Source organism: Pungitius pungitius, chromosome 4, assembly GCF_949316345.1.
Source record: "Pungitius pungitius chromosome 4, fPunPun2.1, whole genome shotgun sequence".
NCBI classification, from domain to species: Eukaryota; Metazoa; Chordata; class Actinopteri; order Perciformes; family Gasterosteidae; genus Pungitius; species Pungitius pungitius.
The window spans coordinates 16,169,549-16,238,362 of NC_084903.1; the positions used below are offsets into that span (position 1 = coordinate 16,169,549).

The 68,814-nt window shown below is 42.2% G+C and overlaps 7 protein-coding genes across 10 annotated transcripts in view; 3 read left to right on the forward strand and 4 right to left on the reverse strand.

The window, feature by feature from the left end:
- Positions 1-1,461: 1,461 nt before the first annotated feature.
- Positions 1,462-9,971, forward strand: smyd2a (SET and MYND domain containing 2a). The gene is made up of 12 exons (XM_037450455.2): positions 1,462-1,783; positions 2,897-2,960; positions 3,277-3,387; positions 3,563-3,623; positions 4,675-4,802; positions 5,364-5,431; positions 5,742-5,844; positions 5,913-6,023; positions 6,748-6,868; positions 6,998-7,172; positions 7,627-7,735; positions 7,865-9,971. The coding sequence occupies exons 1-12, from the start codon at positions 1,611-1,613 to the stop codon at positions 7,946-7,948; spliced, it is 1,308 nt and encodes a 435-aa protein (XP_037306352.1). The 5' UTR covers positions 1,462-1,610; the 3' UTR covers positions 7,949-9,971.
- Positions 9,972-10,322: 351 nt separating this feature from the next.
- On the forward strand, positions 10,323-26,778 carry cenpf (centromere protein F). 2 transcript variants are annotated; one of them, XM_037452728.2, is made up of 37 exons: positions 10,323-10,383; positions 11,143-11,324; positions 11,493-11,618; positions 11,844-11,914; positions 12,101-12,225; positions 12,329-12,420; positions 12,496-12,769; positions 12,948-13,150; positions 13,287-13,412; positions 13,489-13,617; positions 14,059-14,181; positions 14,302-14,437; positions 14,530-14,659; positions 14,771-15,050; positions 15,316-15,522; positions 15,628-15,836; positions 16,062-16,191; positions 16,527-16,805; positions 16,922-17,509; positions 17,651-17,824; positions 17,967-18,793; positions 18,900-19,114; positions 19,350-19,482; positions 19,595-19,727; positions 19,951-20,313; positions 20,396-20,504; positions 20,714-20,919; positions 21,144-21,362; positions 21,707-21,850; positions 21,957-22,146; positions 22,236-22,333; positions 22,502-22,543; positions 22,753-23,874; positions 24,069-24,198; positions 24,350-25,018; positions 25,248-25,369; positions 25,757-26,778. In XM_037452728.2, exons 2-37 carry the CDS (start codon positions 11,163-11,165, stop codon positions 25,886-25,888), a joined length of 8,418 nt encoding a protein of 2,805 aa, XP_037308625.2. In that variant the 5' UTR covers positions 10,323-10,383; positions 11,143-11,162; the 3' UTR covers positions 25,889-26,778. The 2 variants fall into 2 exon arrangements, with proteins under 2 accessions (XP_037308625.2, XP_037308647.2); XM_037452750.2 differs by lacking the exon at positions 10,323-10,383 and having other exon boundaries at positions 19,353-19,482.
- A 5,743-nt stretch (positions 26,779-32,521) lies between these two features.
- On the reverse strand, positions 32,522-37,502 carry kcnk2a (potassium channel, subfamily K, member 2a). The gene is made up of 7 exons (XM_037451086.2): positions 37,390-37,502; positions 36,619-36,709; positions 36,102-36,219; positions 35,724-35,884; positions 34,467-34,653; positions 34,205-34,344; positions 32,522-33,449 (listed from the first exon to the last, which is right to left on the reverse strand). The coding sequence occupies exons 1-7, from the start codon at positions 37,485-37,487 to the stop codon at positions 33,120-33,122; spliced, it is 1,125 nt and encodes a 374-aa protein (XP_037306983.2). The 5' UTR covers positions 37,488-37,502; the 3' UTR covers positions 32,522-33,119.
- Positions 37,503-45,599: 8,097 nt separating this feature from the next.
- On the forward strand, positions 45,600-49,943 carry cgref1 (cell growth regulator with EF-hand domain 1). 2 transcript variants are annotated; one of them, XM_062561805.1, is made up of 7 exons: positions 45,600-45,867; positions 46,756-46,867; positions 47,377-47,445; positions 48,232-48,305; positions 48,495-48,619; positions 48,713-48,814; positions 49,059-49,943. In XM_062561805.1, exons 2-7 carry the CDS (start codon positions 46,764-46,766, stop codon positions 49,329-49,331), a joined length of 747 nt encoding a protein of 248 aa, XP_062417789.1. In that variant the 5' UTR covers positions 45,600-45,867; positions 46,756-46,763; the 3' UTR covers positions 49,332-49,943. The 2 variants fall into 2 exon arrangements, with proteins under 2 accessions (XP_062417789.1, XP_037337573.1); XM_037481676.2 differs by lacking the exon at positions 45,600-45,867 and having other exon boundaries at positions 46,746-46,867.
- Positions 49,944-50,941: 998 nt separating this feature from the next.
- Positions 50,942-57,253, reverse strand: adpgk2 (ADP-dependent glucokinase 2). Its single transcript, XM_037481650.2, has 7 exons — positions 56,992-57,253; positions 55,405-55,564; positions 54,747-54,937; positions 54,547-54,643; positions 54,253-54,389; positions 53,875-54,011; positions 50,942-53,534 (listed from the first exon to the last, which is right to left on the reverse strand). Exons 1-7 carry the CDS (start codon positions 57,185-57,187, stop codon positions 52,977-52,979), a joined length of 1,476 nt encoding a protein of 491 aa, XP_037337547.1. The 5' UTR covers positions 57,188-57,253; the 3' UTR covers positions 50,942-52,976.
- Positions 57,254-57,720: 467 nt separating this feature from the next.
- On the reverse strand, positions 57,721-63,397 carry ctsba (cathepsin Ba). The gene is made up of 11 exons (XM_037481664.2): positions 63,240-63,397; positions 61,270-61,397; positions 61,096-61,181; positions 60,737-60,851; positions 60,407-60,522; positions 59,827-59,912; positions 59,597-59,743; positions 59,140-59,256; positions 58,925-59,053; positions 58,557-58,638; positions 57,721-58,296 (listed from the first exon to the last, which is right to left on the reverse strand). The coding sequence occupies exons 2-10, from the start codon at positions 61,390-61,392 to the stop codon at positions 58,565-58,567; spliced, it is 993 nt and encodes a 330-aa protein (XP_037337561.1). The 5' UTR covers positions 61,393-61,397; positions 63,240-63,397; the 3' UTR covers positions 57,721-58,296; positions 58,557-58,564.
- A 1,718-nt stretch (positions 63,398-65,115) lies between these two features.
- Positions 65,116-68,814, reverse strand: part of xkr5b (XK related 5b) — a 7,912-nt gene continuing 4,213 nt past the window's right edge. Inside the window, exons 9-13 of one of the 2 annotated variants that reach the window (XM_037481637.2) lie at positions 68,512-68,679; positions 68,184-68,374; positions 67,927-68,013; positions 67,495-67,675; positions 65,116-66,972 (exon numbers count right to left, since the gene is read on the reverse strand). In XM_037481637.2, the coding sequence (XP_037337534.1) occupies positions 66,296-66,972; positions 67,495-67,675; positions 67,927-68,013; positions 68,184-68,374; positions 68,512-68,679 (1,304 nt within the window). In that variant the 3' untranslated portion in view covers positions 65,116-66,295. Of the gene's footprint in view, positions 66,973-67,494; positions 67,676-67,908; positions 68,014-68,183; positions 68,375-68,511; positions 68,680-68,814 lie in introns of both variants that reach the window. The other variant, XM_037481628.2, reaches the window with a different exon arrangement.

Sequence of the window (68,814 nt, forward strand, 5' to 3'; positions counted from 1 at the left end):
GATATGTGTAAAGCCCTGCTGAGACATCCTGATCAGGACGGCTTCAGCTCCTCCATCTCTTGCTATAATTGACTCCAGCGAAATGTGTGAGTCGGCATAAGTCAAAAATACTGGACAAGTCTCATCAACCAGTAAAGACGGATAAAAGGGCAAAATAGTAATCAACGTCTTCACGGGGTAATGTGTTTTCTAAGTGGAGAAGGACTTCATTAGGTGACGGGTGGGGTATGGCACGAGGGGGTCACACGTGTAAAAGTGTATATTTTTGTATATACCTACATCAGTGTGTGTGTGTACAGTATGTACATATATACACAGTGTACTCAGCTGCAGTTCCTAGTTTTGTTGTCAGACTGTACAGCGCTTCTAACTGTCCCGTTTTATAGATACTGCGAAAATTCAACTTTGAATTAGGAAAAATGATTAACTTAAATAAATGCATTTATATATATAAAAACTGAACCGTGTCAAGTATTTTGTTATTTTTCAGTGGTCAATGTTGAGAGCTCTCAATAGATACTGTACAAAAACACAAACTCACAGTACCTATGGACGTGTCTGTAGGTCTGTTTCGGTTGCACAGTAATGCAGTTGTGAAGCTCCACCACTATCTGCAGAAACCTCACATTTTCCCGTGCTTTCATGAAGGTGGGACACCCAGAGGTGTTGGATGAGGTTGCAGGCCAGACAAGATCTTTAAACTGTTTTGCCGTTGACCAAGTGTTGTTCATGGGGACAATGACTGTGTAGTGTTAGACTGAAGAGTACCTTCCTCTCTATACTATTATGCAAGGGTTTTCCTTATTGACACCAACTCTTACCTAAACCAAGAAGAAAGCCCCAGGCTAAAGGTACTCATGATTACATTACATTACATGTCATTTAGCTGACGCTTGTATCCAAAGCGACTTACAATTAGTGCGTTTCCACATAGAGACACAAACTCGGAAGAACAAGTAACAAGAAAGTACAATTTTCATCAAATAAGCAGTTTCAAAACATGTTATAGAAAAGTGCCATTATAAGTACAATTTAAGTGCTACAATTTGTTAGTGATATGGTTTGCTAGTGTTTTAGTCATGGTAGAGTCTGGTGACGTCCAATTAGAAGGGACACATTCTAGCAAACAGTGGAATCTTTGGATTATTATGCATCGATGTCATAGCGATTCAAAAGAACTCCATCCTCTGCTGCAAATATCTACAGGAGTAAAACGCAACATCAATGCAAGCGCACAATAGCAGTCTTTTATAACATGGGTACATTTGCTGATAATACTTAAGCCGGACTTTCATTGTAGAGCTTGTACTTGTATAGTTTTCCCAATGTGGTTCTGGTGCATTTACTTTATTCCACAGACAGTCCTCAGCGGGCCTACATTCCGTCTTGTTGTATTTCACTTGTCGGATCTCGACCGTGTCGTCGCCTCTCCAGCAGGGGGCGATGAGAGCCCCCCCACAGACTGAGGGGACCGGAGAAGAAGACACGGGAAGCGAGCTTGAGAGGGGAGGGGGGGGGTGAAGAGACTCAGGACAGAAGCTTCAGCGGCACCCGGCAGAAGACTCAGGTGCTGCAGAAAAAAAAAATAATCGTGAACGGGACAGCAAACCATGACGAACGAAGGAGTCGAGGGCACGGAGCGGTTCCTGAGCCCGGGCAGCGGCAGAGGCCTGCGGGCGGTGAGGCACTTCTCGGCGGGGGAGCTGGTGTTCGCCTGCCCTGCCTACTCGTACGTGTTAACCGTGAACGAGAGGGCAGCGCACTGCGAGTACTGCTTCACCAGGTGAGCTCTAACAACACCCCCCCCCCCCTCCTCCTGGGGGGCCAAGGATCCAGCTGGGACCAAAACACCGCACGTGACTCTTGTGGTGTCTCCGGCCCTGTGTTAGTTTGAATGTGTATGTATTGTAGCGACGGGTCCGGTTGAACCTCCTCACTGAGCTAAAGGTTAGCTTGTGAACCTCCGCACGGACATCGCGATGGGTCGCGTGCACGGGACGCGCACGGGGCCCCGCAGCGTGCACCTCCCGCGTGTCCCACTGCAGAGTCCGGACCACATTGAAGAAGAGCAACCTGCTCCCCTGCAGCCTCACGGATCTATTTATACGCTCGCATGCGGTCTCCGGCTGCTCCCCGTCATCGTGGATGAAGAAGTCTCCACATCTTTACTTGTTTAAAAATAATAATACCACACAGTGTAGAAATGTGGCAAGTTTTCAAATCATTGGTTACTGAATTATTAAGGGTGATACATTAGTGTTCCTGATGAAGGTGGATTTAACTTGCATTAACGTCATCATTTGTTGCGGTATTAAGAATCAAAAGCTGCAATGCAAACTGTCCTTTAAGTAATAAATACAAGTATAAAGTAGCATAATATGGAAGTACTCAAGGAAACCGTAAATACACTATGAATTTGTACAGTTGTCTTAGCAATATTTCTCAAGTACTTTGTTCATTTAAAAGCAGCCCTTTCGGTCACACATGCCTCCTACCTACGCTGCTGTTGAGGCTTTTTAGAGCAGTAAAAGGTCACGTTGCTAATTATAGTTGTCCATGTGTCCAAAGAGAGAAGGAGCCCGGAGAAGAGAAGGCCAGGCTGCTGGTGTGTATTGGGTGGAGGACGTCGCGCATTTGTGCGTCCAGACCTTAAAGAATGTGTCACTAGTAATTCAACGATGAATATACTTGGTATCTAAATACAGCGGGACACGACTTACGCCAGTGTTGTTTGGAATTAAGTCTTAGTTCAATCAAGTGAAAAGCATCCAGTAAAGATGTTTTTATAGACAACGTACGGCCTGTTATTTCATCCAACCAATCCAACCAAACGTTACACCTGTCAGCTGATCCCAGCTGTAATGGAGGAACCTGTTGTGTCTTCATGTCATTATAGGAGAGAAGACCTTTTCAAGTGTGGCAAATGTAAGCAGGCGTACTACTGCGATGTCGACTGTCAGGTAAGAGTCCTTTCTGTGCGTGAGTAAGTGGGCCATCTGATCCTATTACTGCTTTTTTTTTCAAATCAAACAACAAAGAGCCTGCGTTAGTGTGTGAGTGAGAGCAAGAAAGATCGATTTGTGTGCGAGTGGCAATCATTTATAAAGGCTTCGCAATACACCTTTGTCATAATGAAACAATCTTTCATCTATCGTGTTGCGTTAGCTCTTTTCTTCTCATATTCTTTGCACTGTTCTGTTGAATGGGATCACTTTTTCGGAGCCTTTAATAACCGTAGGTACTCGTCTTTTTTTGTATATGTGTGCATTCATACAGAGAGGTGATTGGCCCATGCATAAGCTGGAGTGTGTAGCTATGTGTGCTTATGGGGAAAACTGGTGTCCCTCTGAGACGGTCAGACTGGTGGCTCGAATCCTCATGAAACAGGTAAATGTTTTCAAGCATTCCGTGTGAGAATGTGACAAAAAAACAGTGATGCAGTTAATTCTCAGCAGCTGCCATGCAGTCATAGCGATCTAATGACTTCCCAATTGGCCAGGAGGAAGGAAACTTAGGTTAGTTAGTATTTTGCTCCCACGATTGAGCTTTTTTTGTGTTGCAGAAAGTCACAACAGAGCGGACTCCTTCAGAAAGGCTGCTGCTGCTCACAGAGTTTGAGTCCCGTAAGTAGATGTCTGTTTGAGTATGAGTACATGAGCAAGTATGCTTAGTTACATTTGTGTGCATTTTTAGTTAAAGTGTGAGATGTCTTTGCGTCTGTGCCGTTTTAGCAGTGAGTCTATTAATACCCTCCGCTGTAGCCTCCAGTCCTGATTCTGTCTCTTTTTATTCAGTCAAAGCTTGCAGAGCTCTGGGATTTAAATCCCTAGATTCTGTGTGCTGTAATTTCATGTTCTCTTTAAAAACTGCTGCCTCTGTGCCCTTGGGCAAGGCACTCAACCGTCTCCACTGGGAGACTGGTTGAAATGAGAAGCGCTACGTGTTAACATACGTAAGTACTTTGTCCGGCCAGTGTGATAAGGGACCTCGACACTGGCCCATTATGAGATGCATCGCATTCTCATACACTGCAAGCTGATAAGAGTGTAAATGTCGAGACATGCAAAACAAGTCCGCCCCGTGCAGGTGCCCACTCACCCTGCTCTCTGCTCCTTCCAGTAGTATCGTTTAGCTCTTGTTGCAGCGTTACGTGTGTCATCAGATTGTCACAGCATCAACCTTCACACCTGTTTCTCATGCACACAAAGCAAAGCAGTGACCAGCTGCTTCCTGTGTGTGTGTGTGTGCGTGTGTGTGTGTGACTGACAATGGCACATGGCTTATAGCAGTGGTATATTCTGCACCTGCTGAATAGTTCATCTATGAGGCAACAACAGAAAACATACTGATTTATAACTCTGGATGAAAAGTCAACTTTGTGTTTTATCGCTTGGTTCCCTCTGCTAGTCTTTCATTTTTTAAATATATATTTGATCCTGCTCGTTCTCATTTTCCCTTTTAGTAATTTCTATTTTCTATGAAATGGAAGCAGTACCTCCAACACAAAGTAAAAATCTTAAGTCTGCCTAGTGTCTCAAAAAGGCTCCAGTGTTCATCACAACTATCCAAACTTTCTTTCTAAGCCCTTTATTTTTTCTTCATTTTTCCTTTCAACCATGTGTGTATTTATTGTCTCTTATACTTTTATTGTTTGTCTTTGATCGCCTTTTCCAGATTTAGATAAGATGGACAGTGAGAAGGACGAGATGAACCAGGCCGACATAGCAGCGCTGCACCACTTCTACTCCAAGCACATTAGTGACCTTCCTGACCAACAGGCTCTCATTGAGCTTTTTGCACAGGTAAAACTGGACAACACCACATCCCTCTCACTTAGAGATAAAAAAGACTTTGCCTTCCAGGACCTTTGCTTGGGTGTGTTCCCTTTCTTTCGTGTGATTGGTGAAGGAAAAGGCAGGTTTTCACATACAAAGGATTTAGACACACAGCGTGCACATTTTGCTTATGGCCACTCTGCTGATTCTCATTTTTTGCGTATTTTTGGGTTCACACATCTTCCCTCTCACATGTAGTAGAAGATGTTGAGCCTAAACAAGGATCTGTATCACAGAAAAACCCACTGGTGCTGTCTGTTAAACTCTACAGTTGTCAGCTCTTTAATGTGATCCATCTGTCAGAGCTGATGCCCCTTTCTGCTCCAGCCGACACAAACTGTCTGGTTGGCTTCAATCTCACAGCTACCTTTAAGCTCCACTACCGGATTTCCTTCTCCAGCTCATTGGGGGGATGGTTCCAGCACGTGTTAGTGCAGGGCCGTGTCAGTTGTAAGATCAGATTACTCATGCTGCCGCTCTCTGTGATGACCCTCCTTCTCTCATGTTTTCTTCTCGATGTGTCTCCAGGTTAACTGTAATGGCTTCACCATAGAAGACGAAGAGCTCTCCCATCTGGGATCAGCTGTTTTTCCAGAGTAAGTATTCCACGTCAAGACATTGTGATCGATCAACAGTTCCTCCCATTCATTGGTGTATTGTCCTCTACTGATTAAGTTGGATATTACAGTATTTTTCAACATGTTACAATTAAAAATGAAATGTTCATTCTCTGTCTGCTTCCTTAAATGCATACTCTTCAGTCCTCTGTCTCCCCCTCGGGGGAACTTTTCCCTCTCGCACTGTTTACCTGTGTACGCTCCTAACATCATACAGCTGCTTGTGCTTTTATCATAATTCTATCCTTTCCAAAAAATCATTTTAAGCTTTGCTTTAACCTCCTTCCAGTGTAGCACTGATGAATCACAGCTGCAGTCCTAATGTGATAGTGACCTATAAAGGCACAGTGGCTGAGGTCAGAGCTGTCCTAGAGATAAACCCTGGAGATGAGGTACGTAATCACTCGACTCAATCAAGTTATTTTCATTGTCTCATTATAACCTTCCCCCTTCTCTTTAGATCTTTAACAGTTATATAGACCTACTGTATCCAACGGAGGACAGGAAAGAGAGGTTGTTAGATTCCTACTTCTTCACATGCCAGTGCACTGAGTGCACCTCCAAGTCTAAGGTACTGTTGGCTTTTCTCTCTGAAGCTTGTTGATAAGTCTGTGTAGTCAGTTGGAGAGGTGCTGCAGGTTCGTGCATTGTTTGTGTCCTACGTCTGTCCTCCACAAAACACTGATTTTTGTGGTTGTGTATCTGCCTTTCTTTCTTTGAAACAGTGTAACCGTTTCCCAATTACATACTGCACACTAATATGTGTGCATAATATACACATTATATACCAAATGCTGTGGAAGGTAAATCCTTTAAACCAATCAAAAAGAAAAAACGCTCTAGTTCTTCACGGGAAGAAAATGAGAATGATTTGCGAGGGGCGGTCGACTGTGGTAACATGAGGGGGCGGGGCCCCAGCACAGTTTGACCTGTCTTTCACTGACAGACATGGTGTCATTGGAGCTTCCTTAGTTGGTCACGCCGAGACGATTCCCATAGTGAAACACCGAACGAAGTTAGAAAAATAACTTAATTTTCCATTCCCCACAGTATCTTCTGACGTAAAATAATAACAGACCAACACATTTAGTACTATGTGTAGAACATGTGGAATACTACATAGTGGTACGATGGATGGGTGTGTACAGAAGTGTGGAATTGGGACACGTTTATAAACTGTTATTATTTGCAGGCTTTGTCGTAGCGCATCATTTTTACATTGCTCTCTTCATGCTTAAGAGCATCTTATGTTACTGTGCAACTTTTCCATGTCCTAACTTACCATATCTTTCTAGGACAAAGCTAAAATGGAGATCAGGAAGCTGAGCTCTCCACCAAAACAAGAGGAAGTCCGAACTATGGTCCTTTATGCCAAGAATGTCATCGAGGAGTTCAGGAGAGCCAAACACTACAAGAATATCCTCTACCTCTCTTTATACTTGTGTTATTTCTCTGCCCTTTTCGTCTATCGGTTTGACTCGCCCTTCCCATCCTCCTCTTGTTTCTCCACAAAGTTTGTGTTGTTATTCCTTGATTCTTTGGCACCCCCCAGTGAGCTGCTGGAGATATGTGAGCTCAGCCTGGAGAAGATGGGAGCAATTTTTGCAGACACCAATGTATACATGCTGCACATGATGTATCAGGCCATGGGCGTCTGTCTCTACATGCAAGACTGGGATGGAGCTATGAGCTACGGAGAGAAGATCATTCAGCCGTACAGGTGAGTGGATCTGTGCGTGGTCTGCAGTAGTTGCATTAGTTACAGATCATTGACAGTGCAATCAATCAGTTGTAGCAGTCTAATTGTCAGACCATCAATCCCAGTATAAATGTGGAAAATAAAAATGCTGTTGGAGTTTTTCAAGCAAAGTTATTGTAACATTAACGATTTTAATTCCTATTTTAGTATTTTAAAACATTTGCTTGAACAGTGCTTCGCTGCGCAGAATACTTGTTCCATTGGCTTCAATATTTACAAAATGCAGTATAGCGTATATATTTCACATGCAGCGCTTTGCACTTTCCCACTACATACAGTGTTCCTTCAGTGCACTACACTCTGCCACATCTACTATATCCAATTTACATTGTTTACTTTACACCTCAGCCTATTTTTAATATTGTAGCATGTACTGTACCTCTGTTCCTCTGAATTAATTACTTTCTCTTCATAGTGTTCACTACCCAGCCTACTCTCTGAATGTGGCGTCTATGTATCTGAAACTGGGGCGTTTGTATCTGGGACTAGAGAAGAAGAAACAAGGAGTCAAAGCGCTGAAAAAAGTAAGTTTGCTGACATCTGGCCAGTTGGGATATTAATAAGTGGCCATGTGAACACAGAAAATAGTTTGCATCCAAAGAACTAACCCCTAAAAAAAAAAATGTAAAAATGCATTTTGTTTGTGTCTTCAGGCAGTTGCCATCATGGAGGTGGCTCACGGGAAGGATCACAATTATGTAGCAGAAGTCAAACGAGAAATTGAGGAGCAGAAGTAAACGAAGGAAGAGAGAATTTATGAGGAGCACTGGATTGAGAAGACTCAAATGTCACACTGCATGCCTTGCATCTTATTGCCCTCTGGTTTTTCATTGCCCACCCTTTTGTTTTTTACTCAGTTTCTTTTTCTATGTCTACTTTGTGTTTTGTACCGGTTCCAAACCTTGTTTTAGGAGCAGACAAGTTTTTTTTTCTTTTGCAAAACAAAGGACCGTAACAAATCTACAAAACTCATTGACCGCTCAAAAAGGAGCACATTAGTGGAAAAATAAAAACTTAACATCTATCTTTTGAAGAAAACAAAGCTTCAATTTTACAGCTACGTAAAATCAGTTTTCTGATGTAGAATGAATTTCCTGAATGAATGAATCCTAATCACTGTAGACCCCTCAACAGACCATGTGTTCATCATGTATGTCTTTGTTAGCAGCTTTAGCTGCTCGGTTGGGCCACAGATTAGTTGTTCAATAATTTTTACTTCTGTATAAACTGGGGAGTTGTTGATTTGAAGGGCATTGCTACCTTTTTCCGGGCCAATGCATTTTCATTCAAATCAGACTTTCTGGTTTAATTAATTGTTTTTAACCGTTCATCAAAAAGCGTGAATGACCATGCATCAGGTACTGTGTAGCAAAAGAGAAATGAATGCAAAGAACTTCTCCGGAGTGAGTAACCATTTGTTTTATTGGCTTGTCTTTAAAGAACCAGACAAAATGAAGCCTGTTTATGTTGAGGTTTGTTGACCAAAGGGGCCATGGCTTTGACCGACCTCTCTATTCAGTGTATCCTAAAACAGGCGTGCTGAGGCCAGAGTGAAGGCATTGGTACTGTGAGCTGACCCATGATCGTGGATAAGAGCTTCTATGCTCTCAGGAAAAAGGCTCAACACTGTAGCTTTTGTTGCCTTTTTTCTTGAGATACATTATTCTACCTTTTTGTAGTGTTGCAAATCCAGGTAGTTCTTACCTTGGGAATGAAATAGCTTAAGCAGAGCAGTGGACAGAATATTAACATTCAGTGATTCACTGAGCCACCATCCTTGATCAGTTTATCTTCCTGTTTAAACCATACTATGGAGGAAATGTACCAACATGGCCACTTTTTTAGTAAGTATTAACTTCATCAAATTCCTGAGGAGGAGCCTTCCCTGTGTTGACTTGACTGAATCACATAAACCGTAGACTTATCTTGCAGTCTGAGTAAAATACTTTAAAAAGTCATCAGGATCATACCTGGGCCTCATTTAAGGTTTTTTTCTTCCAAATTGAACAATATTTGAGATAAAAGGATGTCAGCAAACCTTTAAAAAATTGTTAATTATTACTACTTTGTATTAGTGGATAATTGACCTGAAGACTTTATACCACAGAGAATATACAGCCACACATCTAATCTTGTTTAACTATGTGGCTTTACCCCTCTTGTTTACTGTGGATGCCGTTTCATTCACCACATTGATGTGGGTTACTGATGGTTAATAGTAGCCAACTGTATTGACTTAAATGCGGTCATATTTGTAGCAACTCATGCATGGGTGGCTTTCTTGTCACTTACAGAAATATGTCTAGAATTACCGTCCCATCCAATCTCTTCCTCGTGTTGGTTTTTGTATATGTCTTTACAAAGAAAAGAGGCTTTGTCACATGGTTTTCTCAAGCCATAAAACATAATTTTTGAGTGCTATATTTAATTCATGGCTGGTTTCTTAACATGCAAATTATTTTGTTTCCTGTGACTTTATGAAAGAACCTGTGGCATAAGGGTTAAAACAAACATGCTAAACATATAAAACCAGGTGAATGGCCATGCAGATGTTTTTGCACTTTTTTCTGTAATGAGCTGTTACTTAATCAGGCATGGATTTTATTCTATTGGAATGCACAAACTATAATCTGGGCCTGTGATTATTTCTGTACCAGATCAGTGGAACTAAATAAATGGTAGCATTGCACTTCCTTTCATAAATACACTTCTAATATTATATTCTGTTCCTGTGTTATAAATGTTTGTGTTCCACCACTACTTCTATGAGTTGTCTGCATATTCTTTCCCTACAGGTATCCTCTGACAGGTTTGCTCTGTTGGAGTCTATACATTGAAATGCGAACCCGTGGACTCAATCTAGTCAATAGACCTCATCACCTTGTTTCTCTAAACCAATAAGTTAAATAATAGACCTTCTATGAAACAGATTTGTCATCATCATTTTACTACGCAATAGGATGTCTTTCTGTAAATTGAGAAGTTGAGTAGTTACAAAGCCAGACCACATGGTGGCCCTGGGTACCAATTATGTGCGTCGCATGACTGACGTCATATGAAGTAGCCAATGGGCGTAGAGCTGAGGGAAACGCTATTTGCTGCTGTGGAGTTTGAATTTTCAACGAGAAGAAACCCAAACAGTTCGTATGTGATAGGAAGCATCGCGCCCAAAGTAAGTTTGGATATTTTAGTCTTTTGGCTTCTAGCGATTTCATTAGTTGTTTTTTATCGCTACCACGGGTGCTTTCACGAGGCACTTTTTAACTTTCCGCCGGTAATTGGTTGTTTTTTGCTGTAAATATAACGTAAAATGTATGTTTGTTAAAACCATGTTCATCGCAGCGAATGTTTACCGTTATGTTAAAGCTAACGTAAATGCGTTAGGTAATCTCAGACGTATGTTTATCTGGCGGCAAAGTTACCGAGAAGTCTTTTAGTCTGGTGACAACATTAACGTTAATTTAGCCACAGTGAACTGTAACGCTAACTTAGCTAACGCTTGCTAACTGACGCTTGCTAACTTCCAATGCCCCCACGGTGGTGAACTATAACGTTAAATAACAGCTTGTGGTGCCTTCTCTTTACAACCGAGGTGACATGGATCATTACGTCTTATAGACGTGCTCTTGATATCGTTAATTAATCGCATAATTAACGTTAAGTGAATGTGTAACAATGACGTTACCTAGTTAACGTAAGTTGAACCGAAGCAGAAGTGCAACGTTATTAAATCACTTATTACAACTTTCATTGTCCAGTGGTCAGTGCTGTGCTTTTAGGATAAAAACATGTGTTCTCATCACATGGCAATGCCAACAGAACACAGCGCTGACATTAACGTCACTTACTGGCGATCAGATCATTGTCATGAACCAGTCCAGTCAGTTTGCATATTGAAATGTATGCATATATATTATTGGTATCTGTCAAGGTTAGGTCAGGTAATAAACCATGAGCTGGGCGGTGGAGGAGTGGAAGGATGGACTTCCAGGCAAAGCTCTGCAGAAGATCCAGGAGATGGAAGTCCAGTTGGACAAACTGAAGAAGGACAGGAACCAGAAACAGTTTCAGCTGGACTCCTTAGAGGCCGCCCTGCAAAAACAGAAACAAAAGGTCCGTTTTTAATGGGTAACAACTGTAGGGAATACCATCATGAAATTACTATTGCATTGTCTCAACCTGACTTGAAAATCTACCAGAAAGAACACAGGAATAATCAAGTTTTTTAATTTACAATTTAAAAAATGTATTTATTAGTTATCTGTGTTTCTCGTTCCCCAGGCAGACAGCGATCGCACTGAGACCGCTGCTCTGAAAAGAGAGAGCCAGTCTTTGGTGGAGTCCTGTGACTCTCTGGAGAAAGCCCGTCAAAAGGCTGTCCACGATCTTGGAATCAAAGAACAGCAGGTGAGTCACTGATTTGTGGGGGAAACGTCTTCTGCAATTTGAGACTCTTTTGTTGGAATTTAATTCAATCAATCAATACAAGGGCTCAAAGATAACACAGACCACTGATATTTAACAGCAAATATTCATATTTTACAGATTTATGAATCTAACAAACAAAAGATTTTGAAACTGAAATATTTAGAAAGAAAATAAACCCTGACTAAAATGAATTCTTAAACCCAGGTGTGCTATCTGGATGGTCAGCTTAATTCCTGCAGGAAGACCATAGAGCGACTGGAGCAGGAGCTGAAAAAGTGAGTTCTGTGTCTGTTGCTAGGCATTTCTATGTGAGTAGAGAGGGTGTGTTTATACTGGGACTTGTTTCTTTGTTTGTCTTGGTTCTTTCTTTAGGTACCGAGCGACTCATAATCAATATGAATGGACATTATAAACCATTTGACCTAATGGAAAAACGTCTTTCTCTGTTTCCATCTGCTAAGGTATAAAAGTGAATTGGATCGTTCACAGTCTGCGGGCTCTTCTTCCTTGTCATCCTCCTCTTCTGAGCTACAGCCCTACACTACTCCACAGAAAACCTTCTCTACCCCAGCCTGCAGACAGCAGGGTACATCATTTGTATTTTGTATTTAAGCAAAAGCTACACATTTATCTGAGCTTCTCTGCAAGGGTCTGTCTGCTTGGCCTAACATGATGATTGTGTTCTATAGATAATAAACTAGATGAGCTTCAGGAGAAATACAACCAGGAGGTAGAAGGAAGGAAAAGGCTGGAGACTGAGCTTAAAGTCCTGCAGGTTAAGGTAAGCGCATCACTTTATTATGTGGGTTTGTTTCTTTTGTAACGGTTGACCTTAACTTAAATGTTTTTTCCTTAGCTGTTGAATCACTCCTCCGTGACTGTAAGCCACAAAGACATTGCTGCCCGCCAAGCTGGATCTTCGATTTTCCCATGGCAGCCACCGGATCAGGCCCACAGTCGCCAGTCTCAAGATGTGATGGAAACACCACTGAAGAGGCGGGGGGCGTCCCTGTGGGAATCCCATGAGGAGACGCCCATTAAAAGCAGCCAACGGATGAGCTCTTCTAGAGCAGCGCAGAGTCCATGTGGATCCTCTCATCAGATGGAGCAGCTGAAGTCCATCAACCAAGGTGGACTGTTCACAGCTTGTTTTCATAGCGTAGTTATATTGTGTTGGTATGTTTCCTGTAAAATATAGGGAGTCTTTTGCGATTTTCCACATAAACAATATATTTGGCTCCTTTTTTAAGTTGAATATCCGGATTATGTTCTCCCCCAGCATTTAAGTGTTTACTGTTTCATCATCAGAGCTGCGTGGCCGTGTGTCAGAGCTTGAAAAGAGTCTGTCCGCTCAGGAGAAGGAAATTCGTGGCCATGCCTCCAGGCTTCAGGACCTACAAACTCAACTGAACCAGGCCCGCAAAGAACTGACTGAACGGGACAGAGACCTGGCCAAGACCAGCCACGAGCTGAGCCAGGCCACAAACCAGCAGCAGCAGGCTGTGGCTAAGGTACCATGATTGGTTCATAGATATTTTATAGACACCAGATTTGTGGTTCTAGTTCTGCTTGATTTACATGGTTTAAGAATGCAAACTGAGTAAAATCATGACATTTGATGACAGCTATTCTTTTTATGGTTCCTAGTGTTCGTCATTGGAGCAGAAGCTGAAGCAAGTCTCGGAGGAGATGAGCTGTCAGAGGCACAACGCTGAGAGCTGCAAACGAGCTCAGGAGCAAAAACTCAAGGACCAAGAGAGAAATAGTCAAAAGGTGCAATTATTTGGAGACGTAACATATAATTAATTTTGTTAAAACAGCGTTTTAATATTTTAATCATTTTCTGCAGGAGCTAGCCCAGCTACAGAGTTCTCTGCAGGCTTTGGAACAGCAGCTGAACCAGACCAGAACCAAGCTGACACAAGAGACTCAACAGTCTAAAAAAGAGCACAATGTACTGCAGATGGACATGGAGAAGGTAACTTTTGCTCCTGAATCTACTCGCTGAACCTTTTGTGGCATATATATATATATATATATACCTGTATATATATCCCACTTTTCTTTTTTGTTATGTTGTTGAGCTGAAATTATTTTCAGCCATTGGTCGATTATGTCTCTGTTGACACTATATTCACAGAGCCATATATAATTTGAGAAGAGTGCAATACGGTTCAAGATGTGTTTCGAATTCGAGGCATTCCACTTCCCACAAAACTGAAAACACTGACCGTTATCTTGGAGCTAACATTTGCTGAATGTTGCTGAAATTTAACTCTTTAACTCCAGCTTTTGCCTGACCTGTGTTTAAAGGTATTGGGCACTTGGCATTTGTGTCACACTTCTCACTTTTAGCTCCTGTATGTACATCCCCCTTCTCATCTTTAACTTTCTTAACCCTCCTGTTGCTTCTCCCCAGATGTGCATCCAGAAGAGTCAGATGGAAAAGGAGGTAGAGGAGCAGAAACGGAAGCTGCTGAGGTCAGAGCAGAGCCTCCAAGCCAGCCAGACCAAAGAGCAGGACCTTCGCAAGAAAATGGAGGTGTGGTTCCTTTGCATTTACGATGGTGGATACTCTATTTTTGACTTGATTTTGAGGTTTCCGTTAAAGAAAAAGTGCCCTTCCACACCTACATATGTGTCCATATTTTCCTACCTGCAGGATTTGCAGACAGAAAAGAGCGTAGTGTCTGTCCAGCTGGACCAGAGTAGCAGGCGTCTGATTCAGCTGGAGGATGAGAAGAAGAATGCAGACCAGAGCTTCAAACGCACCCAGGGATTACTAGATGACCTTAAAGGTAAATTAGTTGTAAGACTAGTGATGACACTAGACATTCTAGAGAATAATTTAATTTATTATTATTTAATTCTTTGTCAATTTGCCCTTCAGCAAAATCAGAAGGACAGGCGGATGAGCTTAAGAGACTTCAGACTAAACTGGAGCAGCAAACTCGGGCTTCGTCCCAGGAGCTGGAACACTTGAAGAAGACCGTTTCTGATGCAGAGGCCAACAATGACAGGTGAGCAGACACCCATTGTTTAGTCACACTGAGAACAATAGAAAGGATTATAATGTATAATATTCAAATTGCTTTTCTATTATTGAAAAAAAAATGTTGAAAACATTGTAGGTACCAGAGTGAATTGCAGAAGCTGAAGCAAGATACAGAAAAGCTGACTAACAGGTTGACAGTGAAAGAGAACGAGAGCCAAGAGCTGAAATCCAATCTCACTGCGAGTCAGGCTGAGAGTAAGACACTGAAACAGGAACATCAAGCTCTGCTGGAGTGGAAGAAAGAAAAGGAGACCCTGATCAATGAAACTGAGGCTGTGCAAAAACACCTCAGTGACCAAATTGGCCACTTGGAGAACAGCCTTGTCTCTCTGAATGAGGCTAATGACAATCTAACGGTAGGTGGCTGTGGCTCCCAATATATTCACTTGAATTATGGTTTAGGGTAACTTGAGCTTGCATACTGAACCCTTTCCGAAATATTTTGAAACTGTTTTTTAGATTTAAGTCTTTGTTTGAATTAAGTCGTTATTTATAAAAAATATAATAAATAGTTTGTTGCGTGGCACAAAGCCTGTAAAGGCTATTTGTTGGCCAAGTGCATTGTAGCATCTGTTGTGTTATTAATTATTTGGGCTGATGCATTTCTACTTGCTATTGTAGAAGCAGCTCTTGAGCGTAGAGGGAGACAAGGCCAGCATGTCTGCCCACATTGATTCATTGAAGGGAGAACTTCTCAACAAGAGCACAGACCTGGAAGAGAAGGAGCATCAGTACAACGAGCTCCAGTCTAAATTCTCTGAGGCCGGACAAAAGAACATTAAAGACCTGGAGAATGTTGCTGTGCAAGTGGCTCAGCTCGAAGCACAGGTGATTTATTGTATTCTTTTATTTATTGTACATGTTGTTTATTAGCAATGCAATGAATAGTCATTGATTAACCTTGGCCGGGCACCTATTCCTTAATTGAAATAGATCAAAGGTCTGGAGTTGCAGTTGCAGAAGGAAGTGACTCGAGCAGAGGAGGCTGAAAGGACCAACATTGAGCTGCAGGACGAGCACCAGGCGGCCTGCGACCTGGCGCGCTCCAAAGACCAGCTCATCGAGTTGGGCCAAACGGAGAGCAGCCAGCTGAGGGAGAGCCTCGCTCAAGCCACTGCACAGCAGGAGGAGCAAGCTGCAAGGTGGGGGTTTTATTTGTTGTTTAAGTAATATTTCTGAATATAGCAGCCCTGGGATAAATCCCACCGTTACAAACTTCATAGGGTTGAGTGTTAGTTGAGACTCACTTTGCAACATACAACAAGGGTAAATGATAACAGCCACAATACAATTCTTCTGGATGCTTTTCTTTTTTAAGACCGACGTTTGATTTGAATTCTCTCTTTTTTTTGCCTGAACTCCACCAGGTTGTCCGAGGAGAAGGCGGCCCTCCTGGTACAGTGTGAGGAGAGCGTTTCAGCAAAGGTTAAAGAGAATGAGCAGCTGATGCTTCAGCTGGAGGAGACTAAGCAGGAGCTGCTGCTCACCAAAAACCAGGTGTGATATACTGTCCTGCATCAGTAACTATTCAAAACCAATTGCCATTGTAGTCTTTTTTGTTTCCATTCGGAACTTTATGGCCATTCTTGGCTGACTTCAGTGATGTTGTAAATAATTTTAGTATATTGTACAAACAATGATCTTGTGACTAATGAGTACATTATTATCTTTGCTTACACGTGTCTTATTTATCAATGTTGTATCTGTCACTAAAATATTCCTTTTGAATCTGTTGATTTTATGATCCGCCTGATGCTTTTACATTATATTGGGTATCATTCCTTACTTTGGTCTGAACCAGTAAAAGCTATAGTAGTTCTGTTTGTATTCAGGTCAGTTCAGCGGATCAGTTCCTAAAGGTCCAGGAGCAACTGGGAGCTGAGCTCCAGAAACAAATTAAGACTCTGTCAGACAATGAAGAGGAACACAAGAAGTTGCATGATAAGAAGACAGAAGAGCTTAAACAGCTGGAGGACACACTGAAGGCTCTGCAGAGCCACACCGAAGAGCAGGAGAAGCAGTTCAGAGCGACTGAGGCTCACATTTTGTCCCTGGAGAAACAAAAGGATGAGCTAGAAAAGGCAGTTCTAGAGTCAAAGAAACAGGCAGAGGTAAAATATTGCTCCAAATAATAAATTATATTTCCGGAGTTTTGCATATTGTAATTACTGTGTATATCATGCTCTTTAACTTATCTAACTAACTAACGTATCTTTTTTTCATAAAGAACCTACAGCGAGCTCACACTGAGAACATAAACAACCTTCAGGAGCAGATATCTTCATTGGAAGAGAAGGTAACAGCAAGCAGAGACGCTGCAGAGAAGCTTCCGGTCTTGGAGAATGAACTGGCCTTGGTCAGCCAGTCCAATGCTGACCTCAATGAGCACCTAGAAGCTCTTCAGAAGAGTCACTCCTCCACTATTGAAATCAAGAGCAATTTGGAGAACACCCTTAGTGAGAAAGTTAACCTGATCTTAACCCTGGAGAAAGAAGTCCACGAGCTCACAGAGAAGACGAACAAAGACCAAGAGAGTCACGCTTTGGATGTTGAAACATTCCTTAACAAAGAGAAGATCCTCAAAGAGAAGCTTGAAGCTGCCAAGAAATCTGTGGCTGCTGCCAAAACGGAATCAAGTTCTCGACGGGAGGAGATCAAGACCATGAAGACGACTCTGTCGGCAGCATCCCGCGGCTTAGAAGAGCGAGACGACACGATCAAGAGCCTGAAGGAGAAGCTGAATAAAGCCGAGGCAGAGCAGGCCAAAACGTCAGACCTTCTGAAGGAGAAGATGGTTTCCATGAACAAAATCAAGGTTGGTTTCCCGTTTATTCTTGGTCACGTCTTTGGCTCTTACAGGTCAACAATCTTATTACATATAGTTGAAATGGTACAACATTGTTATATTTTTAGGGAGGGAATACATTTCTGTATATGTGTAATTCTTCATATTAAGGTGCAACTGGAGATGCTGCAAATGGACCTGGAGGACAATGAGACGGTCATGAACTCGTTTGACGGTCAGGTGGAGGATCTGAAGGGAACCATAGAGTCACTGGAAGCTCAGCTAGCTCACAACCAATCTCAGATGTCTGACATGGAGGCCAGGCTGGAGGACAGCAAAGCCCAGGTAGAGCAACTTTGTGCCACAGCAGCGATTTTCATTGTTGATATTTTTACACTTTCCATTGTCATCATCTTACTAGCTTTTTTTGCTCTGCAGTGAAGAAACCTGGCTGTTTGGATTCAATCTGAACTCTTAATCTTTTCAGGTCTCTGTCTTGGAAACCCGGTTAGAGGAGGTCCAATCTCAGAACTCTGTGCTGGAGACGCAGTATGTTACAGCTAAGGAGGAGCTGATGGAGAGGAGCTGTGAACTAACCCGTCTGGAAGAGGACACTTTCAGACAGAAGCAGCTTGAAGAGAATGTTGCTACTTTAGAGTCTAAACTCAGCCAGGCCACAGAGGAAAATATCAAGTTAGAGACAACGCTCCAACAAGCAATTGAGGACAAAGACAATAGTCTTAACCGGTTCCATCAGGAGAAGGACCACCTTGAGACTACTTTGAAACAGTTGAGAGATGAAAAAGAGCAAATAGAAACTCAGGTGATTAATATCAATGCAGAGAAAGAGCAGCTGGAAGCCAGTTTGGATAAGCTGTCTGAGGAGAACCAACGTCTGCAGACCGACATTCAGCAGCTAACCGAAGAAAAGCAGAAGATGGATCAAATGAACGTTGAGAAACAGGAAGCTGAATTGACCCTCAGACAAGTCACGGAGAAGAAAGCCCAACTAGATATGACCCTTAATATGATTAACGGGGAAAAACTCCAACTCGAGGCTAAACTAACGGAGCTGATCTCAGAGAAAAATAACTCTGTAACTAACTTGAATCAAGTAGTTGAGGAAAAGCTGCAGCTGGAGGGTAACTGTGATAAGCTGACTGAAGAGAACATCAAACTACAATCTAGTGTGAATCAAGCAACTGAGGAGAAGCTGCAGTTACTAGAAAGAATAGAAAGGCTTGAAGAAGAGGTGGCTTCACTTATAGAGCAAATCGAGATGAGGGACCAGAGGACTGAGGAGGACCGAAAGAGGTACACACATATTTCGTTTTTATGAGTCACTATACCTGAATCCGATAGTTGCTCGTAATATTAGCTGCAATTATAATAGCATCGTTTTCATGTGTCCATTTGATAGGATCCAACAGTGTCAGGCAGAGCCGGCCGAGCTGCATCAGAAGCTGGCGGGCTTGCAGAAGGAGCTGGCTGTGTTTGAGCTGCAGTACGACTCCCTGCTGGAGCAGGTGGCCCAACAACAAAGCCTCATAAAGCAGCTCTCCGACTCACAGGAGACCCAGAAGGAGCCGGCAGAAGAAATCCGCTGCATGGAGACTGAGGAGACGGATAATGCTGGTGAGTGTGGACCCAATTTAGATTACAGTTATTCGTGTAGCCTTGGTGATACAGCATAGAAATAATAGCTTAGATTTTCAATACATTATTAAACAAACTTCTGTTTTGTTTACTTAATTTTGTTTACTTTTTAAACAACATCCGTAACCATGAATGAGCTGATGCCATTGGTTTATCAGCCAGAATGAACTTGATTACATATATTATAATAAAGTAAATGCAATGATTTCCCCAGCAGAACAGGCTGATCTGGAGCCAGCTCCGAATACGAGCACCGATGATGCAGAATCCCTCCCAGTGAAGGAACAGCTGAGCCCAGTTGGAGCTGAGCTAGGGGAACTTGCACAACAGTCCATTGAGGCTTTCAGGTATAAATAGGGTTTTATAATCCGCTCAAACACAGAATAATGTGCCCTTGTATGTTGTATGTGTTTTTGTTAAGTGATGAGCACATTTTAAATCTCCCTCACCTCCTGATAGTGAGACAGAGTTGGTCTTCAAGCAAGACCTTGTTGAAGAGGAGATGGTCCAACGACTGGAGGAGGAACGGGAGGCTTGTGTGGCCGATACGAGTGTTAACAAGGAGCAGCATCGACAGCAACCCTTAGATCAGGTAGATCTAAGGGTGATTTCTCTTCAGTTGTGATGCTTTCATGGGTTTGATTTTGGTGTACTTCATTCATTGATTTAGCATTAATGTAAACATAAAATTTGCTGGTTGCTGCTAGTATTGGAACTACTTGAAAGGTGTGCTTTGGTTGAAGTTATGGCGTTTTTTGCTGGTAAACTTGGGTTTTGAAGAAGTCAGAGCTTGAATTTCATCTTCTGCCTTGCAGCTCTCCGAAGACAGCTGCAGCACTGGAGATGTTCTTGGAAGTAACTCTGAAATATGCAATATTTCGCTCCCATCTTCCTTTGCTGGGGAGACCATCTGTCTGACAGCAGCAGAGTCCTCTCAGGAACACAATGACCTCAACCATATCAGGGAAATGATCACACAAGAAGAAGAACTCCGGGCCCTCCGCTTAGAGCACGAGCTGCTGAGTTCCAACCTCGCACTGAGAATGGAGTTGACTTCTGAGCTAGAAGTCCAAGTTCAAAACTTAGAAAACAGAGTTCGGGCTGCAGAGGAGGAGGCCCAGGGTGCCGCACATAAGCTGAAGATCGCTTTGGAGGAGAAGAATGTCAACGCCGACCAGGTAGGGGAAGAAATAGCAAAATAACACTTAAATGATAAATTACATTGTTACACTGCCACTGATACCGCATACTCTATTTTAGAGGGCTCAACTGTCAGAGGAGAGGGACACTTTATGTTTGCAGCTCCAAACCACAAAATTCCAGCTGGATGATGTTATGGAGATGCTGGAAGGACTAGAAATGGCCAAAGGTAAATATTGACCCATCATAGTACCTATAAGGACCATGCAAGATTATTTTGACTGATTCTGAACCTGAGTCAGTTGCCTGAGGTTCAGTATTTCAAATGCAGCTTAAATGTCGCTGTACTGCATGACTTCGAAGGATTGTGTAGACTTTAAGGTCCTTACTACCCTGTTGCATGTTGGTATCTAACAGATATTTTCTTTGGTTGTCTAGGTGGATGGGACGAGAAATTCCTTCAGCAGGAGAGTGAGCTGAAGAGAGTTCGCTCTGAGAAAGCCAATCTGGAGCAGCACATCCTGGGCATGGAGTCTGAGCTGGAGACCTTACAGGGGGAGAAGAGCAAACTGGGGAGTGAGATGGAGACCCAGAGAAGGGCTTGTTCAAGCATGGAGCAGCAGATCGAAACCTTGAGAACAGAGGTGAGGACTCATCAAGAGCTTTTTGAGCTAAAACATCAAAATACGGTGTTAGGACTTAATGTGCATGTATCAAGGATTTATCAGTCAAAACAGTATGTAGGCTCAATCATTTGCTTTTTGTTGACTAACATCTGGACAACATCAAGACATTTTTGAACATTGCAGATTCTTTTAGGCTTACTGATCAATCAGTGCGGCATAAAACCACTTTTTCTTTTCTCCAGACAACCCAGCTGAGGTCTGAACTTGTGTCGTGCACTGAGGAGAGAGATGACCTCAACCAGTGTTTGGGCCAGTCGAGAGAGAAAGTTCACAGTCTGGAGAAGACCAACTGTGACACCAGGAACCTGATTTCCATCTTGGAGGATGACATCAGAGCGGATAAGAAGGAGTATGACTCCCTGCAAAGCAGCATGGAGAAACTCAAGAAAGAGAGGCAACAGGTGTGTGTGTGTAACATTCAAGGGTGCAGAGTTCCCTCAGTAAACTATTATGATATGGGTCATAAGAGGTTTTAATTAGAGTTGGTTTACATTGGTAGCATAAAGAAATGTGCACACCTCCGTTACCTTTGGGCCAGTTGAGGAGGCACAGAGTCCTTCTCTTTTTGCTTTTCTTTTTTCAATTCAGAACGTGGCAACGTGAACAATAGTTTGATTTAACATTGTTTCTGATGGGGTCTGAAGAAATTCATGACATGTGATGTTTGTATATGTGTGTGTATATATTGACATTGTAATTAAGCGTGTTGGAGAGCTGATTCCCTTTTTCTTCTCGTTCTCTGAAGCTGTTGGAACAGATTAAAGTTCTGCAGCAAGCGATGTCCGAACAGAGTGGAGAAAGACAGGAGCTTATGAGCCAGCTGGACAAGGTCACAATAGACCACAGCTCGGCCAATCAAAACACTGAGTCCATGGTCGGCAAGATACAGGTGAGGGGCTTCCTCAGAAAACGTTTTATCTTGTTACTCGCAGTGCTTATACCAATAAACCCTCAGATGCTCTTTAGCTTCTAATCCTCCATGGTTTCTCTTCAAGGCTTTAGAGGGAGAAGTATGCCGTCTCTCACAGTCTCTGGAGTCCTCTCTACTGGAAAAGGGAGAGATCGCCTCTCGTCTGAACTCGACACAAGAAGAGATCCAGCAGATGAGGTCTGGTATTGAAAAGCTGCAGGTCCGCATCGAGTCGGACGAGAGGAAGAAAAAGAAGATGGGCGAGCTCCTCAAAGGTGGCTCTTAACATCCTCCAAACTCGCACATCCTCTTGACTTTTGTGAGGTGTTGTTGTCGGTCTTATTGTGAGTCTTTACTTTTCCAGCTGCCCAGAGGAAGTCTGACTCATTGCAAGATCTCATTGAGGCCCTGGAGCGAGAGAAGGAAGACCAAGAGCAAAGTCTAGAGGACGCTGTGTTACAGGTATTCTGTGGTAAAAATATATATCTCTGAGAAAAGTAACCAATTTGTCTGAACATGTTTACAATTGCCTGGATAAAATTCCCATTTGAGGCGGTTCAATAAGAGTTGTGCATATACTTTTTCTAAGTAAGTAAGCCTTGGGATAAGTGTTTTCTGCTTCTAACACAGGCTGAAACAGCCAAAGCTGAGCTCGAGGAGGAGAGAAGAAAGGTACAGTCCTTATCTTTATATCTTTGTTGCCCTTTGCTATGATTGTGTGTTATTAGCTAATAGTAAAATATTAGTTGCTTGCAATATATTCATCAGATTTCTCCTCCCTTGCTCTCGTGCTGTTCTTTCTATACTTCTCATCCACCTTGTGTCCTTTCACAACCTCTGCTGCTGTCTTCCTTCAACTGTCCCCATCTTCTGGCCCTCAGGTGGAGGAGGAGAAGCAACAGCTCAGCGAGAGTCTATCAGAGCTCTCTGCACAGCTAGAAAACCTCAGGTCTGAGAAAGAACAGATGGAGAGAGAGCTGGAAACTAAGAACGGAGAGATAGAGGACCTGAAGGCCGCCAAGGAGAACCTGGAAAGGGGGTTGGAGAGGGCCGAGGTGGAGAGACGAGAGGAAGAGGAAAGACAGAAATACAGGGTGGAAGAGCTGAAGAAAGGGATGAGAGAGGAGGCAGAAAGGCTTACGAGTGAAATGGATGACCTGCGGTCACAGCTGTTGGCCTGTCAGCAGAGAGAGACCTGCCTTGAACAAAAGAGAGCCGAGGCGGAAGGGGAGAAAGAGAACATGCAAAACCTGCTGGGAAAGATGGAGGAAGAAAAGACGTCTCTGCAGTCTTCTCTGAAGGAGTACGAGACTGAAGGCGAGAGGCTCCGCTGTCAGGGAGAGGAGTGGGAGAAAGAGAGAAATACTTTGAGGACAAGAATTGTGTCTTTGGAGGAAGAAATGAAGAAGCTTGAAACACTCCTCAAAGCTAAAGAAGAAGAGCGAGATATGTTGGAGAAGGAGGCCTCACTACAAGCCATCTCGTCCACCATGGTGGAAAAGGAACAGATGCAAGAAGAAAATGTCCGGCTGGCAGAGGAGAAAGAGAAACTGCACTCGGCCCTGTTTTCAGTAGAACAGGAGAGAGACGATCTGCGCTGCACTCTGTCGTCTGTGGAAGAAGAGCGAGGGAGACTGGAGCAAGAGAGGGGGGTGTTTGCCCGTGAGAAGGAGGAGCTGCAGTTTAGTCTCTCCTTGATAGAAAAGGAGAAATGTAACCTGCACCAATCTCTTTGTTCATTAGAGGAAGAGAAGAAAGGAATAGAGGAGCAGAAAGGGGTGTTGGAGGCTGAAAAACAAGACATGCAGTCTTCCCTTTTTAGGAGTGAAGCGGAGAAAGAGAAACTATCATCCGCTCTCTCTTCACTGGAACAAGAGAAGCAACAAGCCGAAGAAGAGAAAGAGAAACTTACAGAAGCCCAGGAGGCTCTTCGGTCTACAGTCGCTGCTATAGAGAAGGATTTGGAAACCTCCGAAACGTCTTCTCGACATCTCAGCGAGCAGGTACACGGACGCATGTTGATCTGTCCAAACATAATCCATCTCACCCTGTAGCTTTGGAGAATAATGATCTACTTTAACTTATTTGTAACTTTCACCTTCCAGAGCAGTTGTGTCTACTTTGCTGCCCAAATAGCCAACACTCGGCATGTATTAAAATCACTTAAATGTTTACCCTTTGTCTCCACCCTTTTAAGGTGTCGACACTAACGTCCCAGGTCGCCCGGCTGTCTAAGGAGAGGGACTCTGCGCTAAGCAAGATGGGTCTTTGGATGAAGACCTGCAAACAGGTGGAGCAGGAGAAGCAAGCAATGTTGGAAAGACCAGGTGTGGAACCCATTTAATCTATTTGTTATTATTTAACTTGAAGTTAAAGTCATCGGGACTGACGATAAATCTCAACATGGTTTAGCAGCAATTTTTCCTGCATTAAAACACTGAAAACATGACATTAACTTTGTTACTGTAATTCCTTTAGTTACAGGTGAAGGAAAGAGCAGTGAGGCGAACCAGCTGAAGATGGAGGCAGAGAAGAGGAAGAAGGAAATGGAAGACCTGAGCACTGCCCTGCAGGAGAAGAGGGTGGAGGCAGAAGCCAAAGCTAAAGTGGTGGAGGAGCTTGAGTTTGCCCTCGACGGAAAGAAGAAGGAGTTGGAAGAGAGAGACTCCGAGCTGGGGCTGATGAAGAGCGAGTTGGATGAACTGAACAAACTGCTGGAGGAGAAAAGCAAGGAGTCGGATGAGAGCATCGATAAATACTGCGGCTTGATGGTTAAAGTCCACAAGCTTGAAGAGTCTAATGAAGCACTGACGACCCGGCTGGAGCAGCTCACCGCCGGCCACCGCGTTAACAAAGCTAAAGGCCCACCCAGCAGCACTGACGATACCCGCCGCCCGCGGCGCTCAGGGCGCAACTCTTCCTCCAACACCGAGAACACGGCTCCTTCGACGCCGCCGAGGTCTCCTCAGAGTTCGTCTTCGGGCAAAAGGGCTCACCGGGACATCAGCAATAAAGACAGTGCCCAGGAGGCCCTGCTCAACCTGACTAAGAAGATCAAAGCCACCACAGTGACGACACCCCAACATAGATCTCGGCACAGCGAGGAGGAGTTCAAACCCGAGGGACTCCCTGAGCTGGTGCAGAGAGGTACGTTCTGTGCCGTGATCAAATGGATCATCTCACCCGTAGTTCACCAGCCGCAAGAAGCTCCTGTATTTTTCTGTAGCTGGTGTGTTGTCGTGTGGGTCTTTAGTTTTATCAGCCTGCTCCCCCATGCTAGTTTGATTATTTCAGTGTGCGTAAACAAAAATGGCACATGGCCGGGTGAACTAGCAGCCGGCAGAACAAAGCACATCTCCACTGTTGCTCTCCACAGGTTTTGCTGACATTCCTCTGGGGGAGGCCAGTCCATTCATCGTGAGAAGAACCACAGTGAAGCGCTGCAGTCCTCGACTGGCTGCCCGGCTGACTGCCTCCACATCTGGATCTGACGGCAACGTGAGCATCAGCAACCATCTTACACACACACACACACACACGTGCCAGCTTGTGGCATTGTGTCCCTGCATCATATATAGTCATTAGTATAAGGAGGACTGTATGACGCAGACTATGAGTATTGCACTTGGCTTCATTCAACCGATTTGTGTTTGTTACATCTGGCATTGTCCCCAGACCGTATTCCAGCGGTGATTCTCAGCACGACACAACGCTACCACCGATGCGTTGCTCAGAACACGCGGTTTGTGCTTCTCAAGGCCGACCGCTGTCATTTCTGAACCGCCATGTTTCCCTTGGCGTTCACTTGGGTGTTGAATCTTTGTTCCACGTTGTTGTTTTTTTTGCTAACGTTGTTATCCGTCTCATCTTGCTCTTCACCCACAGACTTTGGGGTCTATACCTTTCCAGAGTCCTTCTGCAGAGAGCTCCAGCAGGAAGTGTGCCTCCCTGAGCGAGGAGGGGAACCTTGCGGAACAGAAAGAGGGAGAACAAGAAGGCAACTGTCAAGTCCAGTAGATCGATGTATATACACATGCACATTGAAAGATACACAACATATGGATACTTTTTCTAAGGACACTTTTTCTATTTTCTAAGTAAACACTTTTCTTTCGGGGGGGGGTGGGAGTGTGTAGGTGTGTGAGTTGATGTCTTAGTTATTTTTCCTGTTTTTCTTCCAGAAATACAAAAGACATCCCTATAATTGAATTGTCTGTTGGGAACTTAAATTGGCAATATTTTTCAAACAACTATTTCTTTGTGCTAGGGATGTTTTCACGTGTCTTCTATCAAAGCGGTCTTTGAAATGTCAGGTGTTGTACAATCAATAAGAGCCTGATTGTTTTTCGATCCCTCCAAATGTAAACAAACAATCTTTGTCTGTGATCAACTGGTTGTACTGGTTCCCTTCGCTCTGTGTGTTTGTGTGAGTGACAGATGTCCCGACCTTTATACGTGTTAGATGATCATCAGCTATGCGTCCTCCACCTGTCCGCCCTGTAACTAGTGGCAGCTACCAGTTTGTAGATTTTAAGAAATGTATATTTTTAAAAATCTTTTTACAGTTGAAGTCACCCATGAAAAAATGTGACTTTTTTTTTATTTTTATTGAATGCAAGTTTAGTTAAATGTTATTGATCTTTGTATATTGTTAATTAGCCCTTTTTTATATACTAAAACCTAACCGCTTTAAAGGTTGTGTGTTCTCTTTCTTGTGTACGAGTCTGGTCTTTGCTACGATTTACTAACTTTTGCAAGGACACAAGTAAATAAAGAAGGTACAGTGGTGTAAGCACACACTACTGTATGTAGCTGCGGTACTGGTCCACTGTAGATTCTGCTACCACAAGGTGGAGAGCCTGAGCCATATGGAGGAAAGGTGTGTGACACGTGGGCATCAGTGTAGGATGCACCTCAGGCTGGCAGTAATGGGACGTGAAAGACAAATGAGACAATTGAATACTCCTCAGGACAAATAGTCCCCCTTTAAACATCTGGTTTCCATGATGGTCCGGGTGAGGACGAGCACCAGCAGAGCGCAGCCTTTTTCAATAAGGGCTCCTCATCCTCATAAAGGACACAAGCAGGTGTGTTGTGATGCAGGAGATGATTGGGAAGTAAACCGCTTGCCTGATGATGGAGTGAAGTAATCACAGTGATTCTGTTAGTCTGGTATTAAAGTGATCCTGCTGGTTCTCAGGACAACTACTGCTCTTACACAAGTCCCACCATACGCTATATGATAGATATTATACTATATTATAGATATTATTTGCAGCGGATACATTTGCAATGGGGAAAAAAAAGCATTTTCATAACACATTTCATTTCAAACATGTTTCTAGGCCACAAAAGCGATGCACGCTCTTCCAGATTATTCCCCTGCTGATTTAAAGCCGCTTTTATGCCACACGTATTACCTTAAGTGCCCTTCATGCTGACTGACAATACAAACCCACGGTTGCTGTGGCGAAATGCCGGAAGTGATTGATTTCTCCGAGTGAACCTTTACGTTGTTTCTAAAGAAATGCTGAGCTTTTGATCAATACAATTGATCTTTTCCTCTGGTGCGTGGACGTTAGCATTTGAGGTATCGATGAACGCCGACCCTTTGACCCCTCGCTTCTCCGAGAGCGTGCACAGACACATTAAGATGGGACCAGACGGACGTTCATCGGTTTCCTCCCGGAGCATCACTGGGGTTTTTCACGCCCACCTGGTTTGTTCAGTCGCTCATGCATTCCTGTCTTTTTGCCGCAGTGAGTGAGTGAGTGAGTGAGTGCGTGGGCGGCCGGGCTCGCGGGCTTGTGGGAACAGAGACGAGACGACACAGTCACACACCTCAGAGCGGATACTGTCCTGCTCTGATGTCTCTGGCTGGGGCTGTAAACGGAAGCCGCGGTGCCAGAACCAACTCTGGACGAGGACACGGGAAATGAGGAGATGGGCCCGCTGAGCTGTGTTATCACTGGCACTCGGACTGGAGAGTGTGTGTTTGTGTATGCACGGGGTGTGTGTGTGCGTCTGTCTTTAAAACTGACAGACTGACCGACTGTCGATCCCCCTGCTGTATGCATGATTTGTCCCATTCTTCACCAGGCAACACTGTGTAAGCAGCAGTTCTGCGGGCGAGAGGGAGTCACCGACAGGAAGTGTCGGCCGCGTTGTATGAACAGAGTCGAGGGGATGAGAGAAAACCAAGAGTTGAACTGATGCTTGTGCATTTAAATGGTGGTAACAAAGCCACGCAATCTGCAATGTTACAATGCAACACCGAGGTAGCTTTTCAAGTGGGAGGGAGGCATGAATACGGACTTAAGCGATGCACCACATGGGTATCACTTATCAGTTATTAGAGATATTACGAGATATTATCAATGGCTGTTAACTGATCTTTAAAGCAATAATACGATTTTTTTCTGCTGCACTTGTTTCTAGGAATAGCATAACAATGACTACAACAAGTTAGAAACAATACAGTAAAATGTGCTTTTTCAGTACATCACAGTTAACATGATTATGTTGTTGTGGACCAATTGGAGTTTTTTTTATCTTTTAAAAGAGGTATACAGAATAAATGTGTCTTATTTTATGTTGCTAGAGGGTTTGGGCTTTAGGGCTCAGCATATGCTAAAAGCCTTTGTAAAAACTCCCATAAATGCTATAATGTGTGACTTATTTAACTTGAGCATTGAAGCAACACATGCACTGTACTATACAATACTATACAACAACAACAAAGATACAGCATGTAATGTAATGTAAGGAATGCTCTCCACAGAAAGAATAAGACCAATATAAAAGCTTCAGTTTATCTAACTTCTTAAAATGTTCCGAACCTTTTAAATAAAACATTCAAGGTTTTTTTTCTCTCCACTGACCTCCCTGCAAACCGTTTTAGAAGTTTTAAAGAGAAATTCTTTAAAAATTCTTGCTATGTTTTGTTTCTGTAATTATGTAAAGTGATTTAGGTTTTATATTTTATTTATTTATGTACAATGGTGTAGTAGTACTTCTTAATAACATAATATGTATGTTATTATTTATGTTGTTATCGAATATACATATCTTTATAACTTTATTTATAAATATTTGTATAATTCTTATTCTTTTTATGTAATCTTTGATCAATCTTAGAAGTAATATGGTTCTAAATCATATTATACAAAACAGACAAAATACCAAAGCTTTGCCATTGATTCAGACTACATAGTATGTTGAGGCAGGTACCTTTCTTGAATTTTGAATTCATTTCTAACTTTACTTCCCTGCAGACATGAAAATATTATTATTTATTTTTCTCACCCTTTAAGTCTGTCAATAAACATGAAACTACAACCAGCAGCTTGTTAGCTTTTCATAAATTGGGAAACTGAAGATAAACAAAAGGACCCGCAACCTGTAACCTCACTGACAATTAAAATCTCCTTTTGTTTATTTTGTTTGAATATTGTGTGTAAACCGCCACCCTTGAATTAGGATTTAGTGTTTGGTTCACGTAAATGAGTATACTCATACAGTATACTGTATCTGTCTATGTGCTGTGGATTGGGCTGTGTGCTTTCTGCTTTGTTAACTTTGTCTCATGCATCATAAGACCTGCTACCACTGGTCCATCACGCTCATCACACCACTCCAGCATCCAGGGAGTTTAACTTGTAATAATGATTCAGTGGTTCACTGTGAACTGTGTGAGAGAAGCGAAGATACTGATGACTGTGCTTCAGAATACCTACAAATCCCAGATGTACCTGCAGCGGAGGGAATGAGCTCGTCATTGGAGGAAAACTGGAAAACTGAATAAATGTGATTGGATATTTCTCTATAAAGATTAAATAAGGAACAAGAAATTAACAATTGATTTAGTTTACTTACTTCACTTCAAATAAGTTTGAAACGAACAAAATGACCGGTAATTATTACGAACGAATGAATACAAATTAATTAATTAATTCTATGTTCAGATTTAACTGAGTTACAATTACAACTTCTTTGTAGTTCTTTAGGAGTTGAAAATGTTATAAATAAATCTTCAGCAGTTATGCACCAGGTAAACATTCTTTTGATGACAGTGGTGAATGCGGCAGACTACAGAAAAATAAATTGAAAGTCTTAACCTGGAATGTATTGGATTGATATAGCAGCAGAAACAATTTACCATGTAAGATGGTGGAGTAATGGTCACCTGAATAAAGAATGAAGTCCACTTCCCTTTATGTGTGTTGTAGTCATAGATTCTACTTGCTTTCTTGACAAAGCCGACGCGGCCGCAGGTGGTTTTAGTGCATGATAGTGCACGTGAGCATGTCCCACCGGTCAGCTCACGGCCGCTGCTCAAACAGAACTCGAATAGCACTCAAGCAGCATATCTGATAACCACCGATGGCACCATCCTGGGACCGTAGCAGCCACAATCCAGTTTGATCCAGATCCGGCTGTGATACCGAGGGCCGATCCAAATGCTCCTAGAATTGATCTAGTATTCAGCACCTTTATACTGATGAAGGATGATGGAAGCAAGGAACAAGACAGCAGCCAGAACAGTTATTCAAATCTGTTGTATTTTCAAGTCAATGATCTTACAAAAAAAGTTTTTTACATTGTGTTTAGATCAGCTGTACAGTCATTGTTATTAAAATGTGTTTCCCCAGACTTGCATCCCATCACTATAGAAACACAAAGGCAAACATACTGTTTAGAAAAATACAGTTTTCACCATTTTAAAAAGCATCAACCAACAATATCTAGCACAAAGAAATGTAATATCTTAAAGTTAAGCACGGCGCAGAGGATTTTATAACAACACCATTTGTTTGCTAGAAGAAGGCACAAACAGACCAGCCAGCTACAACACAGTGCAACTCCACTACTGTTACTATTCAGTTAGTACTGAAGGGTGCAGACGGTTGTCGTCTGCTTTAGTTAAAGTCAAAACGTATACAGGACGTTCCCGCTGCTCGCTCCCCCCTCAGTTCAACTACGGTGTTTAGTGGACTCTTTAAAGTTTAAAGAAAGAAGTTTAAAACATTTTTTTTTGAAAGAATACAAACTGGAAAGATCAAATCTTGTTTAATTTTGTGCTGGATTGTTTTCTCATTCGTTGACCTGCTGTTCTCAGAGTATTACCTTAATAAAACTACAATACACACGCTGCATTACATTCAATCGATCGATTCAAACCTTCTCAGAAAAGTGTCATTTAGTCCAATTGTCAACTGAATCAAGCTGTCAGATATAAAATGGTTTCATGCTCCTTGTTTATGTGGCTCATGATCAAAGGGTTAAATCGTCTTGCTTGGACTGTTACAGTGATGAGAAAAGTTTGTGTGTTAAACCGTAGTAGTTGTTGTCATTGCCACATAACAAATAAACCAAAGCCTCCTCATTGGATGGACTGGATAACATGTTCAAAGGCAGTTAAATCAAAGTGCATTTTCAACGGCAGGCGCACACACACAAAGGACACCCAGCATGTGTGTGCGTGTGTGAATGAGTGAAAGCTGGGCTTTAAAAGTCAATAGATTCTTATACTGTCACCATTTAACTTTCCTGACCTGTCAAAGTGCAAATCCGTGAATCTGTGTATCAACCTTCAAAACTGTACACACATCGTTTGGTCAGCATTACTCTCAACCATGTTGACAGTAAATTGAATATAATATAAGTACAATGTTCTCAAGGACAGCAGAACAATGACAAATAAATCAATCCTTTTAAAAGTCAAGAGTTTTTTTTGCAAAAGTCGTTGTATCCTATAACCAGACATTTGGCAGCACCACTCGGAGAAGGAATTCACAACTGTGTTGTGTTGTAGCAGCTTAACGTTGGTCGGCAGAGAGTAGACTGAAACTGATACGAAGATGTATCACAGGATCAACTGTTTCTAAGAAAGAGAGCTGAATCTGGAAGTAGCTTGACTGAATGTAATGCAGTTATCAATTACAAGCTACGCTTTTCCTGTTGGGACACACCAGATCACCTGCTGTAGAAAGCTGAAGGTGGGAACACGTTGAGCATCCAGCCACTAAAACAGACGTCTCATATTAGATGTATAAGGCCACAAGTGGAACCAGGACAGTAGAACATTACGAGCCTGAACAGCTGCTTTAGGTTTGTTGGACTGGATCGACCACAACCGCAAATGAGCACTTTGTTAAATATGTTACACACCTCAAAGTGTGTTGTGCTTAGCTTCGGTTTGGCAAAGAAAAGAGTTTAAGGCACAGGGATGGTTTGAAAAATCTCTTCATATAGCTTTTCTGTGTTGTCATTTATTGTAAAGCTATACCCACAATCACAGACACACTTTTGATCACTTTAAATCGATAAAACCACCTTTCCTCCTCTTCACTAAAACTAAGAAGTAACATCAAATGATGTCTCCTATCAAAACTAAATAGCTGAGATGTCGACATTATAAAGTAATGGTCTATACTTAAGTTACATATAGAAAGAGTTGAGATCGCTCACACTTTTGAGTTTTAGATTGGTTCGGTAATGACATTCACTCAAACCTAAAAAAATATATGTGAGATATATGTCAACTTTTTTGAGCTGGAAAATCCAATAAATATTGGATCTATGTAGTGATTGTCTGTTCTCTGCATTGTCTTTGTATTTTAATACAGCCAACTGCCGTTCAAACAATAACATCTCCGCCATCACAACACAATCTCCTGCCATTTAGCCCAAAATACACCTCCCCCACAATCTTTGTTTGTCTTGTGTGACTTTGACAATTAGAATCTCATCACATCTCACGTGTATGAATACTCACTGACTGTTTCAGCTAACAGCCTTTTGTGATCGCGAGTATCCTTCTGCAGTCAAACGGCCGACAGCTGCATCATAAGTTGTAAAGCTTTGTGGTAAAATGTATCCTAAGTTGTTACACTTTAACATATTGGAGTGCTTTTTACACAGAGAGGGCCCCTGGACATATTGGGTCACCAGATACTGCTGTAGTACTGTATGTTACAGTATGTTGGAGATGTTTGTTTATTTATCCTTCAGGGAAGGGTTAATGTCAACTTCACCGTGGTCCAAGATTTAAATGATATTTACCTTAACGACACTCAATATATGTAACACTAATTACCTCATAGTCTGTGCGTTTTCTTTTCGCTCTTCGTTCGACCGGCGGGATGGAAAGTGCTCCGCTGCCAAAGTTCTTGAGCAGACCTTCCTGCAGAGGGGTCACCGGGTCACCGCTCACAGAGGTCTTGAAAAGGAGTTGACCGTCCTCTCCCTACTTGAGGTGTTCAATGACTGAGATGTCTCCTCTCTCGGGGTCGTAACCGTTCATGAACAAACCGCCGTTTCTAGCCAGCGGCGTCATCAGGCCCTGCAGCCCGGCCTCCCTCCCGCTCCTGTCCTGCTCATCGCTGAGGTTGGCCCTCTTGGGTAGAGTGACCTCGGGCCCGGGGCTGAATCCCAGTTCGGAGGACAGCTTGCGTTTTATTGATGTGGCCCTCTGGAACTTGTCGTAGACCTCAACGCTGACGCGTCGACGGGTTTCTTTGAACTCCGCTGAGACGTTGGCCGTCCACTCTGCGGCATGAGCCCGGATCTCTCCTACCTGTAAGGACGGAACAGGAGAGCGAAGTAGGTAAGGAGTTGAGGGGACAGGTTTGATTCTTACCACTGTTGCATGTACTATTTGGTGAAAACGACCCAAAAATAAAAAATCAAGGTTGATAAAATACTGACGAATGTACATTGCCAGAAATAAATGCAGACTGACATACAGAAAGGAGCCTTAATGGGACACTAGAAGTACTCTAGCCACTAGTTCACTAATAATGTTTCCTACTGACACCATGACATGTCAACATGTTCTCGTGAAAGAACTGGCAAACCAAATCGATATTGACGCCCAGCTTCAGTATCACTACAACTCAGACACCAGTGAAACTTATTACAACAAATGCTTTGTCTGAATAATTCACCAGCTTTTTCAAATAAGGGTCCCGTTGAAAAGTCCAAGTTGTTCCTTTTTTGAAAACAAGCATATTGGCCCGTACCTGTGTGGTGCTAACAGCACACAAAGTTCGATCTCACATTTTCAAAATGACCTCTTTCGCTCCCTTTATCTGGAGATGCTCGTAGTAATGGCAAAAAGCTGCGTTTATGTGTTTGGATGGCAGACGGTGGATTGGATTAGAAAACAGTCTTGTCATTGAAATGAAGTTAAGCAGAGGGCAAAAGTTGAGGGACTATTACCGAGTAGCTTGAATAACAACATCTGTGTCGCCGCACTAAGCGAGAAAAGGAGGATAGGAAATGAGAAAAGGTCCGTGAATGGAGGAGTGAATGAAACCAGCAGGTGCATACCTCTTCTTTCGTCCTCTTGGAGATTACTCTGAGCCAGTCTCCTATCATGCTGAGGATGGCGGCAAAGTAGGCTAGTCCCACCAGGATCCAGAACCAAACAACTGGTTTGTAGTAATCTAAGTACTCTATTTCTGAACCACCTAGACACAGAGACAGAGACAGTCACATATCCGGTAGAATGTACCTCATGCTGCAGAGGGACGTGCAGGTTTAAAAGGGCCTGTCCCTGGTGGTGCTGGATCTCTAACTTGTGTGTTCATACCTGCCACAAAGTCTCCAAACCCTATGGTAGTCAAGGTGATGACCACGAAGTAGAGCGACTCCAGCGCAGACCAACCCTCGATGTGTTTAAAGATGGCCGCTGGGAGCGCCACAAACAGCAGGCAGCCAAACAGCACGAACAGCAGAGTGGAGATGACCCGGATCTTCGTCTGACTGATGTCCCAATGCTGCAGGAGTGAGAGCAGCGGAAAAAATCAGCAGTATGATACCGAAGGGCCTCTACGAGTCACAGAGGTCCGAACTGTCATCGATGCAAAAACACATGCAACTTGGGGCTTTGTGTTCATCGTTCGTTCTGCACTGAAAACTTAAGTATGAATCCTAAATGATTTGATTATTTTCTGTAACTGTTGAAATAGCAAAACCATATGCAATGTATTCATCTTTATGCTCTACTTACAGTATGTTTACTTAAAAGCAAAATCTGAATATATAAAGTTTATGTTGATCAATAGGTATTGGATAATAGGGAACTTCATCTGATGAAGTTAATGGTGCTGAATAAAAGTCCCCGGGACATTGCCAATTCAATTTATACTAAATTGGACTTTAAATTGTGTTCCAAATTTAATAGCAATCCTTCTAATATTTGTTGGCCCATTACACTCAAAACCAAATGTCACACTCTGAGAGGAAAATTTAGAGGATCCCAAACGTCAGTAGAAATCCTCCTCTGGGGTTCATCAATTTGTTTGGGTAAAACAGGCAGATGCTGTTAGCAGTAATAGCTTTATTCCATAAATTGCTCCCCTGGGTGCAGTAGAGGAAGGACATCCACAGTATTATATCCACTGAAATAATGCTGCAGTCTTGCAATGACCAAGCAGAGAGCTATGAGGCCAACACACAAACAAACACACGCTTACACAATTAGCTTTTGCCCTCAGTCCTCATATATATATATATATATATATATATTACTGATTGCCTTGAGAAACGTTACAAATGATACTCATCTACTCATTTCATTTCAAATTAAACAGCAAGTTATTCATTGGTGACTAGGAGGCAAATCCCAGCAACTACCCTAACTTTAAAAACAGGGCGGCAGGGTGGTGTGATGTTGTCTAACAGTAAGAAGTTACAACATAAATGCTGAAGCCTCACTGAAAGCCTCAGATGAAAAATGAGTGATCACACGCACATAATTCTTTTTTTTAAAATGATTTGATAATGATAATCCTCTAGATCCTATTGTTCACCTGTGAAATACAGAATAGTAATACATCAAACTCACCACAAACATTTTCTCCACTCTTGCGATGCCTTTGCCAAATATGGTGCCGAGCTGATCTCCTACTCCAGCCAAAAGAAAGCCAAACAGGGGGATCCCCAGCAGTGCATAGATGATGCAGAAGATCCTCCCACCTTCTGTGTGGGGAGAGATGTTCCCAAAACCTGAAGAGAGGACAGAAAAAAAGAGACACCGAATATAAATCACAATTTCTTTAAAAAAAAATAAAACACTTAAATAAAGCAACTGTGGAGATGAATCAAAATGTAACTAAATGTGCTACATGATTCATTTTCTTAATTAAAATGTACATTCTCTCACTAAAAAGCTTTAATCATGTGTGTGTGTGTGTGTGTGTGTGTGTGTGTGTGTGTGTCCTACCGATGGTTGTGATGACAGTCCCAGCAAAGAAAAAGGCAGAGCTCAGGTCCCAAAGGCTGCTGTGGTTGGTCAGTGTCCCTGCAGGGTTTACGCCTGAACGGATAGCAGACACAACTTGCTAAAAGGGGGGAGAGAGAGATTCTAATTATCAAAGAATTATCATTATACTTTTGAATTTTCATTTTATTGAACCATTTTTGCTGATATACATAGTATAATAAACCCTTTAGCACAACCAAGTACTTTTGAGCCTTGTCTCGCCACTGAATTCAATATAGAATTTAAAACTTGAAATGATTATTATTGATAATCCAAAAATCTTGAGCTGTCAAAGAGAACTCTTCTCTGTGATTCAAGGAGCCCCAGACAATATTTTAAAGTTAAGAAAAAACAGAAACCAACTCCCTGTGGCTCCACCTTTCGGCGGGAGCTGTCCCCGGTGCTGAAACCACTGCAGCTGTGCTCGGTTCACAGCTGTGCACAACACACACAACACCAGAACAACGTTTCAGGTCACCTTGACCAGCTCCTCCAGCTGGCTCTGGTTGACACAGGAGTGTCTGGACAGGAACTCCAGCTTCTGGGACAGGATGGCCAAACGCTGGGCACTAGCAGAGACAAAGTGCAGACAGATGGTGAGGCTTGAAAATGTTTGAGGGAATTCTATTGTAAATGGTTTGTGTCACAGAATTATAAATTTACAACAAATTCTCCTGAAATCCAAACAAGCTGTTTTTTCGTTTTTGCAGTGTGTTTTCAACGCTGCTCTAAGAAGTCTAAGCATTTTGCTTTGTATAAACAGTGGTTTTACATTCATGTCTTAATTAAACTGTGGGTAAAATACACACCTCCATTTGTTTACTTGCTGTAATAGCCTGCCGGTGCTGTAAAACTGTAGCACCAAAGTCATTTGACAAAAGAACAACATAAATCTGGAGGTTTTCTAGGAAGCTCTGATAATAAATCTTGCTGTGCTGGTGGATTTGGGACTACAGCATAACGAGATTGAACTGTAAAAGCCCTTCCTTGAACCCTGGAGATCCCACACCGTAGAGTGATGCACAGATGCACAACATGACAACCTCTGCACACAAGATACAACTCGATCAAACACAGCTCTTTGACAGAGAGCCTAACCAAGTTTAATTTCCGGAAGTCATTTTCATTAAAAAGTCATGAGAAATGTATAGTTGCCACAAGCTACTATTCAGGCTAGATGGATGAAAAGAGGGTGGGGGGGGATTTCCCCTGGTAGTGAGGTAGACAGACATATATTCAACCAGCTTACCTTTCGTGAGGCTGCTCCAGGGATCTGAAGACTGCTGCTCCCACCACCAGGTACAGAACCACCAAAAGAAAGATTGCTGTCACCGTCTTCCATTTCATCACTGTGGCAACCACCTACAACACTTCGACTGATCAATCAACCCACATATGTACACAGGAGCCCGCTCCCCCGGATTACCTTTCAAATCTGGATTTCTGTTTATTTCTCTCACCTCACTCGCCTGGCGGGGAGACATTGTGATTGGCTTGGTGGAGAAGGAGAGGCGGGGCTTACTGTTGTGAGTGGCGGATTTAGGGTCCAATAAGTCTGGAGCTGCCACTGTCAGGAGAATTGAAAAATGGGATTGAGATTTTTTTTCCTTCATATTGTTCCACCTCCGTGTCTCTGTTCTCTTACTCCTAAAGCAGATGCGTAACATTTTTTGCGGTTAATTTTAGAAGAAAATAAATCACAGATGAGGCATTTCAATCCGAACACTTCTGAAAATACTGACTTTTACTCTTCACGTATATCTTTTAGGTAATTTCTCCTTTTCACGAGGCAACATATGTCATCCAGCAAGAAGAAAGAGAATGGGGTCGACAAAGTTGTGTATATATTCAATGTAAATTGTTGATGTAAAAGATATAGAAATATAAACGTAGGACTGAATAAGGAAGACAGATGACGTGTCTGGTGAGACAAAGAGGAGTGGAGAAAGGAAGTATTTCTAAATAGTGATGAAGTACTTATTTATTTATATTTGGATGAGTATCAGGGCTCTGTTGTATTTTCTGTTTAGTTACAAAACCTACGTCAAACAGGCTGGTTGACTTATAGTCGGCACGAACAGAGCAACTGAGAACTTCATGTGTCATTTGCTGTTCAAAGACAGCGGAAAGAGACACATTTTTGTGGAGGCAGTTTCTCAGTTCATCCAGTTAGTTGAAATGTTGTCTGTCTTGACTATCGGCTCACTTTTTTAATTGGTTTAGACAGACCATGCTCCCACAGCGGTACAAAAACAGTAAAAAAGCCAGACTGTTTAGAAGTAATGTGGTTTTATTTATCTGGTACTGGTAACTCATATTTTCTATTATTCAAAGCCTGATAAAGAAAATTAGAACATCCTTCTATAAAAAGTGGATGTATTACCAGTGTAAGCTAACTTATACTGTGTTTCTTCACTATTCTTAGTTATGATATGACACCATCCACGTTTATATTTGTGTATAACACTGAAAAATCATCCTCCATCTATTCATCTATTCCCCATCACTCAATAAAAATGGCTGAAGGGCTCTTGGATCCTTGCGTTGTAATGTACATATCAGCTGGAACCTCTATGAGTCAACCTCATACTCACTAATCAGGTAATAATAATCTGACCCTGGTGGCCCCGTCCTCATTGTGCTGCGCTATAGAATGAATGTGTGTAGTGTGTATGTGTGTGTATGTGTGTGTGAGATGTCTGGAGAGAGGGGTGTGTGGAAGAGGAGGCAGCAAAGAGCAGCAGAGAAGAGGGGGCGATCGGGAGGGACAGTCGGTTCAGGTTCACTTTGTGATCAAAGTCAATTCATTGATTAAAAAGCATTGGTACATTTGGGCAGAAGTGACATCATTACTAAACCCAAAAGGCCAAAGGAATATTTTTACCAACTGACAGGATAACTTGTGATGTTCCCCAAATTAGAAAAAAACGGCAATATTCCCTCCCGAGTGACCATTGGGATTGTAGTCCACAAAATGTTCTTGTTCTTAGTCACAAGTGACTGGCTTCCAGCACCTGAGATGAATTACAATAAGAATTATTTTACCGTAAGCCTTTTTCTTGAAAATATTTAGTACATAAATTAAATCAGGGTCACTGCATAAGCATTCTTTTGCACACACAGACACACACACACACACACACACACACCACACACACACACACACACACACACACACACGCACACACACAGAATACTATAATACAAAACGAACAACTCAATGTAACAACTTAAACTCAAGATGTTGTATGTTAGGTGCGGGCTGTGCACAATCACACACCTTCATCTCTCACTAAGTGGGGACATGTGTCCAGCTGAACAACTTTAATAACAATGATAAACACTTTTTTTACATTTCTACTCACAAATACCTGTCCTACGGTGTATTAGAAAAGCTCAAACGGGGTTAACAACGCATAGGTTTGAAGAGCCCCCCCCCTGTGCACTCACTCCTTGTTGTTGCCTATCCGATGCCCTCCGCTCTCCTCTTCTCCTCATCCGACGCTCTCACTGCGTTTAGGGGAATCTTTCCTTCCCTGCGTGTCTCCTCCCTGCGGCGCTGGAGCGGCAGGACGAACAAGCGCTCCGTTGTTCTTGCGCCGCTCTCCTCTTCTTTGGACCGCAGGTCGAACCCCGGCTCCGACCCGGCGAGCTGCTGTTATTGCATCCACAGGTGCCTTCGAGCAGCGTTTCTGTCGTCTTCACCTCTCAGTCCCCGAGCATCCGCCCCGCGCTGGCTTTTGAGCGATCCGCTGCCTCGGTGGGGAAACACCGACAGGGGTGAGAGGGGTGAGAGGGGTGAGGGAGGAGGGAGGAGGGGTAGGGGGGGGGGGGGGGGGCACAAGGAGGTGGTTCCCAAACACTTATTCCAGTTTCAAGAGGACCTAATTCCATATTTTGATGTAACACGTTTGCACTTTGCAAGTGTTTATTCTTACTTAATATAACCAGTGGCCAGATAATGATTGTGTGCTGAACTTCTACAGACAGGATCTACCTAAAGACCAAAAACGTTTTTTTTTTTTTTTTTAGAACTTGTTTCATCTGAGATGCTGCAGGTGGAAGAGGCAAAAGTATCCTGTTTTTTTGCTAAAACCAATAAATAAATAGTAATTGGTCTTCTTTTCTCTCCTCTTCATTTCATTCCCCTCATTCCCTACAATCAAACACGTGTTATTTGCTTGAGGATATAAACCTTTATTGCTGTCACAATTCCACAGATTTTTTATTTATTGTGTTGTTCTGGAAAGAAAAAAAGCACAATCCCATTCATGAATTTTTGGATGTATTTGGTTGGTGGAAAGAGTCAGAAAAAACGTGCACAAATCATTTAATCACCACATACATATAAGCAATCATACTTTCTAAACAACAAATTTTAGAATTTACACATTTTTTGCAAAATATGCTTCTTTTAATGAGTTAACAATAAATTATGAGCGCTGGTCCAGTATCATTCGTCTCTGGTCCTCTACTGGTCTCCCTCTCTTTCTTTTACTTTCCATCTGTCTTTTTCTTGGCCTTTGTGCTCCTGATGAGATATTAATAGCAGTTTAAATGTTCATGTTTTCACCTCATGACTCAAACGTCTAAACATTAATCAGACGCCTATTTATACAGCTAAACATAGATAATGTTGTGACTGGCTGGGCCTCACTGAGTGTGTGTGGGATGCTTCTTCTGTTAGTGATACCCCGCTTTTACCTGCAAAATATATGTGTGTGTGTGTATAATTTGACTGACAGTCTAAATCTGTCGACACACCTGCTGCTTGGTGTAGGCCTGCTTTCTTGCATTGGGCTGAACCTGCTGATAAGTAATTGCAGGACATTTTCTGATATATTATAATGTTGCTGTGATTTGGAGAAAATGAAACAGCTGCAGAAAGCGACAAATCTTTGAAGTAAATGGAGGGAATCAATTCAGCAATCACCAATGTTAATGATCACTTATTTAGGACCAGTGCTTATGCTATTTTGTCCACCCTCTCTCTTTTCAACTTCGCGGTGTGTTTCTGTGGTTTAAATGTAGGTTTTTGACCTGTGGAAAGTGGATTATACACAAATGAAAACATATTTCAACACATATGTAAACTTATCTTACACACACATCATTTAAACTGGTGCATATAAAGATGAGGTGATTTATCTCTTTCTGTCGTTATACAATTTTAATATGTAGATGGAAAACAAAGTTCTGAGTACAAAGTTTATTCTATGTGTCATTTGATTTCTAAACTACACACAGAAAAGGATACTGATGAATCATGCTTGATAGAAATATTATTTCAGTTGTGTTGTACGTGCCTGTGTCTCAGCATATCTTTGTGTCTCGTGCTGCAGCAGGTTGATTAATGATAGCAGTCATTCTGGTGTATGATAATAAGTGATGCTACTTAGTCATAGTCAATTTACAAAGCAGCAACCAAATATAGAATTCTTATTTCTGTTTATTTTCCCTCATTTGTTATGGAATCTCTTTGAAGGGGTGAAATATATATAAATATGTATGAATGTATTACTGCAATGAAATGAAATCATACAACAATTTGTGCTCCACTGGTCTGATTGAGTTTAAACATTGTACTAGTTTTACTATTCTTAGGATCATAAAGCCCAAAATACCGTGTAGACTTTTAATTATGAACGAAGAACAACATCAGCTGACTGGAGTCTGATTTAAAATTTTGTGCAGCTGTGTCAATACATAATTATTTTCACATTTATACGGAATTACACAGTATCTATCTTTACCCAAAATATAAGTGATACTATTAGTAAAAAATGGACTTTTACCTTCCAGTGAGTTAACACATTTTCCGACTGAACAAATTTTTTTGCAGCACTACTAATGCTCGGGTTTCATTATACATCATATCAACCATTCTAATAACCACCAAGGGGTTTTGTACATTACTAAGTCCCTTGTCTTGCATCTGTTCATGACTTTGTCTGTATTGGTGTTTCAATGTGTGTGTGTGTGTTTGAGGGACATTGTGCACTCTGCAGCAGAGTACACGTGAGCAAACACAGTATGCGTACTGCATGTGTATGTAGGTGTATCTCACTGGTGATTGGTCCTGACGTTGTGGTGCCCCCTCAAATGCCTGCGGAGAAATGACCCTCGGTTCCTGGACACAAGCCTTCAATTAGACATCAGTGAAGCGGAACTACCTTCTGCGTGCCTGCGTGCGTTTATGTGTGTGTGCAAAAAGTACAGTACGTGTTTCCAGCGTGCAAGAGAAACATCTTCCATGTGTGAGTTTGAGTTTTGGTAGAAACGGCACACTGTTTGTCTGCGTGTGTGACGCTGAGTCTGAAGCCTCTGTAACAGAATCTGCTTCCTTTGGTTTTCCAGTTGTGACGATCTGAACTCCCAGAGGCCTTAGCTTGTGGAATGTGACAGCAACTATTTCAAACACACTCATGGTATGGAGCTGTCCTGTGTGTTTGCGTGTGTGTGTGTGTGTGTGTGTGTGGGTACGTTGCAGGTCTTCCAAAACCTTTGACTCATGGGAACCATACAATTTCTCCCAATCAAAGTTGACAGGAACCCACATTTTTCTGTTTAATCCATTTTCTTCTGGTCACACAAGTTCAGTATTAATGTCACAACTTAAAAAAAAGGGTTAAAAGCAAACATTTTTAAATCACATTTCAGTATTTTGTTTTGTTTCTTCACATCTCTCACGTTACAGTGCAACCTAAGGTAGCATGAGCGGGGGGGGGGCACTAAAGTTAGCAGAAGTTTCTACCTCTCTGTATACAACTAAATGAATAGATGGAGTGAAATCAGTGTCGATCGATGAACATGACTTAGCAACAAGCTTCATGACGTAGAAGTAAAAAGTGGCTCGTTGACATTAATCAGCTTGGAGCTACGGCCTTAGATGTGTCCATGCAGTGAGAGCGGCTGTTGGTGTTGGCACAGGAGGCCCATGCAGTGGATATCACTGCTAGGAGGACATGTCCACATGAGCAGCAATGAGTGTTAATATTGCCATTATAACGGTAAGCGCCTGTTGACATTATATTGGGGTCCAGGGTTAAAAATAGCATCCCTAGTTTTGACTGTTGGGGCCAGCAAATAGTGCAAACTAATCCTTGTTACATAACTGAAAACTGCAAGGAGGGCTTCTGTATAGGGGGTGTGTGTGTGTGGGGGGGGGGGGGGGGGGGGTATGCATATGGATGCATTAGGGCTATGCTAAAAACAAACAGAGCCATGCAGTTGCGTGACATGTTTTTGGGGGAACAGATGTCGTAAAATACCATCTGTACGCAACATCACGTTTACTGCTGCTTTAGTGATGCTGCTGGCTGATCTGTGTACGGTACATGGGAAAATGTCATTTCTATGACATGCAGCATCTCCAAATCAAAGAACCGGTGCCATGTTCTGGAATATGTGCGTGGGAAATGGATTGGGGCAACTTCTAATATATGAGTCAAACTTACATGTCCCACTTTATGAGATACCCCTACTGAGCGAAGGCCACACACAGAAGGGGTACATTATTGAGGTTTATAGCAGATAAAAGCTATACATGATTAACCTCTGACACTGAACTATCTAAACTGTGAGGGATGGCGTATCTTCATCGCTCTGGCTTGGACAAAAAAAATTGTGGGGTCAACACACATTGGCTCTTTCTTTTTTTTGACTGAGCTGATGAGAGCATTATTGTTGAACAAAACTCTTAAAATACTTAGTTTAATGTCCTCCCCACCTAAACTTGTACAACACCCATGGGATGATTTTTTGAAGGAACCTGAAGTCAGTCAAATAAACATGTCAGTTAAAAAAAAGCTAAATTGGATTGCAGTTGGTGTTCTTGAAACCTGTCAGGAGACAGTTTGGTAAAAAAAACTATTGACTTGCCTTTTATATTTTAATCATAACATTTATTCCAAATTCAACCCATTTTCTAGCTTTATTTCTTAGTTGTTCTTCAACCACTCCTAATTACAAATGTCCTTGATTTACTGCTTCCTAGAGAATGTGTGTAACTAGAACCATGTCTGTCAAACCCAGTCAGAGGTTTATTGATACAACTCCATGATAGAAATATGTGTCATAATAATAATAATAATGAAGCTGGATTTTCTAATGTTTCTGTGGTTGACAAGTGAAGATAAATGTTCCCTTTTAAAATATGTCAAGTGAACATTCATCAGTGATGGAAAACACATTCTGCTTCGTGGGCCAGTGGGAGATTAGCATGATAATTAGAGAAATAGGACATGATACAGGTAGCGCACCGTGATCTGTAAATGTGTGTGTGTGTTTGTCTCTGTGTGTTTGTTTACAGTGGCACATTAGTTTATTATACTATATTTAGTTTCGCTATTGTAATTTATTTGATTAATGATAATGAAGATATCTAAACCTATCACACATCACTTCTCAAAATAATTAAATTGTTATAAGTAGTGTTTTGATTTTCAATGAGTCAGACACATATATAAGTACATTCCTTCTGATAATCGAGCAGCATGTGTGGTATTTTCTCCCTGACATTTCTGTCCGTTCTCAACATGGCATGTTTAACATTTTTTTCTAATACAGTATGATCTTTTTATAACATTTTGAATTGCCTTCAATTAGTGTCTAGAGTATGCCATTCTTCATTATTAAGTGCCTTACCAACATTTCCATTAGAGGGAATGTGACATCTTGTGGTCCAATAGGTGCAGTGCAGACCTGCAGGCTTTTCTCATGCAAGTGCTTTATTTCACAAAATGGGGTTTCCAATTTGCTAATTTACTTCATTTTCTTTCTACATTCTGTTTGTGTTTTTTCTTATTGAGGCCATGCCCTGCTCCATATAGCGCTGTATATGTAAATTGCATATTTTCTTGGACTGCTGATCACATTCATGCTCATGTTGTTATTTTCAGGGTAAGTTATGACCTTAAGGGTGAGCTATACAACAGTGTGTTGTTCTTTATTAAAGTGGCAGTAATGCTGGTCATCTTTTTAAATAATTTGATATTCACCAACCTCCTCAAATTAAAATTATTTTTTGTCATTCCATCTAAAGAGAATAAACCTTTTCACCAAACAAGGATCAGATAACACGCGTGAGATGTGCACGAGTACTAGTTGGGTTTGATAAACACGGTGAAGAACTGCATCTGATGCTGATGAAGTTTCACATTAAACCCCATAGTCTTTGACAAAGGAAAATAGAAGAAAACACATAATACAAAAGAATGTCATTTGTGATGCATGATGTTGTTGATGATGATGTTGTTGATGTAATGAACAGGTGTAAAGTGGATTTCAGTTATAGGAAAGTTTCGTTGAACACCAGATCCTTTTAAAGGCCGCTCATTGTTGCCATGATGGCATGTTTTCAAAGTTCTCCATGTGATCCACTTTGCGCTCCTCGCTCCGTCCGCGTCATCGGATCCGTGGACGAGTACGTGGCGCGGCGGAAAACCCGGAGCGAGGAGCGCGGGGAGCGACGCTGCCTGCGCAAACCCGCTGACACGACAGCGGCTGCGTACTTCCACGTGGACCCCGTCATGAACCCAAAACACTCCGGTCTCCGTGGCAGGGCCCGGGTGCGCGCATAGCGCCGCCGTTGCGCAGTGCAGACCGCGGTGGTTCGCGCGAGCAGGGCGGTGCGATCCAGAGGTGTTCTCCAGATGTGAACCATACAGCGCAGACCTGCCCGAACAAAAAGCGGTTTTTTTTCTGTCCACATCTTCTTTGCAGACAGGTAGGTCCGTTATTCCCCACTAGAGATTCAGAGCATCGCGGGTCTCTATTTACAATATTCATACTGGACGGAGGGTGCGCGCCGCCACCAGGCTGCGACTCATGCGGACGTGTGTCGCTTTGTTAGCATCGCGGCTACTCCTCACGAGGAAGCTTTCAGTCACGTCAGCTACGGTCTCGTTGCGTGGAATACATCATCGGAGCATCGTTGTCAGTGTCCATGCGTGTTCTCATCGGAGACACACACGGACACACAGAAACGGACTGTGCGGAGCTGTGAATAGATTCACATTGATTTTGATAATGATATCACAGTGCTAGATATTAGATGGTAAATGTGCATATTGTGTGATTATTATGTAATCAAAAGAGTGGAGTGTAATGGCAAAAATATATGTAGCTCTTCTAAATGCTTCATTGTATGACCAGTGTATTCATTGCATTAAGTGCTGGGATGGCGAGGCACACTGATAAGATGTCCCCAGTGTCCTGGCTGTGGAGACTCAACAAGTTAGTTCACATGTGTTGAATGTAAGCAAGATGCCACCTGTAACTGAACTGAGGTATAAGAACAGCCCTGATGTGAAGGGGGGAAGGTTCTTGGCAGTCTTACTGAGCACGCAGCTGCTGCAAGGAAATAAATGGAGAAAGATAAGTTACGTTTTCTTTGGAGGGAGCAGGTGTTGGATGTTGATGAATCATCTGACACGGATAATAACCCAATGACTACCAGGCTGTAGATGTATTCAAGGAGCCCCTCTGTAGCCATGTGGGGACTCCACATTGTAGAGCGACAGAGCATGTCTATGTATATTATGTTATTTCATTATTCCAGATGCACACCGGTCATAATGTGTCATGATGTTGTAACTTGGCTCTATGCTTGTAGGTGTGTTCATGGAGTCCCGTCTGGGCAGATTGGTCCCATGTGTCCTGTCCCTGTCCCTGTCCCTGTTGATACACTTGTGCCAGGCTGCACCAGGTGCCCCTGGGACACAAAGGTACCCGCGCCCCCCGGCTCTACAAGGTTTCACTCTATTTGGTCAAACAAACCAAGACACAACAGTTTTCTTCAGGTCTTTTACTTGAATAAGCTTACTTTTTTAAGTCAAGGGAAATTATTATTATAAGATAATAATTATGTTATTATAAGAACATCTCATCAGAAGCTGTGACATCAGAACGGATCAGATCAACACATAAAAGTGTATATTTGAAGAAGCCCTTGTGCAGTTAAACCTACACCAAGGAGTGTGACACTGTACAGTTACATTGAAAACCTAAATCAAAGAGTTAGTTTAACTCTACCAAGTGTTGCAAATGAATCTGATCTTGACACTGGATAATGACTCCAACTCTTTCGTACATTTGACTCTGTAAGAGTTTAATCAACTTTTTGAAATGTGATTTCAACTCACATTCAAGTACAATACATTCAAGTATTAAGATACAAAACATTTAAGTCAAGGCAATAATGACAAAAAGTAACATGTTTTATATTGAATTTTAGGGAGGAAACGGTTGATGGCCTTGACCCTCCAGTGGCACTAGCCAATCCCTTTGGCTCCGGAGACCGCAGGTGAGTCACCTACGAGGATGAAGCTACTTTGACAGATGCAACTCAATTCAAACTGTGAATTTGCCCTGAATTGCTTTCTTTAAAAGAGAAGAGCGGATGTATTCCCCATTTAAGAAGACTGTTGTTTTCCCTACAGTCTGCATAAATGTCCCACTCAGAATTCCGCTTGAAATCTTTTACTCAGAGAGTGATAAAGTATACATCACATTGAATGGGGGTATTTCATGTAGTGTTTTGTCAAACGGCTCTAGTAGTCTGCAGGTGTGCTTTAGTGGAGCGTAGCTGCTCTCTGGTCAGTCTGTGGACTTTGGCAGCTGTGTTGTGCTAATGATGTGGTCACCGCCAATAACTGATAAGATTACACGTGCAATGACGCTTTATGTTGCCATCACATGCAGTCTTTTCCTATTCATAAAGATAGAGACAATCTAGAATGTCCTCAATCAAATACAAAAGCTAATCTTTTGTGCCTAAGCCTGGGTATCTTTTAGAGTGCAGTAGTGTGAAGTCACACCTAATGAACCACAGAACTTATTCAGGAAAAGAAACGGGACCCGACTCCTTTGTTGATTTTTGTTGTCAAACATATTGGTATTGAGCCAAGTGGAAAATCAGCAAAAAAGGACAGTGTTCCTTTTGAACACGATGCTTTTGCCGTTCACTGCAGTACATTCAAGCAGGTCAACTGGCCGAGAGAACAAGAGTAATAACAGACTCTGTGTTAGTTCCTTGCTCCTAATGTTTTACTAATTCCTTTATATATTCTCTGTCCTGTTTATACCACAGATTGCTGCAAAGTTTCATTCAATCAAGTCTGAATGATGGACAAGGAGGACCAGAAATCAACACCTGGGAGCAAGGTAGACACCTGCACGTGCTGCTCTAACCCTTAACACAAAAGGATGTCCCTTTCACGATCAATACTAAATATTTAAAACACTCTAATCATTTGGTCAGCATCATTGAGCTAATACACCGTACTCTGCGGTCATACTTCTGGAGTGTATCAAATGTGTCATTAAACATGTGGCTCTTCTGCTTTTGGTCAGAGGTGTTCTTCCTGTTTGGTCTTTATGACTACGACCGCAGTGGGCTGCTGGACGGCTTGGAGATGATGAAGCTGCTCTCAGACTACAACTCCCATCATCCACGTGGAGCCAACACCAACAAGCTGGTGAGGACGGATGTCTCATCGTACGTGACCAACACTTTCATTGTTTTAGTCCTGTTGGTCTGACCTCAGTTGTGTGTGGTGCTCTGACTCCAGGTGGTGTCCATGGTAGATTTTTTACTACAGAGTCAAGATGTCAACCAGGACGGCCTGTTGGCCCCGTCGGAGCTGCTGTCTCCTGCAATAACGCACCCACAGGTAATGCTCCTTTCAACACACTGATTGAAAAATAAATATGAAGTTATGTTTCTTCAATTTCTTGACATAGCAATCCCAACTCATGTTCCACTTACTTTCTTTTTCAAATGAATGAAAACAATCCTTTAAATATAACCAATATATTACACTTTATTTCTTTTGGTAAACAACCAATGAACGTGACATTTTAAATTTGTATTTTTGGGTTGCTGAGCTGTTCTCCCTCTCTTTTGGGTGACCGCAGGACTCCAGCATCAACAACGCACCTCACCCAGACGTGGCAGCAGAGGGGAAGCTGTCTCACCCCGACCCCGGCGAGGAACAAGCGGGAGCAGCTGCACCCAGAGAGGAGGCGCATGAGGAGTTGCAGCATCAAGGTGAAGAGCAGCTGGAGGTTCAGGTGCAAGAAGATCAAGTTGTGGATGAACCTCCTGGACAACAAATGCCAGGACCCCCAGCAGCAGAACACGGACAGGGCCACAAAGTCCCTGTTCATCAGGGGCAACCAGAAATGTGAATGCACACACACGCACGCACACACACACACTGTGCTCCACATAATCATTTACCCCAATATGATGACAGTAGCCACATCAGACAGACACAAACAGATATTGCAAAGGTTTACAAGATTTGGGGTCTGTTCTTACTGTTTGAATGTATTGGCCTAATATTCATTCATTCATATTTGATTTTATGAGACTATTTGATTACAAATGTAATCTATGATTACTGTGCACAGTAATGGGGTCTTCCTCATGTATTATCTAAGGGAAATCAGTCAAACCTCAAATCAAATCAATTTGAGTAAAATTAGGTTAATTAAAAAAAAGAAACATTATTGCATTATCAGCAAAGCCTTTATTTCTTTTGATGCACTTGTTTAAGATCTAGCATTTTATTTTGGTTTTATTATACCTGAATGAGTAAGTAACTATGGAAATACATATCAATATTGAGCTTTTTGTGTACGTAATGAGTTAGTTAATTTTTAATCTTCATTTCAAAGTCAAATTCAGTGTTTATCTGCAAACTTGAACTTTACAGTACGAAAGCCAGGATTTACCATTTGTTGCAATTTTGGTTTACCTTTTTTACCCATTTATTGAAAAATAAAAGCAAAAATGTCCATGCGCCTATTTCCTTTCATTCTGATTTGTCAAAAAAATTATGTATCTGTTGAAATATAAATATAGGGTGCCATTTATCTTTTGAATATATGCAGTATTAGAACTTAATGAGAGATACTTGTAAGATACTTCTGTTACAATTTCACCAATAGAATACCGATACATTAGAGATGAATAGAATTAGATTTTTTAAATTAAGTTATTATTGCATCTGCGTTGTATTTTTTTCTGTGCGCTCAGTTCTGACGTCACATTGGTTTCCACACTCATGTTACGAAGGTCAGCTGATCATGCTGCGGTTGTTTTGCACACTTCATGCAAAAGTAGGGAAAGTAGAAGTAAACCAGCCACCAACGTCCGTATTTAATTGTTTAAAGGAATAGATTTCATTTTACCCACCTGGTAACAATGTACTCCATAGACTTCATTATTCATTTTGAAAATGTATTTTATCTCGCTCAATTATGGTATGGTAACTAATCGTTTTCAGCAGTAGTTTTTGTCAAGTTTTAAGTCACTGCACATGATGCACCTTTATGTCATTGTGTCATTTTACCAAATGTTTAAAATCATGAGGCATAATATATACAGTCATTTTTTTCTTCAATTAAAATATGGCAATAACTGAGTTAAGAATTAAGTTCGAAAGACCAAAAATGTTTGCAGCCATGAAAGCAGTGAACCCATCAATCAATGATGAGGAAAAATGGAGCTAACTAGCATACTTTCGGGAGCAAGACCACGCCTCAGGGATTTCTATAAATACAGCTCAACCCACTCTTCTTGTTCTCTAGTATGCATTCTGAAAACCCCACCCTCCCAACCCCTTTTCTTTTCTCTCTTCTTTTCCCCAATTTCTCGTAGGGCCCTGGGTGCACGTAGCTCCCCACAACCCATCTGATCGACCAGACTAAACCAATCAACGACACGTTCACTCATGTTAAACGCGTGATCTTAGCTAGTGAATGAGAACATAAACAACGCAAGGACTGCTGTATCAGGGTAGCATTTTATCTGTGACTCTGCATTGAATAGTTAACATGCATGAAACATTCAAACGCAGCTTGGAAACAAGGATGATGTGACTTATCTAAAAGATAAGTATATTAAATAGTACACTATAGTGCACACTGAAATTAATTCACAGTAAAAACACAACCCGTTACTCTTCCAATCACTGTACAAGACAAAAACATCAGAGAAAAATAACTATACGCCCAGTTATATTAAAATACTTAAATATTCCCTTTTCACTAAAGACCGAAACTTCAGAACAGAATAAGGCTTGTTTAATCCAACAACAGAATTCAAGTGGAAACATTTAAATAGATTTCTTTAAATGTAAAAGTAGTCCATACTTGGTGGATCGTAATGAAGAAACATGTTCCTCAGCAAAAAGGGGCTAAAGTATATTTAAAAACAAACAAACATTGTAATCAATATAAAAATGAAATCATATTGTATGGAGAAAATGAATGAAACCGGGACTGCGATGGAATATAGACAGCGCTGCAGTGAAACAGGAGTCGATGGCCAATCAGAGGCAGGGCCACGTTTTCATTTATAGATTTTCTCATTAGTGAGAAGTTACCTGGCATGGAATCCAATGAAGAACACAAACATATTTACGGTCCAATATTTCACAGATAATAGAATCCATGGCAACACCACGGCTTCATGAGTTACAACAAAACAACAAAAACCAGAGAGAAAGATGTTCCACTTCATGCATCATATCACATGAGATCTTTAGGAACACCACACTGGTTATTTGGTCCTTAAAGAGTAAAAAAAGAGGAGAAATGAGACCGATGAAAGTTGGACAAAGTAACAGAAAAGAGTGACAACGAAATAGCACGGAGGTAGACGGGAAGTCTGACATCATGTCAAGCTACCAGAAGTGGTCTCTTTACACCCTTTTGCATTATTGCACTGAAACGGACACACGGAGGACAGAGAATCCCAAACAAACACACCCAGACCAGAGGACACTTTTTCCACACAGGATGAACAGGAGGTGATGACATCACTACGTTGAATCTTTCTTTTTCTTTGACAATGTATTTGTTGAGGGAAGAAGCAGGATAGAAGCTGCCCATTAGCTTTAAGGTGCAGATCATGCCACGTTACCAAACTGACCGCAGTGGTGTAGTAGTACTCATTATGAAGAATTGCCCCAAAGTATATCATTGAATTGCAACTAGCGATGCATTAATATTTTAATTAGTTAAATGTGTTAGCTTTATATGCTGCTGGGCATCTTATTTTTGATAAATCATTTAAATCTGCAAAGTATGTCAAGTTATGTAGCAAAAAGTACAGTGCCTACTTCAAAAATGTATTGCAAAGTACAAGAAAGTGAAAATACTCAAGTAAGGTAAAAATTACCTCGAAAAGTTACTTTCCACCACTGCTGACAGGTTGAAACATATGGGGCAAGGCAGGTGTGGCAAAGGCCCTGTTCACCGATTGGAGGTATAAGTAGCAGTATTCTTAGGTAGGTGACACCTGATAAACGTGCTCCCTGAAAGCAGAAGATTCAGCATTTTAAATAGTTATCCAACTCTGCATAGTCACTTATTTAAACCACACAAAGAGAACTTGAACCCTACAGCTGACGTTGTAAAAGATTTGTCGGCTGCTAGCCGGAACAAACCTTGATTTTTTTATGGACTTTATCCAAACCATATCCCAGGTTATCTACGCTTTGCTGAAGGTCTCAGAGAAGTAAGCAGAGGATAAGATGAGTCCAATGATGGCTGACTTGACAGAGATGTTTGTGGTTTTAGCCATCAAATAAACTGGATGCAAAAGCGCTTGGTGCTGAGTCCATACATCTCAAATCTTGTGATTTACCTGATTAACACCTTCCCCACCATCTGACTCCTTAGAATGACAGTACATTTTCATTTTGGTCCACCTGGGATATATAGCTCGATACATTTCCCAATCATTGCATCCCATCTGTCACATTGCTGCCAACATGTAGTTAGCACCACACACACACACACACAGGTAGATCATATAGTTCTCTAGATCTGCAGCACCAGGCCAGCAGCTGAGATGTTGTCTCCTCCACCTGCGGTTTGGTAAACCTCGGTGCACACGAGCACTGGTGCTACACAGATCTCGTAGTCCTCTTCATCCCAGCAGCTGACCGGCTTGCTCTCCTGCAGAGGGATACGCTGGCTGCCTTCCTGCCGGCTGATGGAGAACGAGTCGTCCATGATGAGCCTCGCCTTGCTGGGGTCTATGGCGTCAGAGCCACAGACGTGGCGGTTAGCCGTGAGAGAGGCCTTGGCGGTGGCGGACATGGTGTTCTTCCACTGGGAGCCGCGGGTCACGATCATGGCCTGGAAGGCCAGCGTGTGGACGTGGAGCCGAGTCAGCGGCTTAGCTTTAGCACCGTAGGTGTCACTTTCTTCACTGCCATCCTTGGAGCGCTGGTTCACGATGCGATAGACCTCCCTCATCTGGTCGAGGACGGTAGCTACGCGAGGGTTTGGGTCCGACAACACGGTGATGTTGGAGCCTTTAAGCAGGCTGAGCAGGTTGGGAAGCTCCTGTTCGTTCATCCCTAAAGAGTCCGCCTGGAAGAGCAGAGTCATCGGGAATGAATAAACCAGGGGTTAAAACGAAGGACCACGCTGACATGAGAACATGCAAACTATGACATCGACCCCACCGCGCTTGCAATGCACCGCCATTATACATTCTATCGAGTGACATTCTTTTGCTATGAAATGTATTAAACAAGCAAATTAAGCAAATTTATTTATTTGTCAGGCATCTTGAACCTAATCGTCACTATGTGCCTTTGTTTTTCTTGTACTTACATTTAGTCGTTTCAGCCCTGTGTTAATCTAACGGTTCTAGTCCCCTGAATGTCACTAACTTGCTTCATTCATTTAAGTGTTCAAGCCTACTTACGTGGGGAATGACATAGTGAAGTAGGTCCTCCATTATACTCTCCTCTACAAAACTGGCCATCTCAAAATGCACTCCAATCGATGGAGACGAGGAGGCCATGAGGCCCGACAGGCGGGAGAGGAGAGCGTCCCGCTCACCTGGAGTGAGGATACGCACAGGTGAAAGAAGAAATTCACTGAAGAACTCTTCTATCATTTTAAAAGGGAGTACGAGGCTTTGTTGCGCCTTTAAGCGTAACTCAAAAAAGTATATTGGTTTCAAAACATAGCTTTCTTCAATTCATATACATATTATTTTCTGACAAAGGTTCAGCCCGCTCTCATTTCACTTGAACGGGCAGATGCCGCTGCTGAAGCGGATAAATAGCTTGTCTCTTACCTGCCTGGAAGGGGAAGTTATCCATCATTTGCAGCCCACCCACCACCAGCAAATCTGGTTCAAAGTCTTTAAGTTTCTCAGCAAACTCTGCCATGGAGTCCAGGTAGGGGTTATGGTCATCGCTGTGGACGATGTATCTATGAAAACAAACAGGGTCAGCCTCCAGTATGCTAGAAGCTAGGGAGTTCTAAGTACACACACACACAGAACACTTGGTTCTATAGCTAACAACAATCTGTGGAAAAAACGTGTCTCTGTGTTAAATGATCTTAGACACATAGTTCTAATACGTACCTGTTGGCTCTACGTGAGGTATACTGACCCCAGCTAGCACCAGACGGATACTCCAGGATTAGATGAATGTCTGGCTCTTCAATTATGTTACCTGCCACTAAAAGATAGTTAGTTAGTGCAGGGGGCATGGGAGTGAAGGAGGCTGGAAGGGCTGAGGCGATGGAGGTGGGTGTAGCTGTACATGTCTTTAGGGTGTGTACCTGTAATGTGTTGGGACAGGATATCGGTAAAATCAGGGCTGAAACTTCCACCGAGCAAAATATCGCACCCCTCAGTTGCCATGCGATTAGCCATCACTGGGGCGTTTCCACCTACGGCCCATCGGTTTCCAGGGAGGTCCCGGGACGCTTCGACCAGCTCCCTGAATAGCGTATCATTCAGCATAAAACGCCTGCAAGACAAAAACCAGGCCCATCAAAAGCATGTGTGTAAATATGGAGAAAGAAGAGAAACAGAACTAGAAGCAGAGTACACAGAGAGCAAAATCACATGTGCAGTTGCACCTTTACTTTTGGAGTGATGTAGTTTGTATGAGAAATAGCTGGCCATAAGTATATGGCTGCATTTATTTGCGTGTATGTTTTTTATAAATAAACCACTAAACATTCATACTGGCATACAAAGGTGTTTGTGAGAGTGCATGTGACGGAGGGTGCGTCAGGAGCACAGCAGCCCGAGGGCGTACAACAAAGAACGGCTTTGCACTGCGTGCATTTCATTTTCTTATTCGCTTTCAAATAGGATGTGTCAACAAAACCCTCAGCTATTAGAGCATGTAGTAGAATGCATGATGATGTATCTGATGACCAACTAATAGTCACGGCAACACACACAACACAGACACACAGCAGCACTTACTCTGCTGCAGCTCCCGGTGCAAAGAAGTAGGCAAAGCTCTCAGCCAGCTGCACTTCGTTTTCTATGTAGTTGTGGTGTAGGGGCTGGTCTGTGGGAGGGAGGCCGATCTTATTCAGCAACATTACCCCGTCCACTATCAGGTCAACACAACCCCCAAAACCTGTGGATGAGGGAAAGGCCCAGTGAGAAAGGCACAAACATTTGTGATACATAAAAAAAACACCTACACATAGGCATTGTCTTGAAATCGGCGCCCAACGAGGAGAAGCAGATGAAGAGATGGCATCCAGGTTAAATGATCCAACATTGTGATATAGTTTCTGCTGTGTGATCAAACATCACAAATGTATACATTTCCTCTTTTGTCAAGTCTGAAAAAAGGGCACAAAAATGCGGTACAACAACCACAGACCGCCTGCCTGTGTAGGCTAACCTGTTAAGGAAGGCTCATGGCAAAAAACTGGCCCCCATTTGAATGAGATTTTAATATTGAAAACAGAAACTTGACTGCTAGTTGCTGTTTGCACTCGATTTCAAATGCTCCTCACTACAAAAAGGCCATCTGAAATACTCTTCTGACAATCTGCTGTAACCAAAGAAGGAAATAACCTGTGCTTATTGGGTCATGTGGTCAGCACCATTGGAGCATATTTTCTGTGGTTTTAGTTCGAAGTCAAAAGGAAGGTATTTAGAATAGAATGTTTTGCTGTCCAACATTGTTTAGAGATTGTGTATTTTTGTCAACTTTACTTTCGGGACAATACCTTGGACTTCTAAAAACATGTTTTGTTATGACTAATAACGATGCACTTGACTGCAGGGCAGAGCCTGTTGATGAACCGGTTAAAGGTTGGACGGATGTGGGGATCACATAGCTCAAAGTACAAGATTTAAGGATTAGATCATGGCCAATAGGACATGGGTCACGCACGATTATGACGTTTGCTGAACAGTTTATCATGAGAGGAATTATATTCTCACAATTCTGCTCATCTAACGTCTCAGCACCCCGAGTTACAAGTCTGCCCTCACTATTTAACCCGTGTAGTTTAATACTACACAGATGACACAGACAGTTTTCTGGGGATGAGTTGACACAAAATACTGCAACCACAGTGCCCATATTTGTTTACACTTCTCCTTGCGGAGTCCTGTTGATAGAAGGAGGGCTTCTGTGGACTCAACGACAGATGTGAGGATAGTGCCATCGTGCCTCTCACTCCCTATGTAAACTCCCTCTTCTGCTTTTTATCTGCTTCGGACATTCAGTCAAATTTACGCTTCGTAATTAGCGGACGAAGCCGATAACAGGAGGAACATGTTAGCTAACGTTAACGGTTAGCCAGACCACGAAACAAAGTATTACTTTTTTGTAAGAAGTCAATGTTAAAAAGTTAACGTTATATCAACAATTGGTCTCATTTAACGTTACGTTAATGAATAAAACTAAATACGAAACCGACTTGCTACTTCAATAAAATCTGATACGCAGGGGAATAATTTCGGACACCATCAATTATTTAACAACTAGAGAAAGAGTCGGCCAGGCAGCGCTACCGGACGTTAGCTAACGCCACGGGCACCTACCGATGGCCACTTTGGGCTTGGCGACGTCGTTCACCCCGACTTTTCCCTCGGCCCGGAGCAAAGACGACAAGACGGTGTCCAGCCGGCCGTCCGGAACCGCGTCGTCAGGGGACCGAAACCAGACGGCCAAAAGAACCACGAACAGGGACACGACGGGTCCGTATTTCACCCACGAAACGCTGCCTCCTCCCTCCATCGCTCAGCCGTCCGACTCGCTGCGCACAACGAACGAGCCGATCCGCACGCGCGACACTGGGTAGAGCCGTGTGTTGGGGTGTTTGTTTTAAAAGCCGGAGTGTCCCGGTGGTTACTTAACTGCATGAATACGCTACAGGATTGTTCAGTAATTTCTAAAACATTTGAAACGTGTTCACGTTGCTTTTGTGCCGAGTTTATATCAAGTATGCTTTGCGTTTCGTGTTCACGCAACCACCGCTGTCCGGGTTAGGTAATGGGTAGACGCCTAGGTAGAAAACAAGCGCCTTGTATTCTACTACGAAGGGGAGGGTTTTTACTGTTTTGCTGACAACAAGGCGGATATGGCTGGCAACATTTAACTTGTTCCCAGCAAGTAGAAACAACATTTCTAGTTCACAAGTATTGTTGGTTACTGCTTTAGTCAAGCAACTACAACTCATGCAGGGTCTTCGCCCACACATCTTCCTATATCAATCCCACAATTCACATTTTGATTTGAAATACCAGAATTTGTATTCACGAGTTACAAGATTGGGAACCATATTGCTTTATTAACTTCAGAACAGTTATGTGGCAATATTTCGATTCGTACAGGCAAACAATAAAAACATCCCATCACAAATCCGTAGATCCTAACATTATGGTGGCATTTGAGGCACAGGAATAATGTTGAAGAGAAATATCAAATATGAAAGCTGTGTTACTTCTAACAGTCTTTGCTGTACTAGGCAGTCTTGTAATGTATCTCAAGCTGTTTTGCTCCAAGACTCTGCTCATGCTGAAAATGTAACAACGTGCATCAAATCTCCCGGAAAAATTGAATGCACATAAAACATTAAAAAAACATTTTCTTACTGTGCAAACTTCATTAGCATCAATGTAAGAGGCGAAGGTATAAGACCCTCATACATAACGTCAATAAAACTGTTGCGCCAGAGTCGTTTTTGGCTATTGTCAAAATAAAACCCACATACATAGTGTGCAAGGTGATCAGAGGGCTTTATCTAAAAAAAAATAATTTAAAAGCCCAAGTAGCTCTCAGAGTTTGAAAAACAGGCATTTGTGTGTCGCTCTCTTCAGATTAAGTACCAACCCTGCAGCCGAGATCTGCAAAAAGAAACAATTCGTAAGCCACAGATCAAGCTACATGCATATCTTCATACTCTAGTTGAGGAGAAAAAAAAAACTAGGGTGGTTCAGCTATGAGGTAATCTGCATAAATACAAAGCCATGCTTTACAGTCAGGTTTATGACATTACACAAGGGAGGGTACCAGAAATGGACAATACATTATGCAGGGCCCCCAGTAAACAGATTTGTTTGAGGCCAATATGCAATATTGCCTTTACATAGATTATCTGGCTTACCTTAGAATTTATTTGGGAATCCCCGCCACAATTTCAGACTCAATACCACAGTGATCAGATCCCCGCAAGAACTTAAAGAATCCTGAAGACCAGAAACCCAACATTAGCCATTGTTCTTGGTATTATATTGTAACACATTACAAGCAACGTAGCATATTTTCACGTGATCCCGGAAATAGTTATTTATAAAGACAGCAATAACACTATGCATGAAATAGCATCAGCTAAAATGCACTTGGGTAATCAAGTTTTGGATGAGTATGAAAATTTGTGTTACACCTCCGGGTGTTGAGTCAATGTGTTCAAGTTTTATGGCGCATTAGAGTGACCGTATGAAGATTGTTTATAAATCATGCGGTTCGGCTCACCGTTGTCACCCCAGTCAGTGTTCCAGGAGTTGGCACAGAGCCAGTAGGGAACACCGCCCTCTTCTCCCCAGCCCAGGATCTTGACGGCATGGCCCCCGACGGCAGACCCAGACACATGCTGATACACACCTGGAAATGAGGCCGAGAGTGTACAAGCACTCAGTATTTTGCAGGTTTGTAATGCACTTGTGTGGAAATGGTGGACATCTTCGTACCAGACTTGTACAGCACAAAATCTTCAAAGACGGTGAAGGCGGCCTCTACTGGGCCATTCTTGGATATCTCGCTCTGAATCTGCTTCTCGTCTGCCAGCACGGTGTAAGACGTTTTACCTGCAACACAGTTTTGAGTTAGGAGCTTGTGCAATGTATGTGTAATGACTGGATACAGCCATAAACCATTTCTGTGACATATTTGATAGAAAACCGATGTAGTCAGCTGAGTGCATTCACATTAGTGACGGCCCAATGAAGACAATTATAAATGCCTATTGATTCTAGATCAGAATTGTTCTAATTATACAAGTAATGCAAAGTGTTTGAGTATCCAGTATTTACAAATGTTTGTATGTAATTGCCATTTTGTATTGTATGCAGCAAAAAAGCCACATAGAATGACATTATACAAGAACACTTTCCTAAAAATAAGTTTATTTTTCCTCCAGCTTCGTACCAAAGTGCTTGTCTCCTTTGTAGCTAGGTGTGTATCCAGCTTCACACTGCTTGACGCACTGGGGTGTATCTCCTCCTTCTCCAGAGCAGGAGGGTCTGCTGCCATTCACATGGTGTTCACAGGGGGGGATGGTGTAAGGCCGACAACCTGTACGCACAAAGAGTGCGACACATGGATTAGAATCACACACACACGCACACACGCACGCACACCTCACGCACACACCTCACCAATGTGGGAGTCATAGAGACCGCCAGAGACCAGCCCCTCACGGGTCCAGAAGTCCCAGGCAGCTGAAGGGTAGCCACCGTTACATCTGAGTAGAGAAGGTTTGTTTTTTTTACTTTTACAAAAACAACGGCAAATGTTCACACTGTACAATATTCATAGGGTGCTCGACTAACTAAACTAAACTAAACCAATACGGAATCTGAATCCTACTTCTTGCAGCTCAACTGGATCCACTGATACCAATGATAATTTTACAATAAGCAAAGCTCAGCACAAGGATTGCCCGGGGATTGTCTTGCTGTGGCTTCTGTTATACGTGGATCGGCTACGTCATGGATAATTCTGCGTATTGGAATGGTGCATTCTGTACATTGTCAGACTTCTATCTTCTTATCTTGTCATTAATGGAGAGCATGTATCAAGTGTGATCATTTGTCTTCCATTAACTACCCAGTAATTCAAATTTCCCAACCATTTTGTTTGGTACTGATGAAGCATGAAGCAAATCATGCATCTCATCCAGTGGGGACAGTGGAAGACAAAACCTGATTAGGCTTTTGCCACATCAGGATCTCTCACCCCATGCCACAGCTCTCGCAGCAGGTCAGCAGATCCTCTGAGGAGATCTCCACGCTGACCTTGGCATTGCTGTGGATACACACTCTGTCAGAGATGGCCTCTGCAGCGCCAAATGCCTGTAGGGGCAAAAAATTCAAGACACACCAACATTATTCGAAGTGCGAGACTTTGTTATTGGAACGTTTTTAACGTTTAATGATCAAAGGTCTTTCTACACTTCTTGCTAGAGTGCCATGGTTAAGAGAGGGCATGAACCCTCTGCTCAAGAATTTCTGAATAAAAAATAAAAATTTAATAGCTCAACCACAGTTAAATTCTTTTTTATCTCACCCAGCAGGAGCCACAGGAGCCTTGGTCTCTGACTTCCTTCAGAGTGGGACAATTGGGCCACTGCTCTCTGGAGTCAAAGTTCTTAGGCAGCTTCAGGTCTCCAGCATACTGAACCCTGCAGAACAAAACAGCGTGACGGAGTCAACTCCCCATCTTATAGTCGCAGTGTAGGTCGACTCGATGGATTTTCCACTTTGTGGTGGGCAGGTTGCAAGCAGAGTGTTGGTCCAAGGCACAGAAACCACTGCATGTGTTATATACAAGTACTCTTTTCTAGGGGATGTACGGCGTAGCAAATATTTACTCTCAATGTTATGCGTTACTAATCTAAAGTTGCTCTCCAGTGCTTTGAGACTCACATGACTGGCAGCTTCGGTCCCTTCAGCAGCGTACCACAGAGTCTCTTGACATAACTGTAGTCAACATTATGGAAGTTGTGACCAGCCTGCGAGAGAGGACGGAAATTAAGTTAAGTGGAAACATGAATAATAAGATAAGATCTAATAAGAAAGACATGAAATAAAATAACTCACCGTCCAAGTAGTGTTGACCTTGTTGATGTAGTTGACCAGCTCACTGGACATGGGTGTGAAACGGGGTCTGGCTAGGCTTACAGACAAGCTGGCAGCCAGTAAGAGAAAGGCTGAATGCCACATATTGTCTGAAGAATACAAAATGAAGGACAACTTTATTCTTTGTTGAGATTACATATTGAACTGCTAGGAGGTAACTGTGCCAAAGAGGACTAAAGGGTAAAAAATGGCTCACAAAAGAGCTACCAGAAAAACATTACTCCAAATGAGTGTGCATCAAGTAGTCCATGTCATGGTTGAACAAACTTATGAACACACGCACGCAATGAAACTCCCCACAAAACACAATCACAGTTGACTAGATGTCAACTGGTTGCCGCTACAAGTGGAAGGTGTGTGTGGGCACAGAGGCGAGAGAAAAACCTCTTCTGCTCAGTGACGCTCGTCACAGACTTGTCCAGTGGTTAAACACGTGCGTAAGCAGGCCGCACACCACCAGTTTAGACATGTTTCTACTACAAAAAATTCCAACGGAACTTTCTTAATATCACATGACTAAGACCAAGAAGTCTCATGAGCCAAAAGTACACAAGAGGAAGTAAAACCAGAAAATGTCTCTTTCCACTTATCAAATCAACCTCCCTTTATAATTGTTTACATTGCTGTAAACCATCTACATCTCCTAACGGGAGGAGAAACAAATTCATAGTCGGCCCACAAGTTAAATTTTACTGACGAGAAATGTTTATCTGTCCATCTCTTAGAGAAGTGGTTCAACCACACACATGCAGTAAACTGCCTTGAAGCGAAGACAACGATTTGAAAGTGATTTAGGGGAAGTGAGCTTTCAGACTGCTGACCGGCTCAAAAAGCAATTACTCCCAGTTATCATAGCTGGCTTTTACAACAGCTGCATTCACTCGCTGAGTCTTTGGCAGTACTCCTGCTGCTCAAACATTTAACTGAAACAACCTTGCTTTAATCGCGATGACTTGAGGCAAACCAAGATATAAAAAAGGGGCATGTTTTCCTCTAAAGTTTGACAAAGAAGACAGAAATGGATGAGTTTCAGCCGGAGGAGACCCTTAAAATGTTGTTCAGCTAGTCACTTCCTTATTTTACAGTGTAGCGTTCGGTGTTCACATATATATGAACATTTAATCTAAAGATCAAAGGGTCAAAGGCCAACTGGATGAATCTGGTTATTCTCAGTTTACTGGCAGATTCCACTCAATTCCTCATTCCTCGCCCCGCAGGGTCTGCTGACAGGAAGTGGGATCAATGCACATTTGCACAATAGCATAGAAAAGATCCAGATCAGTTTTGTGACTGGAAATGGACAAACTTCACTTTTCCACCGAGTCTCCGGTGGAAACGGTCGTAGTCATTTTACACAAATACCAATATATTATTGTCACTGGAGCTTCACTCGATCCTCCTGCTGTGTCTGTAAACAAGTCTCTCTCTCTGGCCCCAGTTAGCTGAAGCAGAGGGCACAATGGCTGCCTACAACTCACTAAAACATAGTTTCATTTTTGTGCTTGGCGGTTCAGTATTAAGTATCTTGCTCATTTTAACTTCTGGTTTCAAGTTATTTTCTCTCCTTACTGCGGTGGTTTTTCCTCAACATGTCAACGTGTCCTGATTCATTAAGGAAGGATCTAGTTACAAAAAAAGAAACCCGGCTTTCAGACGGTTATGTCATCCCTTCAGGACATGGAGACTAAAGGTTTAGCATTCAAAAACAACGACCAATTTCTGAGATATGAAAACAAAGCGGACAGACAGAGCTTTCCCGTTTGCATCCAACAAGTCGTTTAGTACAGAAGACTTGAAGTGAAACACATTCAGCTAATAGGATAGCTAAGTGAACGTTAGCTGTTAACAGCGAACTCTCCCAGTAAACAATCATTAGCTTAAATAACGAACCGAGCGAACCGAGGACAAACCAACGGGAATAAATCATTTACCTGCCAGGGGTTCGTCAGCTGGAGGTGTGAACTTCAACCCTCGGGCTGCTGGTTTATGTCTAGAATGGGGTGTCTTTGGGTGACTGATGAACAAACTGATTGAGAGAAGCGGCTCCTCTGTATTTATGCGACAGACCACGTGACCCGATCACGCGGGTGCAGCTCATGTGACCTGGAACCGCACCAAATCGAAATCAGCATAGCACCTCCACCATTTTCTGCCCTAAGGTTAAACAATGACGAGAGATAATCACGTGAGGCATTTATTTAACACATTTATTTAATCTGTGACTTTAAGCTTTTTTCGGCTGTTCAAGCTGAGTCACACTTAGCGTCACTGACCACAGAGAACGTGTTGATCATTCGGCAGTTTTCTCTTCCTTTTATGTGTCTGTCATCTGACTTCAAAAATGATGAATCAGGGACAATTCTGTGAGCAACAGAAAGTTGCTTAAGAGCTCTTTCTAAAGTACAATGGACTAAGAACACTTTCTTATGTAACCGGGCGAACAAACCCGTTAATCCCGATAATTTGATTTAAATTATTATTTAACTTGTGTGGTAGCATCATTTTCTTTACAGTGATGAATGGTTGTTAATGCCCCACAATCCCCACCTGGCTCTGTGATAATGTAATCAACATTACTTATTTCAATGTTCAACTAGCTATTGCCCTGTTGTTTTTCTGTGGAATTTGAATTTTTATGTTTCCACTTGTCTAAAGCTCACAACAATGTTAAAAGATTCCTGACTGTAAATGAATCAGGATGATCAATGCAATACAATAAAGCACTCTTAACTTTGTTAATGACTAATGATTTTATTTTGTCACATCAATAGCACAGTAATTGACTCACTATGACCAATCAAAGTTGCTCTGTGGACATCCTTGCAGAGATAAGGTGATGGACGTTGATTAATGGAGGCCGTCCAGTGACTAAGTGACATTCCACTCAATCTGCAAACCAATTTCTGTCTCTCATTGAAATCTCTCCAAACAATGTGTAAAACTGCAATAAACCTCGACTACTGTTGTTTTATAACAGTAAATGTGACCAGATAAAGAAAAGGAAATAAAAAAACAACTAAAAGAGTCAAACAAGAGAAACACAAGCAAAGAGTATCACACACATCCGGTACACAGAGCAAAGCATATTGTTCTAGTGAGAAGCAACGCACATCTATTAAGACAAGCAGCTACATTTGTTTCAGGTAAAGCCCTGATTCATGATGATAAAGCCAAGGCATCGTTTGCAGTCTAAAGCGTGGGTTGATATTTATCAGCGCACTAGTATACATTTCATTGGCTGGCTTATTGCTTTGCGTTCAGATACATTCTAGCATGTGGTGATTACTATTGTTATGTGTGTGTGTGTGCGTGTGGTTACTGTGCGTTCTCTTACTCTGAAGTAATAGATACAATCCTCCGTATGAATGAGTAACATGCAGTGACTCTTGACCTTAACTACTCAGCAGGTATGTGGATACAGTTTCACACAGTTTGATGGAGCCATCTTTTTCTCTGCACCAAAAGACCCAATTTATCACCAAACATTTAACTTGAGTTTCAGATACGTCCCTTACTTTCTTATTATACTTCTTTAGAAAGAAAGAAAGTAAAATAACACAGCATGGACAAATATTCACGGAAGTCTATTATTGTTAATCCCATGATTACATGGGATTAATTCCACAATAAATAAATAATATTCATAAAATGCGATAATACTAGCACATTATACCCAGGATTTAATTTAATGTAGAACTTGTAAAACTGTTTCTCTCTTTATGGTAGCTGCATTATAAACAACGCCTAATAGAGTTAAATTTTGTATATATAGTAAGCAATTACATGTATGTCATCTTTTTTGTCTCACTAAAATGACTCTGAAGGTTTGTGGAAATTTTCGAAAATTATGGAAACAATGTTATTGCATTAAAGCATTAATGCCATTCATAATTAGAAGTTATAACAAACAGATGAAATATACAATTTGAAAACAGATGACTGATCATTGAAATACAAAAAAACGTTTTAATAAATCAGGCAAATTAAATTAAATGGATATAACAATAGAAACATCTTCTGATCTTGCCTGACCTATTCTCATGTCGTAGATTATCATGTTACTTAAAATGCACCTTTTCTGCTGTAAAGTGCCCACTGACATTATTGCAGTTACAATTATCAAAGGAAAGCAGAGCAAATAATCTATAAAATGATAATCCCTCCAAAATTTGCTTTTTGTAATTTGCTTATGTGATAGTTTCTTTAAAAATAGACATTAACTAACAGATTTGACTATTTTACAGATTGTAAAAATGCTCTGTATGTAACAGTAATGTAATGAAATATAATAAACTGGAGAGGATGTTTTTTGTAAAAAGAAAAAAGAATAGTGAGCCTTTGCAGGCCTAATAATAACTATGCCTTTGAAGGCATGCTTGTATTTGCATCAAGTCTGGACGGTAAGACCGGGATGGTCAAGTGGCATTACAAGAGAGTGTGTTAGAAGTTTGATGCCCAAGATTAATTAGCACCTGTGGATTTGTAACTGTGTCTTCTTTTCATAACCAAGATTTAATCTTCTGTAAATACTGATCTATAGTGTATTGAGTTATTTTCTTTATCAAATGGTTGTAAATAACTTTAAAAATCCCCCATGCCCAAATTTATACAGATCTGATTTCCTAGTGCTGCACGTTGATGTTTGTCAATTCTGACCCCTCTGAAGACCAAGCTCTGACTTTCTTACCATCAACGCTGCATAGTGTGTTGATAAGAATGAACAGCGAGGTCAGAAACGTCATGTCCCTGCAGTGTTTGAGAAGTGTGCTACCTGTGCTTCCTGACTTTGAACCCTTGCATCTGCATGTCAGGGGCAAACAAAAAAAAGTATATCCTTCCATGACCTCCAAATGAACTGAGCTGAAAAGGCCCATCGTCTCCACCCCAAGCCTTCCACAAAACAGATAATGCATTGATTCATTGTCCTTACCCGCTAAACTAAGAAAGACATAACTTCCCACCGAGTTATTCTTACCCTTTACCCACCTTACACCATCCTCTCTCTGCTGTCCACAATCTGGACCATCTGTTTGCGAGCGTGGGAAATGACCGGAGTAAGTGGAATGATTGGAGTACCAGGTGTGGTAGCACCCGGAGTAGAAGCACCAGGGGTTGAAGCGGCGGGTGTTGACGCACCAGGAGTTGAAGCAGCCGAAGTGGAAGCTCCAGGCGTGGAAGCAGCAGGGGTCGACGCACCTGGGGTCCCGCCGGGGGTAGGGCCTGGTGTTGTACCAGGAGTGGCGGGGATGATAACCACGGGGGATGGACCTGGACTTTCGGACCAAGCTCGCGGCTCCAGGCGTGGGGTGGATGTGATGAAGCGGGCCTCCCTGATCCGGTAGGGACTTCTGTAAGTGGAGATTGGCGACAACTCGGAGCCCCAGCCGAGATAGCTCCCGCTGGAAGGGGAGTGTGCATCCGCGCTGAAGTACAGCGTAGTGCTGGACTCTCCAGGGACTGAGGGTTTCTTCTCAGGGGAACCAATCAGGAGAGGCGAACGCCGTTCAGGTGACCAGGCGGGAGTCTTGATGTCCAGGGAGCACACGGAAGACGAGGCTTCAGTCAGGGACACAGCGTTGCTATCGATGTGGTGGAGGCTGTCTGGCTGCAGTGGCGAGGAAAGTGTCGGTGAGCCGTAAGCAGCACTCTGAAAATCATCGTCACCTTTGAAAAGAAAATGAAGAGGCAAAATGTGTTTAAAACAGAACACATGTCCTATAACAGGTAATCGCATCCTTGAAGTACTATGACAACCAATCGTTTCTATTGTTACATTCCAAGGGAAAAAAGTGCATTTTCTTAAATGCTTGACAAATATCATTTTTTAGTTAAGTTAAACTAGTATTTTTTGTGTGCGTGTGTCTGCACTAGTGACTAAAACGTATGTCGCTGTGAAAACACCATTAAGCATGAGCAACACTTTATTCAAACTTATTTTGCATTGGAAAAAATGCCTCAAATTACTAAACTACAGCCGACGAGGCTACAATCAATGTTTTTGTATGTTTTGTATGTTTGAGCAACTGTACACGAGTAACACAACAATAAACAGTGGAAAGACGCATTTAAAGAGCGATCATAGTGTATCTTTTATGGAAAGGGAGTGAATATTGGGAGTGACTGTTCTTTCAAGTAATGCTGATGTTGTATGACCATTATATGGTCCGGTGTTTATCAGCATCCAACCTTTTTCTGATGGTTGGGCGCTGGACAAATCTTCCGCACTTTCTTCAAGAATGACCTCCTGGACCGGGATGATCTCTGGAAAGGTTCTCATATCCTGGATTGTTGTTGGTGGAGCTCTTCTAACTGGTCTGGCCACTACAGTGGAGGGAGCTGGCTTTGGTGGGTGGACCACCTCTTTCACCTGGGGACAAGACAAGCAGCTGAGACATCAGACTGCAGACTGAAGATAACGTCTTTTTATAAATAGTTTAAGGGCAAAAAGTCTTTATTGGTAGAAAAATGTGCCACACAGGGAACATTTGTGAAGTTTATGTTTTGCTTCCAGCTAATCCGTAGCATTTTTTTTAATCCTTTATGGTTTATGACTTTAAGTATATACATCTGCTGTTTTCCTAGTTGAAATAAACATCTTGCCTCTGTAGACTGGGTCACCTGTGGTGGAGCTTGAGGAGCTGTTTGAGGAGCTGGTTGAGGAGCTGGTTGTAAGATCTGGGGAACCTGCGGCTGAATATATGAACCCTGGGAAACCAAAGACAAATAGGAATAAGAAACCGTATTATATATATTATCACACTTCAATGTCTCCTACAGAAACAACCACTACTTAAAAAAAACTCTAGTAGCAGCAAGCCTCACAGCTAAAACCAATAGCTCTTTTAAGGAAATTCAGCAACAAGAATGCAACTAACCCGAGGAAAATGATCTTCATCAGGGGAGTGAACTTCTTCAGACAGACCCATCAGTCCGGCCAATCCCCCCTCGCCATACGCAGACCAGATGTTTGTTACATCCCCCGTCTTCATGGCCAATCGAATCAGCAGCCAGTGGTGATGTTTCCATCCCTCCCATTGGATGGGGAGATCCATGAGGGTCCCTCCTCCTGTTTAGATAAACAACAATAGTCTTATTGACAAATGGCAATTGATAAGTAGATAGATAGATAGATAGATAGATAGATAGATAGATAGATAGATAGATAGATAGATAGATAGATAGATAGATAGATCTTTAACAAACCGGACAGTGTTGCATGACGATGGAAAGTGGGTGTGACTTTCTCATCCAATGACAGTGTAGATCCGCGCTCTGTGCAGGCACCACCTATCCCCCTGTGGCGAATACTCTGGAAAATCTCAAAGGATTTAGGGTGGAGAAAACGATAATACAGCACCAACGCTATCACTCCTAGAGAGAGAGAGAGAGATAGATGAGCAAAACAGGGAATTATTTTAATGGAGGTGTGTAAGAGTGTGTTAAGGTTATTTGAAGTCAAAAAGACTGGACAAAAGGCTTATTACTGCCCTGCAACAGTCACAGATA

Coding starts and splice junctions, on each gene's coding strand:
- cgref1 (XM_037481676.2), top strand. CDS start 46,746: ATGCTTGTAGGTGTGTTCATGGAGTCCCGTCTGGGCAGATTGGTCCCA. Junction 46,868..47,376: donor GGTGCCCCTGGGACACAAAG/GTACCCGCGCCC, acceptor ATTGAATTTTAG/GGAGGAAACGGTTGATGGCC. Junction 47,446..48,231: donor TTTGGCTCCGGAGACCGCAG/GTGAGTCACCTA, acceptor TTTATACCACAG/ATTGCTGCAAAGTTTCATTC.
- adpgk2 (XM_037481650.2), bottom strand. CDS start 57,187: ATGGAGGGAGGAGGCAGCGTTTCGTGGGTGAAATACGGACCCGTCGTG. Junction 54,012..54,252: donor TAACTTCCCCTTCCAGGCAG/GTAAGAGACAAG, acceptor TCCTCACTCCAG/GTGAGCGGGACGCTCTCCTC. Junction 53,535..53,874: donor TTCACTATGTCATTCCCCAC/GTAAGTAGGCTT, acceptor CTGCTCTTCCAG/GCGGACTCTTTAGGGATGAA.
- smyd2a (XM_037450455.2), top strand. CDS start 1,611: ATGACGAACGAAGGAGTCGAGGGCACGGAGCGGTTCCTGAGCCCGGGC. Junction 6,869..6,997: donor GAGAGCCAAACACTACAAGA/ATATCCTCTACC, acceptor ATTCTTTGGCAC/CCCCCAGTGAGCTGCTGGAG. Junction 7,736..7,864: donor GAGTCAAAGCGCTGAAAAAA/GTAAGTTTGCTG, acceptor TTGTGTCTTCAG/GCAGTTGCCATCATGGAGGT.
- kcnk2a (XM_037451086.2), bottom strand. CDS start 37,487: ATGAAATGGAAGACGGTGACAGCAATCTTTCTTTTGGTGGTTCTGTAC. Junction 36,710..37,389: donor CTGGAGCAGCCTCACGAAAG/GTAAGCTGGTTG, acceptor TGTCTCTGCTAG/TGCCCAGCGTTTGGCCATCC. Junction 34,654..35,723: donor GAGTGGAGAAAATGTTTGTG/GTGAGTTTGATG, acceptor TCACTCCTGCAG/CATTGGGACATCAGTCAGAC.
- cenpf (XM_037452728.2), top strand. CDS start 11,163: ATGAGCTGGGCGGTGGAGGAGTGGAAGGATGGACTTCCAGGCAAAGCT. Junction 11,619..11,843: donor TTGGAATCAAAGAACAGCAG/GTGAGTCACTGA, acceptor TCTTAAACCCAG/GTGTGCTATCTGGATGGTCA. Junction 23,875..24,068: donor CTCGACATCTCAGCGAGCAG/GTACACGGACGC, acceptor CACCCTTTTAAG/GTGTCGACACTAACGTCCCA.
- ctsba (XM_037481664.2), bottom strand. CDS start 61,392: ATGTGGCATTCAGCCTTTCTCTTACTGGCTGCCAGCTTGTCTGTAAGC. Junction 60,523..60,736: donor GCTCCTGTGGCTCCTGCTGG/GTGAGATAAAAA, acceptor TTGCCCCTACAG/GCATTTGGCGCTGCAGAGGC. Junction 59,257..59,596: donor CAAAGGAGACAAGCACTTTG/GTACGAAGCTGG, acceptor ACTGTGTTGCAG/GTAAAACGTCTTACACCGTG.